Source organism: Aedes albopictus, chromosome 3 (assembly GCF_035046485.1).
Source record: "Aedes albopictus strain Foshan chromosome 3, AalbF5, whole genome shotgun sequence".
NCBI lineage: Eukaryota > Metazoa > Arthropoda > Insecta > Diptera > Culicidae > Aedes > Aedes albopictus.
Window position 1 is genome coordinate 71,086,245 of NC_085138.1, and position 72,089 is coordinate 71,158,333.

Consider the following 72,089-nt stretch of genomic DNA (forward strand, 5'->3'; position numbering starts at 1 on the left):
ACAGTCGTAAATTGTGTAATGGATTTCACTTTTTACACACATCTGCAGTCATTTCTTGAGCGGGCAAGATTTGGATGGGGATTTGTTGCTGCGTGTTGCCACCATCGACGCCACCACCACGGCATGGGGGCAATAAAACCGTCTTCGCTTTAGTCACATTTAGCCGAAAGAACGGAGATTTCCGGAGGCAATGGGAACAGTGAGACCAGGTAATGGTATCATTTGTCATACCGAAAAGATAAAGAATTGTGATTCATGCGTGTTATCGCTAGTTATGTATGATAGAAAGACTGGTTGATTCAGATGAGTCAATTGAGGTATGAAATCTGGAGGTTGGTGTGTATTTCTATACATATTTGTATACATATATGCATTATTCGACGACATAATTGATGATTTGACCAGAAGTAAATGAAAAGAACGCAGCCCGGGCGACTATGCTGCAGCATGGAACCCGGAAGAACGTGGAATGATGCAGACAGAACAGGAAGTAGTGGATCAGCCACTACGTCAATGCAGCAAAAGACTGGAATGAATCAACTCGCTCGGTGAGGGTAATTCAGGATGCCATATATTAGTTCAAAAACAACAAAGTCAAACGGCTATTAAGGATTATGTCGTTCAAAAAAATAAAAATTTATGGAAAGTATAATGTGCTCAACCATCTTCGTGAATCTACGAAACAAAGTCATTGATGGTCACATTATTGGTTTATTATTGGTCCAATAAGATGAACTTTGTGGCATGTTCCGTTTTGATATTTGCACTCAGCTGACTTATTATAATGTATCATGTAATCAGGTTATGCCACGACGCGTCGTCTCCCAGTCAGGTGCAATCTAGGGGCAAGACAGAGAAGGGGCAACGAGAGAAAATCTATGTTCGAAGTGTTGTTCAGAATTCCTCACAGTTCCTCAATTTTTTTTCCCATTCAGACCAAAGTGTGATTGTAATTTTTGGGGTTTCCTTCAACAAATTTCGTCGATCATCGATAAAAAGAGCAACTCTGAATTTCTCACCCTTGATCCAAAGATGTAATGGAATTAATAAATCGCAAAATCTTTACTGGTTCTGCAGACCAAATGACACTGTTTTGCAAAGAATAACTATTTAGAAATCTTTGCATGCGCGTGTAAATATAAAGCACCACAACTGCATAGCAGATGTTCCGAGGTTTCACGCTCCGCGTTACAGAAAGGACAGCTATCACTCTGAATCTGGCCAATATTTTCCAAATAAAACCTGCTTGTCCAGTTAGCTTTGTGTAGTGTCGATAGCGGTTGTCTCAATTGATTTAAAAGAACATAACGCACGGGCCGCTTGCTCCACTAGTAAGATTGCACTAAACAGTTGACCTCTAGTTCATGGTGTAATGCATCAAGTGCATGGAATGCTTTCCGGAGGAGTTCGTGGAGAGTTTTTTGAAGGAATTTCTAAAGAATTTTCTGAAGGAACCCAGGCTAGATTTCGTTTAAAAACCCATGAAAATGTTTGAAGGAATGTGTGCAAGGTTTTCAGAAAGCATCCTCTGGAGGGGTCTCTAAGGGAATGAATGCAGCAATTTCGGGAGAAATTCAAAGAAGGCTCTCTAAATAAAAGTCCTTGGGAAATTTTTAGAGGTATTTCTCAAGAGAACCCTGAACTCGTGAAGAATTTTCCGAAGGAATTCTGAAAGAATATTAGGAGAAATTTGCAAAGGAGCCACTAAAAGGATTTGTTCAAGATTTCCTGGATGATTTTTTATATGAAACGCTGGAGGAATTTCTAAACGAAAATTTGCAAGACTTCCAGAATCTGCTTCTTCTTCTTTTTCTTCTTCTTCTTCTTCTTCTTGGGGTAACGTCATCTGTGGGTCAAAGCCTGATACTCAGCTTAGTCTTCCATGAGTACTTCCGAAGTCAGGGAGGAAATGTACAGACCGGTAATCGGGCGAAACAGCCTGCACGCCGTATCGAATGATAACGGCCAGCGATGCGTCAACTTTGCAGCCTCCCGTGGTATGGTAGTCCGAAGCACCTTCTTCCCCCGCAAAGATATCCACAAAGCCACCTGGAGATCACCCGACCATCAAACAGAAAACCAAATCGACCACGTTCTAATCGACGGTAAATTTTTCTCAGATATAACCAACGTCCGCACATATCGCAGTGCGAATATGGATTTGGATCACTACTTAGTCGCTGTATGCATGCGCTCAAAACTTTCGACAGTTATCACCACGCGTCGAAGTCGAACGCCGCGACTCAACATCGAGCAGCTGCGTAACGTTGAAGTGACTACACTCAAGTGACTCAAGACTACGCGCAGCAGTTAGCAGTGGCCCTACCAACGGAAGAGCAGCTTGGTGCAGCTACACTTGAAGATGGCTGGAGAGACATCCGATCCGCCATAGGTAGTACCTCGGCTGCAGCACTAGGTTTCGAATAGAAATACACTAGAACTCCAATGGCGCTGTCGTCACTTTTCCCATTTAATTATGTTAATAACTTTAATTACAATTATTGACTATTTTTATGTCTTCATCTTGTAGAGGACATTTTGTTTTGGTAAACAAAATTTATTTGACACTTCTAGTACCGCTACTGACGCTGTAAGGGCGTGGCAAACTAGATGGTAGTCACACGAACAGTCGCGACATTGGACTTCTGTGGCTAGTTATTCTAATAAGTTTCGCGACCCTGAATCATAGAAACGACTGGTCTGGTATGACGGCGAATGTGAACAGTTGAAAAACGAGAAGAACGCAGCATGGGCGAGAATGCTGCAACACCGTACGAGAGCAAATGAGGCACGTTACTAACAGGCGCGGAACAGGCAGAACTCAGTCTTCCGGATGAAGAAGTGCCATTAGGAAGAACGAGATCGCGAAGCGATGATGGAAGAGCTGTACCGCGCCAAGGACACACGAAAGTTCTAAGAGAAGCTCGCTCGCGCAGCGGCTTTTTTTTGTCACAAGCCGACATGTGCCGAGATAATCACGAGTAGGGTATGTGTACCATTCCTTGGCCTAATTTGCAAGCCGTCTTGACAAATTTGACCATAACTCATGAATTATTAGCTCTAGAAATAATGTGTTGACCCTATTACACACTCTAGGCAATGCATGTTTCTCCAATTGGAAGTAAACTTACGTAAATATTCAAGAATTTACTTAATTAAGCTGAAAAGATTCGATGCGATGGTATGCAACGTTGGTCTATGGTACAAAAATTGGCCTATTAGTGGATACAACGTTGGCCTATTGCTTTCCATGCACTAAAACCACTTATTATCTTATTTTTTCAATATTTCTGCTGAAGTATTATCTCTGTTTGTTCACCAATCTTACTTTTAAATTACATTTTCGGAGCCAAATTTTCTAAAAAAACTATAAATAAATCACTTTAACTAAAGTTCTTTCTTAATCTAGTAACGAAAACAATGTAACCCTATTATTGTGTTATATTTTTACAGTCACCGTACACACAATCTTTCTTCCTGTTCGTTCTTTCTGGTTCTTACGCAAGAAATGTTGTTGACGCCTTTTTATCGTTGTTTTTGACGTCACTTTACTGATGGGCCAAGATTTGGGTACATAGTGAAAAAAATGTCCTCAATATTCGGCCCACATTCAATTTGTAAAATAGTTATTATTCGTTGAAAACAAATACACAAGTTCAAAATAGCGTCTTTAACCGTCGCATCAAATGTTCAGTTATTGAAAAGTCAATTCAAAATGTTCCAGAATCATGCCATTTATGATCATGTGTATAGACTACCCACTAAGCCGAAGAATCATGGCGTCTACAAAAGTTAAACAAAGTGACATTTTCATTCAATTTTAATGCTCCAAAGTGCTAAAATTGAAACGAAATGTTACAGTTGTTTGGCGCATAGCTTTTCCGATATCCAGTTATGCGTGTTTGTTTGAGTTTTTGGTTTACATTGAGGTAGGCCGAACGAAGGGACTATGCCAACGAAGCATCCCGATACCCTATATTCTCACGAGCGAGTGTGAGGCTGTCGAGAGGTGGCGCACGCTATGTCCAAAGGGAAGTATTAAGAAAATCGAATGTACCTCAAATGTTATTCCCTAGGATCGTAGCTTTGGACCTCTAGTTTTAGAATCTGTGCGGTTTAAAATATTTCATCTTGGGTTTTTTGATTTTTTTCCTGTTTTCCCATACAAATATCGAAAAAAGTCATTTTAGGGACATTTTCGTCCCATATAAAAATGTATGGGAAAAAACCCAAGATGGATTATTTTAAACCACACATTTTCTGAATCTAGAAGTCGAAAAACATGGTTCTCGCGAATAAATTTTGAGGTACATACAGTTTTCATAATACTTCCTCCTGGACATAGCGTTTGGCGGCAGCATTACGATGAGCACCTCAATGGCGACGTTGCAAGTACCGAAGGTGGCGTGGTAACAGATCTAGGAATATGTGCACAGGACGAAAGACTTCCGGCCCCTGACCTTCAAGAGATTGAGGAGGAGGTTGGCCGGTTGAAAAACAACAAAGCCGCTGGAGCAGATCAACTACCAAGCGAGCTTCTAAAATACGGTGGAGAAGCACTGGGAGCACTACACTGGGTCATTACCAAGATTTGGGAGGAGGAAGTATTACCGGAGGAATGGATGGGAGGTATCGTGTGTCCCATCTACAAAAAGGGCGACAAGATAGATTGCGGGAACTACCGCGCGATCACACTACTGAGCGCTGCCTACAAGATACTCTCTCAAATTTTTTGCCGCCGTCTGTCGCCGATTGCAAGAAAGTTCGTAGGGCAATATCAGGCAGGATTTATGGGTGAACGCGCTACAACGGACCAGATGTTCGCCATCCGCCAGGTGTTGCAGAAATGCAGCGAATACAACGTGCCCACACATCACTTGTTCATCGATTTCAAATCGGCGTATGATACAATCGATCGAGAACAGCTATGGCAGTTTATGCACGAATACGGATTCCCGGATAAACTGATACGATTGATCAAGGCGACGATGGATCGAGTGATGTGCGTAGTTCGAGTATCAGGGACACTTTCGAGTCCCTTCGAATCTCGCAGAGGGCTTACGGCAAGGTGGTGGTCTTTCGTGCATGCTGTTCAACGCTGCTTTAGAGGGTGTAATTAGGAGAACGAGGATAAACACGAGTGGGACGATTTTCACGAAGTCCGTTCAGCTGCTTTGGTTTCGCTGATGATTTTGATATTATTGCTCGTAAATTTGAGACGATGATGGAAACGTACATCCGACTAAAGAGTGAAGTCAGGTGAATGGGATTAGTCATTAATGCGTCGAAGACACAAAGTATATGATGGCAAAGGGCTCCAGGGAGGAATCACCGAGCCCGCCACCCCGAATTTATATCGACGGTGATGAAATCGTGGCGGTTGAAGAATTCGTGTACTTGGGCTCACTGGTGACCGCCGACAACGACACCAGCAGAGAAATTCAGAGGCGCATTGTGGCAGGAAATCGTGCTTTCTTTGGACTCCGCAGAACTCTACAATCGAATAAAGTTCGGCGTAACACGAAGTTAACTATCTACAATACGCTGATTAGACTGGTAGTCCTTTATGGGCACGAAACATGGACCCTACGTGCAGAGGACCAACGCGCCCTTGGAGTTATCGAATGGAAGGTGTTGCGTACCAATTGTAGACAATTCAATTACGTTATCATATTGTTTTAATGATCAGAGGATTTTTCAGCTACTAAGGGGTCCACTATTGGCTAAAGTACCCTTGTTTTTGGAACTCATTTGACGTTCCCAAATTTTTTAAATTTTTGCTTATTTCCCTAATCATTGGTTTCAAAGAAAAAAATACTGATGAAACTCTGGAAAATATAATGCCATTTTACCTAATCCATCTTTAACGAATTAAAGGGTGTTTGGGAGGAAATTCTTTCAAAAATTAAACCTTTTATGGCCTTTCGGAATACAATTGTGATTTTTACATATATTTCATTAGGTTTAATTGACATATGTTGTTTGCAGAACTTGTAGCAGTCAAGTTAATCTTCCAGTTCGCGCTAATTTTTCATCAAGTTATGATTCTTGAAGCTTGAAAATAGTAAAAAACACAAAATTGATTTGATGCCTTTTCATTTTAATGGATAAAACTGAAATTTTTACCAGTGACCGTTTTTTGAATGTCAATCAACATATAGAAATAGATTGGAAATGGAGAATCAAAGAGCTTTAAAAGAAAATGAACTGGCCTAACATAAATCGTAATGGACAGGCCTCATAAACTCCCTTAGATGTAGTAAATTGGCTGGCAGACAATTCAGGTTTGATATGATGTGGATTATACTAATTAAATGGGTAATAAATATTTGCAACTGAAGCACAACCACATCAGTCCGAGGGGTCCACAAAAGTCACTTTCCTTCCTTGTAACCACCCGGAAGGGCTAACTCAGCCCGAGTCCAATCTTTCTGACAACTGCCCGACCCATGTGCGAATGACATTTACTGACGGAACCGTTCCGCGCCAGGATACACTTGCATGCCGTGCCGAAAAATGTAGTGCAAGGTTATCGGTTCACTGTAGCCCGTCAAGAGACGACCTATTCTCCCATTTGGTGTGCGCATGTCCTTGCTCTCAGATCCATTCGGGTTACGGTTCCGACCGAAGGACCAAGTTAGCCCACTTTCTCTCATCTGCCCCGTTTCGTTACTCTCAGACACTTGCAGTCGGGAGAGTCACACCCGGGTTCACGTGCGATCTGGATGAGTGTGAGAAAGTCATGTGCCCTTTGGCGATTTCGTGACTGTCCTGCCTTCAAGTCGACACACGAGAAAATGATTGTTTTGATGACTGACGCTCACTGACCAGCTCACACTACTGGGTACAGTGGATATTGGTCAACAGGCGACGCGCGTGCGGTGGGTGGTAGGGGGGCGCTGGGAAATCTGATGTAGATTGAATCATTCGGCGAAAGGAAAATGATTCCCGCTTGTGGGGTGATTCGATGCGAATCGAGCTGGGTCGGGGTGGTGGGGGTTGCGTGGGAAGTTTGGTGGTGGAATGTAAACAAGTCATAGAAAACAAAATGCCTCATTCGCCATGGTCCGTATGGATGGATCTGGTGCGACTACTACTGGTGGCAGCTGGTTTATAGGGCGCCATCGTCGTCCATAGGGAAAATTGCATTTTATGTGGATGTGATCCAAAGGGACTCATAAATAATTTATGTGTTGGAGGATTTAAGGTTTATTTCGATTTTGCTCGGCTGGTTGCAACTTTCAATGTGATCGAGAAGGAACGAAGTAATGGTCATTGAATCACTTCATTAGAAAACAATTTGTTTGACGATTTTGCATAGTCGTAAGGTGGTCTTGTTGAAATAGAGTAGCAGATAACAAGGCAGATAATATCTATATGCTGATTTCATGTCATTCCTCGAGTTCGTTTCACAAAAAGATACCAAAATGTTCCCTCTTTGTATTTTAGACTCAATCAATCTCAATACATAAATGCAAAGCTCAGCATCACATTTGTGGCTGCCGCTCTCCATCCTCGGTCACGCTAAATGGTCGCCAATTCTCACTCCACCTGGTCCGTCATCGTGCTCTCTACTATCCACGTCTTCTTGTACTAACTGGATCAGTCGCGAACATCAACTTTGCAGGGTTATTATCCGGCATTCTTGCAACATGCCCTGCCCACCGTATCCGTTCAGCTTTAGCCACTTTCAGGATGTTGGGTTCACCGTAGAGTGCAGCGAGCTCGTGGTTCATCCTTCTCCGCCACACACCGTTCTCCTGCACACCGCCAAAGATTGTCCTTAGCATGCGTCGCTCGAAAACTCCAAGTGCTTGCAGGTCCTCCTCGAGCATCGTCAATGTCTCGTGACCGTAGAGAACCACCGGCCTTCTTAGCGTCTTGTACATGGTACCTACATTTGGTGCGGGGGTGAATTTTTTTGACCGCAGTTTCTTCTGGAGCCCGTAGTAGGCACGACTACCACTGATGATGCGCCTTCGTATTCCACGGCTCACGTTGTTGTCAGTCGTCAGTATGGATCCGAGGTAGACGAATTCCTCCACCACACCTTCGAGGTCTATCGTCACATGACTACCTAGACGGACCCAGTCGTGTTCGATTCATGTGCATGTGCCTTTGCTGCTTCGCGTTTCAGGCAGATGTACAGTTCTGCCACCGTTCTGGCAATAATGTCCATGTCGACAACAAAGATCACAAATTGGCCTGATCTTGTAAAAACCGTACCCTGGCTGTTGAGCCCGGCTCGTCGCATACACCTTCTAGAGCGATGTTTAAGGTTAGGTTTGACAGTCCGTCACCTTGTCAGAGTCTCCGACGAGATTCGAATGAATTGGATAGTTCACCCGAAACCCTTACGCTGTTTTGCTCACCGTTCATCATTCAATAGCATTTAAGGAGAATATACATGTATAACGAAGCCACACTTCAAATTTTCAAAAGCACAAATCTGAAGAACCGAGGGTTGGTTTGCGCTGAAAAGGTCGATAGGTCACCAGCAGCCGCTCACCAATCGATTAACTTTTCAGCGCAATCCGTCTTTTGGTTCCTCAGATTTGTGCTCTTGACAATTCGACGTGTGGCTTCGTTATATATTCACCTTAATCAATCTAGTCAGCATCCCAGGAAATCCATGATTTTCCATTGCTCTCTGCGTGCGATACTGTCATATATCGCTTTAAAATCGATGAAAAGGTGATGCGTTGGGACCTGGCATGCTGGGCATTTCTGGAGGATTTGCCGTACGGTGAAGATCTGGTCCGTTATCGACCGACCGTCGATGAAACCGGCTTGATAATATCTCTCTCGTTTTAGGGGACGGAAGATGATCTGGGATAGCACTTTGTAGGCAGCATTCAAAATGGTGACCATTTTGAAATTCTCACATTCCACATGGTCGCCATGGTCTTGTGAATGGGGCATATTACCCTTTCCTTCCATTCCTCCGGTAGCTGTTCGGTTTCCCAACCTGTGCAGACAGGTGGCCAACTTGATGAGTTCAGTTGTGGTTGCGATAGCATCCTTTCCAGCTGTTTTTGTTGCTTTTGAGCTGGTGAATGGCATCCCTAATTTTCCTCAGCGTAGGAGTTTTTCCATTTCCGTCCTTTGCTGCACTAGCGTAGCTATTTCCTCTGTAACCATGGTCTCCCCGTGCCTATGTTCTCTATGTTCTAAAGGCTAATCGAAGTGTTGCTTCCGCCTTTCGATTACCTCACGTCCATCTGTTAAAATGCCCCGGAATTGCGGAATCCGTTGAACTTCTGATAGCACTTCTGGGATTCTTAGGGTGCCGAAGTTCCATTTTTTCGCACACCGCTTCTTCAAAACGGCGCCTTTTCTCTCAAAAGAGGTGGGTCTGCTCTTTCCGCCTCTGTTCGTAACGTTTCAAGTTCTGCCGGGTTGCATGATGTAGCATTACCGTCCGAGCTGCATTCTTCTGTTCCAAAGTCGCTCTGCACTTCTCGTCGAACCCTTCTTTACGTTGACTCTTTCAACGTATCCGATGGTACTCTTGGCAGCGTCTTCGATGGCTGATTTTACTGTACTCCAGTGATCCTCTAGAGGGGGCACATCGAGATCATCCTTCAAGCAACACACATGTCATATAGGAGTTACGACAGCGCAAGTTTATTAGTATTATAGAAGTTAGTGTGACGTTCCTTATTCTAACAAAATGCTAGAATTTCGTAAAATTGACATCCATAGAACCGAAACGCTGTCGTAAATCTTATATGACATGAGTGTCACCTGGACCTCGACTGACATCTCTACCTCGAGATTCTGCGCGTATGCTGAGGCGATATCCATCCGTTTCTGTCACTCTTGGTCGAACCGTAGCGATCGCCATTATCGTACATTGTTGATGACGAAGAGTTTTGGGCGCACTTTTACCATCACCAGGTAGTGATCGTAGTCAATGTTAGTGCCACATCGTGTATAATGGAAATTTAATGGATGTTGTTGCTCAAATTGTTCGTCTCAAAGAGCACAACCACAAGAAGTGTTGCAAAATTTAGTGGTCCAATCTTGGGTGACGGGCCTCGCGAGCTATTCAAGATCCTAAAGCTCTAGGAGAGGGTCTGCGCCTCAAGGAGCATGTGATGTGCGTGCATTACATGTGCTACAATAAAGTGGTGTTGCACAGATCAGTGGTTCCCAGAGAGAGGCCACGGGCCATGTTAATTTCTCAACTACCGAAAGTGTTAAAGTGAGAAAGGTTTTCAGATACTGCGTCTCAAGAAGCATTTATCATTTATAGGAGAAGGTATAAATGTTTTTTGGATTCTGGAACTCCTGGAGCACTTTCTCAAGAATCAATCCTGGTCATGCCAATTTCTCAAGAATCAAGAGTACAATGAGAAAGTAAAAATGTTTTTTAGATTCTGCGTCTCAAGAAGCAATCGATACAATACAATGGCGGTGTAAAGCTCAGTGGTTCTCAAGCTGAGGAACGTGCCAAGCTAATTTTGCAAGAACCGTAAGTCCGAGAAGAAGGTGTGAATGTTTAAGGTTCTGTGCCTCAAGTAATACTTATTACAATATACTGGTGTTGTAAACCTCAGGGTTTCCAATCTGGGGACACGGGTCATGCAAATTTATCGAAAGTTGAAAGTAATAGAAGTCCTCAAGGATCACTTCTAATAATAAAGGGGTGTTACAAAGTTTAATGGTTCCCAAGTTAAGGTAACGGTCTACTTTGCGTATAGTAATCTAGTATGAGTCTGTTCGTAAACCACTTTGACCAAATTCTGGTCATTCTCTGAAACCCCCTGAGAACCCTTGAAACGCCCCTTAGGTTCCCTGAAACTACCTGAAATGACCCTGCGACTTCCAGGAACTCCCTTAGAATCCCCTGAAACGCATCTAAGGCCTCTTGTGACCCCCTGAAACCACCTGAGACCTCCTGAAAGTCCCGAAAAATAATAATGTTCCGTTATCACACTCGATTCTTGAGAAATTTGCGTGGTCTGTGACCATGAAATGGCACGGTAAAGGCTGGGTATGCTGCGCAATTCAGATCCCATTGTGATCCACTAGCCTCTGCCCAGCAACTCCTATCCCTACCTCCACGCGGTACCGGCCGGAAACTATGAGCAACCTTAGGGAAGATCGGGTAACCAACCCCGGTGGCCCGGTGGGACCTTTGGTCGTAGGCTGACAGGGAAGGGGGGGTTTGCTTCGGCAAACCTGAGTGTCTGTTCTCCAGGAGGAGCGGCTCACAACAGCGTCTGATCCCCATGTTAGGGGCGGCTGATCTACGTCCGAGTGCCAGGGAAGGACTCTAAGCTCAACTGTGCACTATGGTCCTCCGGAAAGTAGGGGGTTGGTGTCAGGCCCTACGAGCCAGCCGTAAAAACCCATTGTAACGGAAAATCAGCAACAGAATAATACGAACCGAGACCAACGGCAACGACCCCAGCGAACAAAAAGGACTTGCGATTGGAAACTCGGTACGTGGAACTGCCGATCTCTCAACTTCATTGGGAGCACCCGCATACTCGCCGATCTACTGAAGGACCGCGGGTTCGGCATCGTAGCGCTGCAGGAGGTGTGTTGGACAGGATCCATGGTGCGAACGTTCAGAGGTAATCATACCATCTACCAGAGCTGCGGCAACACACGCGAGCTGGGAACAGCTTTCATCGTGATGGGTGATATGCAGAGGCGCGTGATCGGTTGGTGGCCGATCGACGAAATAATGTGCAGGTTGAGGATCAAGGGCCGATTCTTCAACTTCAGCATAATAAACGTGCACAGCCCACACTCCGGAAGTCCTGATGATGACAAGGACGCATTTTACGCGCAGCTCGAACGCGAGTACGACCGCTGCCCAAGCCACGACGTCAAGATCATCATAGGAGATTTGAACGCTCAGGTAGGCCAGGAGGAGGAATTCAGACCGACGATTGGTAAGTTCAGCGCCCACCAGCAAACGAACGAAAACGGCCTACGACTCATTGATTTCGCCGCCTCCAAAAATATGGCCATACGTAGCACCTTTTTCCAACACAGCCTCCCTTATCGTTACACCTGGAGATCACCACAGCAGACGGAATCTCAAATCGACCACGTTCTGATTGACGGACGGCACTTCTCCGACATTATCGACGTCAGGACCTATCGTGGCGCCAACATCGACTCCGACCACTATCTGGTGATGGTCAAACTGCGCCCAAAACTCTCCGTCATCAACAATGTACCGCCACGGTACAACCTAGAGCGACTGAAGCAGCCGGATGTCGCCTCAGCATACGCGCAGAATCTCGAAGCCGCGTTGCCAGACGAGGGCGAGCTCGATGAGGCCCCTCTAGAGGACTGCTGGAGTACAGTGAAAGCAGCCATCAACGACGCAGCCGAGAGCACCATCGGGTACGTGGAACGGAATCGACGGAACGAATGGTTCGACGAAGAGTGCAGAACGGTTTTGGAGGAGAAGAACGCAGCGAGGGCGGTAATGCTGCAGCAAGGGACACGACAGAACGTGGAACGTTACAAACAGAAGCGGAACAGCAGACCCGCCTCTTTCGGGAGAAAAAGCGCCGCCTGGAAGAAGCGGAGTGTGAAGAAATGGAACTGCTGTGCCGTTCCCAAGAAACACGGAAGTTCTATCAGAAGCTCAACGCACCCCGCAGCGGCTTCGTGCCGCGAGCCGAAATATGCAGGGATAAAGACGGAGGCCTCTTGACGGACGGACGTGAGGTGATCGAAAGGTGGAAGCAGCACTTCGATCAGCACCTGAACGGCGTGGAGAACGTAGACACGGGAGCCCACGGCAACGGAAGGAACGACGACGCCAGTGCAGCGGAGGACGGAAATGAACCAACTCCCACGCTGAGGGAAGTTAAGGATGCCATTCACCAGCTCAAAACCAACAAAGCAGCTGGTAAGGATGGTATCGCAGCTGAACTCATCAAGATGGGCCCAGAAAAGTTGGCCACCTGTCTGCATCGGCTGATAGTCAGGATCTGGGAAACCGAACAGCTACCGGAGGAGTGGAAGGAAGGGGTAATCTGCCCCATTCACAAGAAAGGCGACCATTTGGAATGTGAGAACTTCAGGGCGATCACTATTTTGAATGCTGCCTACAAAGTGCTATCCCAGATCATCTTCTGTCGTCTGTCACCTAAAACAAATGAGTTCGTGGGAAGTTATCAAGCCGGCTTCATCGACGGCCGGTCGACAACGGACCAGATCTTTACCGTACGGCAAATCCTCCAGAAATGCCGTGAATACCAGGTCCCAACGCACCACCTGTTCATCGACTTCAAAGCGGCATACGATAGTATCGACCGCGCAGAGCTATGGAGAATCATGGACGAAAACGGCTTTCCTGGGAAGCTGACTAGACTGATTAAAGCAACGATGGACGGTGTGCAAAACTGCGTAAGGGTTTCGGGTGAACTATCCAGTTCATTCGTATCTCGCCGGGGACTGCGACAAGGTGACGGACTCTCATGTCTACTCTTCAACATCGCGCTGGAAGGTGTGATGCGACGAGCCAGGCTCAACAGCCGGGGAACGATTTTCACAAAATCCGGTCAATTTGTGTGCTTTGCGGACGACATGGACATTATCGCTAGAACATTTGGAACGGTGGCAGAACTGTACACCCGCCTGAAACGCGAAGCAGCAAAGGTCGGACTGGTGGTGAATGCCTCAAAAACAAAGTACATGCTGGTAGGCGGAACCGATCACGACCGGATCCGTCTGGGTAGTAATGTTACGATAGACGGGGATACTTTCGAGGTGGTGGAGGAATTCGTCTACCTCGGATCCTTACTGACGGCTGACAACAACGTGAGCCGTGAAATTCGGAGGCGCATCATCAGCGGAAGTCGGGCCAACTACGGGCTCCAGAAGAAACTGCGGTCGAAAAAGATTCACCCACGCACCAAATGCACCATGTACAAAACGTTAATAAGACCGGTAATCCTCTACGGGCACGAGACATGGACCATGCTCGAGGAGGACCTACAAGCACTCGGAGTTTTCGAGCGACGCGTGCTAAGAACGATCTTCGGCGGTGTGCAGGAGAACGGTGTGTGGCGGAGAAGGATGAACCACGAGCTCGCTGCACTTTACGGCGAACCCAGCATCCAGAAGGTGGCCAAAGCCGGAAGGATACGTTGGGCAGGGCATGTTGCAAGAATGCCGGACAACAACCCTGCAAAGCTGGTGTTTGCAACGGATCCGGTTGGCACAAGAAGACGTGGAGCGCAGAGAGCACGATGGGCGGACCAGGTGGAGCGTGACTTGGCGAGCATTGGGCGTGACCGAGGATGGAGAGCGGCAGCCACAAACCGAGTATTGTGGCGTACTATTGTTGATTATGTCTTGTCTTAATGATGTGGAACAAATAAATGTATGTATGTATGTATGTGACCATGAAATGAAAACCATCGATATTTGCAACGCATCCATATTGAAGTTACTCCTTCTTGGGATGATCAGCCCAAAAAACATGATCACTCCTTGCTAGCACTTTTGGTTCCTGCGAAATTCTTGTGACCCGTGAACAAATACTGGAAACCAAACCACTGAGTTTTGAAATACAACTGTAGTGTAATCAATGTTCCGTGCGGCGTGAATAGAAAAATATTTTCATTTCATCCTCGAATTTATGGTCTCCACAGAAAATTCCTCCATGAACTCTTCAAAAACTCTGTACCGTAAACCGGGGTCAAATTGATCAGCGGGGTGGAATTGATCATTCGGGTACTACATTGTAATTCCATACTAGGATCTTTTAAGCATCGTAATGATCTTAAACTTTTTACGTCATCTGGTTTGTAGATCTCTATAGATGAGTGTAGACTTTAATTTTTTTAGAAAAAAGTTAGTTTTGCCTTATTTTTTAGGAATTTGCAATGTATTTCCCATTTAGCTGAAATCATTGCTTTTAAACAATCGATTGCTAATAGGACTTCCCGTAAATTGTCTGTTTTAACATTTTTGTGGAGCCTTGGTTGGGAAGTCATGTAGCGAATCAAAACAGGAAATGATTAAAAAAAACTAGGAGTGGGTAATGTCTGAGACATAACCGCAATGTTGACGTAGGACAAAGGCTGGAACGACTTTTATATTCTCATAATACAATGTTTGTTGTTATGATAACACAAATGGGTGGACTGATGTGTTGAGTAAAGTTGTTGTGTGATCGCTTTCGCTGAACGCATTCACACCTACATTCTACACCAACGCGAAAACTAGTCACAAACAAAACTTAGTCGCCTCGCGACAGCGACGAATACTCTGCATGCAGCGACCAGTGCCGCGACACACCGGTGACAAGTATAAAAATCGCTGCACTGTCGCTTGTCGCCTGCGACGACGTCGTCGCAGTGTGGAAGGTCACCTTCAAATCAGTGCGCAGCGATTTCGCGACAAAAAGTCGTGTCGCTGGAAAAGAGTCGCGTCGGTTTGAGGAAGCCTTTAAACGACTAATCAACCGTTCTTTGAGACAATTTCTAATCGAACGGATGAACTAACCGAAGTATTGAAAAGTTAAGATCATTATAATTCGATAAATACTAGAACGAAACAATGTTTCAGGCACAATTTGTCCGAATAAGATACTAGAACAATTAGAGGCCGGCTATACTGTTGCTAAGTTTTCAATCTGTCGCTTTTAATTATCCGATTCATAACTCTGGAGGAATCATTTTCGATGGTCCTGAAAAGGACCTTTTAAATAATAGAAGATTTCGGCAAGACAATTGAAAATTATCCGCACTGAATGCTGGAAGCCGTCGAAAACTGCCATCGCTTACTGCCGTGGATGAGATTCCTGGTTCTATCAGCTAAATAGCCAAGAGTCGTCTCAGGATTGGTGCGCAGCTGCGAAGGTGACGCGAAAATGACGGAAGAAAACAGAGGTCACTGCTTCTATTCCCCTTGATTAGCAGATTAGGCTCCTCCCATTTCGCTGGCTTTCCAGGTTATTTCGTTTGCATGACCCGCCCCGAATGCTCCAGACGCATCAAGCAACTAATCAACCGAGAAATGAGCAAATTTTCATTGAACGGATAGAGTAACCAAAATATTGGATAATTTCGATCAGTTTAATTCGAAAAATGTTTAAACTAATTTTAATTAAACAATGTTTCACGCAAAATAGTCCGGATAGAATAATGCGTTGTTAAATTCCGGGTGAAACCATTAGGCCATTAGTGACCGGCTTCATCATTATTGCTGGGCCACCAAGTATTCAATCTTCCACTTTTCAGTTGCATTACACTTTTCTCGTTCGAAGGAATGAAATTAGCTGATTCACAAACTCTTAAGGAATAATTAACGGTGGTCCTGAACATGACCGTTTGATTATTTGACGATTTTAGGAACGAAATGGCATGAATTTACCATGTCACGCAATGCGTGTTGGTTTTCTCCGTGCTGAATGATAAACGCCACCGAAAACTGGACCGCCGCTTGCTGCCGAGGATTAGAATAATGACCAGTTTCACTATTGCTGGCAACGATGCTCTGTCTTTTGCTTTTTGGTTGCACTACATCTCGATTGATGTTGGAAATTATCCAATTAACACTTGAAGAATCATTTTCGATGGTCCTGAAAAGGACCGGTTTGAATAATGGACGATTTTGATTCATTCACCATGCCACGCAATGCGTGTTGGTTTTCTCTGCGGAGTGCGGAGAATGCTGGACGCCGTCGAAAATTGGCCCACCGCTCCGCTGCTATGGATGCGATTCCAAGTGCTCAGCACGATAGCGAGAGTAGTCGCTGGGTTGTTGTGCTGCTGCCTTGCGGGAGGTGACATCCACCTCCAATCACCTTGACTGATCCAACGAAAATGACGAAAGAAAACAGAGAACAATGCTTTTATACCCCTAGATTAGCAGATGAAGCTCCTCCCATTTGGCTGGCTTTGCAGTTTATTTCGTTTGCATGCTACAGACGCTTCAAACGATTAATCAACCAAGAAATGAGAAAATTTTCATTGAACGGCTGAAGTAACCAAAATATTGGATGGTTGCACCATACTTTTCTCGTTCGATGAAATGAAATTATCTGATTCACAACTCTTGAGGAATAATTTTTAGTGTTTCTATAAAAGACCGTTTGATTAATTGACGATTTTGGGAAAGAAGTGGCATGAATTCACCATGCCACGCAAGGTGTGTTGGTTTTCTCAGTGCTGAATGATGGACGCCACCTGAAACAGCCCCGCCACTTGCTGCCGTGGATGAGATTAATGACCGGCTTCACTCTTGCTGGCAACGAAGTACACCTTTCTCGATCGAAGGTGGAAATTTCTTCAATTAACTCTTGAGGAATCGCTTTCGATGGTCCTGAAAAGGACCGTTTGAATAATGGACGAATTTGATAAATTCATCATGCCACGCAATGCGTGTTGGATTTCTCCGCGCTCAATACTAGGCGCCGCCGAAAACTCGCCCGCCGCTTGCTGCCGTGGATTAGATTCCTGGTGCTATCAACCGAGAGTCATCACAGTCGATGTGCGGCTGCTTGCTGGAGATAACATCCTACCTCCTTGGCCGATCAAACGAAAATGAAGACAGAAAACAGAGGACAAAGCTTTTATACCCCTAGATTAGCATATGAAGCTCCTCCCATTCAGCTGGCTTTTCAGTTAATTTCGTTTGCATGACCCGCCCCTCATGCTCCAGACGCATCAAACGATTACTCAACCGAGAAATGGGAAAATTTCCATTGAACGGATAATGTAACCAAAATATTAGATGATTTAGATCATTTTAATTTGGAAAATGTTAGAATTGAAACATTTTTCACGCAAAATGGTCCGGATATGATAATGCGTTGCCAAAGTCCGGGTGGAACAATTAGGCGTCATAATTGTTGCTGGCTGAGTCACCAAGCATTCAATCATTCACTTTTCGGTTGTACTACACTTTTCCCGTTCGTTGGAATGAAATTATCCGATTCACAGCTCTTGGGAGATCGTTTTCGATGGTCCTTAAAAGAACCGTTTGGATAATGAATAATTTTAGGAAGAAAATTAAATAAATTCACTATGCTACTATGCGTGTATGTTTTCTCCGCCACTAAATGCTGAACGCCGTCGAAAACTAGCCCCCCGCTTGCTGCCGTGGATTCGATTTATGACCGGCTTCACTCTTGCTGAGAAACGATGCTCTGTCCTTGCTTTGCACTACACCTTTCTCGATCGAGGGTGGAAATTTATCCAATTAACTCTTGAGAAATCATTTTCGATGGTCCTGAAAAGGACCGTTTGAATAATGGACGATTTTAATGAATTTAAAATGCCAAGCAATTCGCGTTGGTTTTCTCCGCGCTCAACGCTAGACGCCATCGAAAACTGGCCCGCCGCTTGCTGCCGTGAAGGAGATTCCCGGTGCTATCAGTACGATAGCCGAGTGTCGTCGCTGAATCGATGTGCCGCTGCCCAGCTCGAGGTGTCACCTCGACGGTGGTCGAAATGGAACTGACGTACAGCTCTCGCATGATCGCATTCCTTCCTGCATCGTAGGTAGTTGCCCCCACGATGCGCACCAATCAGAGAGCGTTGGTAGACTGAACGAGAAAATTAGTCCGCTACCCATATTTATAGATTTCAGCGATTTCAATGTCTAACTTTAAAACAACTTTTCAACTATTTATCAATGATTTTTAGGTTCACCGAATATTACAAATTGAACGTGGGAGTTTCATCTCTCGGATAACGGGATTTGTTTATCATTTCATTCAGTGGGAAAGATACTGTGAGCGTTTAAAATCTTTCACTCAAACGTAACGCTCTTGGTTTCATAAATTTTGAAATGACACCGGGTATAGAAAACAGAGACGTAGTCCTACGTCAAAAGTTCATTTTATGATGAAATAGTCATTTATTGTGATAGAAAACACTTATTTCAAATGAAATTGCCTAGCTTCAGGCGTTTAAGGGGAAATTTTAAAATTGAATTTTGCATTTAAAGTATTAAATTCACTAGTTGTAAGATTTTAAACGCGTTATTCGGTTTTAGAAGTGCAAAATTAAGTGGAAAAGGAAATTTTCCTTTCCAACCGATGCTTAATTGTATACTGATCAATTTCGCCCCAAAGTAACCCTTCCAATTTTTTGATATTTGAAGTTATTTAACTTAAAGTTTATATTTGTTGAACAAAATTCTGTTGCATAGTTCCATGGAGATCCACTGGGTACTGGTTTTACAGAAATTCTTTTGGCAATATTTGAATTGGCAATATTTGAATTGGCACTGATGTTATCCGCAAAAGTTGTTTTAAAGTGATCAATTTGACCCCGGATTGCGGTACCGTTTTTTTCAGGAAATCATGCACGATTCGATGGCTAGAGGAATGATTTCTTTAGAAAATCTACAGTATTCTTCCTTAAATTTCTCCAAAGATTCCTTCGGAAATCTTCCACATACCCCTTCAGATATTTCTCCAAAGTTTCCTTCAGAAATTCTTCGTTGGATTAATTTTATAAATTTATTTACACGGAACCGCCAAACTACCCAAAATTGAGTTCTTTTGACGCAATTCCATAGATCGGCCCAATAAGCCAAAATTTGAGTAAATCGAATAAACTTACGCTGGGTAGATTGCCTTTACCCCCAGCTAAAAAATATACTCAAGAGTAGGTAAATTTAACCTAAGGCCCCCCTCATTCAACTCAATTTTGAGTTTACCGTCATTTACCCAAAATTGGCTTATTGGGGTCAAGGACCCCCTTTGGGAAGATGCATCTCTATTTGTTTTTGACAACATCGGGGAGCCAGAGAGGGAAAACAACCTAATTTTGGGTAATGAGTTTATTTGATATTCTCAATTTTGAGTAGAATCGATCCAAATATTAGGTAGTTTTAATTTTCCGTGTAGAGATTCTTTCAGAAATCCTTTGAGAGATTTCCTAATACATTTGTTAAAGCACTCCAATAAAAACCTTCTCAGGATTGCTTCCAAAATCGCGACATGAATTCCTTCATAAGGATTACTTCAAAAAATCCCATAATAAGTTCTCAAGATATTTATTCAAGAATTATTTTACAAACATTTCCATGGGTTCCTTCTGAAACTCCAACAGAAACTATTCTGGAGATTCGTTTACAAAACTTTTCAATAATTTCTTCTGGGATTCAACATGTTTTACAGGGATTACGTCAGAAATTCTCGCAAAGATTCCATCAGAAATTTGTCATGTTTTAGTTTTTTCATCAGATAATTATCCGCAGATTCTTCCAAAAAATCGTACAGGTAGGTAATCATAGATGTGTTAAAGGATTGCTGAACTAAACCCTTACAGTTGAAATTTTCCTCCAGAATATGTCCAGGAATTTCTACAGGCACTCATTCACAAAATCCTGCAGTAGTTCATACAGAGATTCCTATTTGTATCTCTTCGGATTACTTAACGGATTTATACTGAAATGTTTCCTAAGAATCACTACAAGAATTTCTTTATAAATGTCTTAAAAGATTTTTTTTTCCTGAGACTTTTGCAGAAGCTTCTCCAGGCGTTTCTCCAAATATTTCCACAAGAGTTTTTTCAGGAATATGTCCAAAGATAGCTTCTGGAATACTATCAGGAAGTCTTCCATTAGCATTAGCATTAGCATTAGCATTAGCATTAGCATTAAGCGAGTCGCACAAATTCGTAGGTGGTACAGTCCTAGACCGCTGTTATGAGGGTTGCCTCCTTCCCGTCCGAACAAAAGCACAAAGATTTGGGACTAATCTCTGACTCTTAGACAAGACCGACGCAATCCTCCAATGATCGAGAACTGTCCTGGCCACGTCCTTGCGACTGCTGAGGAAAGGGAAAGGATAATTAGTTTTGGACACCTATGAAAAATGTAGACAGCTCTACGATCTCTCAGGCCTAGGTGTCACGGGAACTTGGGTGTTGTTAGTGGAAGGGTAAACTCCAAAGGATACGCTTGGTCAACGTTCAGGCGCACCGTAGTTGGTCTTCTTAGAATCAGTTGTCTGCTCGAATCCTTCGGTTTTCCTCATCATCTTGATGGCATTTGGTTGAATTACTAGATTCTTCGGATGATAATCTGAAATATAAAATAATATTAATATCGTACGTCAAATAAGCTATATATTAGTGATACGCTCGCCACAGTTACATATTTTTACAATATTTTTTATATCATGCGATAAATTTACCTGAATCCTGCTGAAATAAAATGTTAATTAGCAGTACATTGAAACAAAATAAACTACAAAACACAAAAAGTGCATCAAACTTTGATCTTGGAATAATTATCAAGATATCAAGATCAAAATTTGATTTGGTAGATCTTACACCGTAACGCACCATTCTAAGGTGATCTACCCACGTTACGGGGGAGGAATACTATCAGGAAGTCTTCCAAGAGCTTTATTGAGTTTCACACGCAGTTTTTTTTAATTATCCTTTAAACTTTTCTAGGCATTTTACTATGGCTATCCTTGGATTTTTTCAGGTATTTCCCCATGAATTTCTTCAAAAGTTCCTGGAGGGACATGGTGTGATGGTTGAAGCACGTGACCATCACGCTAAAGACTTGGGATCGAATCCAACTCCAAGCAAACTCGCAAAATCTGAATCCTTCCTTCGGAAGGGATATTTGGGATTATTTCCCAAGGTTTTTTTCAGACATTCCTCTAGAGATTCATTCAAGAGTACTTCCTGAGATTTCTACGGAAAATTTACAGCAGAGTTTCTTTAAAACTCTGGATTCTTTCCTGTTTGGATTTCTTTAAATTTTCCATCAGGGATTCTTTCAAAAATATATTTGGAATTCAGAAGATTTCTTCAGAGATTTCAGTGATGGATTTTTGCAAAAGTTCTTTCATGGAGTTTTTTGGAAATCCGTCTAAAATTATTAATTCGGAAATTCTTACAAGAGTTCCATAAGAAATCCCTTCTGGGATCCTGCAAAAATTCCGACAAGGATTTTTCAAAAAAGAAATTGCTTGTGGCTCCGTCAACAAATGTCTTGGGATTCCTTTAAAGATTCATGTAGGATTTGGATTAGATATTCCTCCAGGGTTTTTTAAGAATTCTCAAAAAAAAAACCTCTGATGTAAATTCTACGGAATTCTCTGGATGATTGTCTCAAGTAATCTCTTTTTTATTAAAACTCTAGGTAATATCTTTGGAGATTCCGAGAAGAAATACTTGATTTTCTGTGGAGATTGCTGGACACAATTTCTTGAAACATTTTCTGAAGTAATCTCTGGAAGAATTACTGGATGAATGACTGGATAATACTTGAGAAATTCCTATAGATATCTCCTTTATTCTTAAAAGAAAAAAAAAGTCATGGGGCATCTCTGGAGGAACACTATCACTAACACTAAAAGTAATTTCAAAAAAAAAAAAAAATGCTTGAGATGTTTAAGAGGTAACCCTGTAGAAATCGGTAGAGGAATTTCTGAAGCAATCTCATAAAAATGTCTACCAAAATCCACTCAGAAATAACAGACAGAAGTACTGGTGGAATTCTTGAATGAAACCATCAATAAATTTATCAGGCATCCTAGGAAGAACTCCTTCAGATACCTCTGGATAAATCCGTAAAAGAATTTCTCGTACAATTTCTGAAGAGATTTTTACTTAAAAATCCTAGGATTCTTGGAGGAGAAATTTCTGAAAGATTTCTTACAGAAAAAAAACGCGAACTTCTGCACAACATTTTAAAAATAAATATTTTTTTAAAGAATCTTTGAAAGAAATAGCTACTGGTATTCATATGGGGTTTCTTAAAATAATCACAGAAAAATGCCGAGGAATACACTCTGAAGTATTTTTTGCAGGAATTGTTGAGAGAATCTTTGGAAAAAACATGGAAGAATTCCTAAAAGAATTCTTGAATATATGGAATAATTCTTGAAAAAGTTCTTTAAAAAATCAAATTTTAATAGGAAGCCCTTTGCGGAATTTCTGAAATAAATTCTGTGGATTCTTTGTGAAGAAATAACTCCTCTAATAGTATCTTTGAAAAAAATCTTTGTTGGAACTCCATGAGAAATCCTGGAGGTATTTCTTGAAAATTTTCTTAAAAAATTTCTAGAAAAAATCACGGAGAAACTCTGAGGCAAAACTTCTGACAGGAATTCTGATAATATTCTTGCACGGCAAAATTCGAACAAAAACGTTCACAGAAATGCAGGGGGTAAATAAAATGAACGGGACAGGCGAAGTTTTCTCTTTTCAAAAAAATGGTTAACTAACTGTAACCTTTCGAAAAGTGTATCAAAGGAACTCACATTTTCGCTTTAAGTTGATCCATTAGTTGTGTATCAGTGGTCCGAATTTGATAAAGATCGGGCTATTTTATACGAAAGTATAAAGATTCTATTCCAAATTTGGACCACTTGTTGATCAAGCCAATGTTAAAATTCCTGGTGGAGATTTTATGGATACACTTTTCAAAAAGTTTGATCATTTTTTGAAAAGTTAATTTTTTGCCTGTTTCGTTCATTTGGTCTATCCTCTTTATATCATCAATTTCATGCAGGAGCTTTCACAACCACCCTTGAAAGAATTTCCTTATTAATCCCTAAAAGAATCGTCGTAGGAAAATTCCAACAATTTTATGATAAATTGGTGGACTAGTTTCAAGATGAATATTTTGAGAAATTTTTCGAGAAGCTCCTGATGTAGATCCAAGGAAAATGCCCAGAGCAAATCTAGAAGGAATCTTTGAGGGAACCCCTGGTGAAATTTTGAAAGAAATGCATCGGCAGAAATTTACTTAAAAGGGATGCTTTCTGAAATCATTCTGAGAAATCCTGAATAAGGAATTTAGAAATTCTGGTAGTGTCCCTGAAGGTAATCATGAAGAAAATTCTCAAAAAGACATTCCAAAAAAATATTCTCTTTTCTCTAGGGCTCTTTAGAAAAATTCAGGTTGACGTCATAAAAGGAATTTCTGCAAGAATGGCTCTTCCGCGATAATTATAGAAGAATTTCTTGAAAATATAATTCACGGAGTGGTTTCCCCGGGAAAAAAATCACTATAAAGCATAACATTGAAGTCATTTCTACGGGGGCTTGCCAGTTAAGTGGGCGATGGAGATTTGGAAACCTTGAGTAGCCAGCTCTGATTTGACCAGGATTAACTGTCAAAAGCTAATTAAGGAAATGTTTTCGTTGCAGTCAAGCAAAAACCTTGCTGTCGTTCCCAATAATTAACACTGTCATTTTTTTTTTCAACTAAAACCAAATGATGATTCGAGAAACCTTATTTCACCATCATAATCGTCCTCCTGCACTGCTACTTCCATCAGCCATCAAACGCTTTTGGTCAAGCTACCTCGTACACACCCAACCCACAAAACATACACCATCAACGCCGCCCGTCGAATAGAATCCCCATAAAGCAGTGATTTTATGATGTATGTTTATTAAATTTTATATCCATGAATGGAGCAGTAAATGAGTGTTACACCGTGTGCACATTCACAATGTTGTCGGAACGAAACGACGTCGACGACGACGACGACGACAACCACGACGTCAGTCATCATATACCTTGCCATGGGTCCGTCCGGAACCCATAGCACAAACCGCGTCTTCGGACTGAATAAGACGGACCAGGAGGGTCGTCGTTGTGCAATCGTCCTCCTGGTCCTCGCTGGGTGGTTGGTTTGTTGGTTGGACGTTGGTTGGTCGTTCATATGAGCGTATGGCTTTCGGACCACCTCGTAAATACTGCTGTTTTTCAATTTGGGCTTCATAATTTTCACACCTCATCGCCCGGTTGTTGGTGCTCGCAAGTAAAAGGCATAATGCTTCATTTTTCAGGCGACTTGGTAAGAAGGTTGGCAGTGGCTGCGGTAGTGGCAGAGTTGTGACGGTAGGGGATCACAGTACAGAATGACCCAAACGGACCAAATAACCGTTAGTAGAAAATGATGCGTTTCTTATAAAATGATCTTGACACAGATCCAGGAGAAGATCGTTGCAACTCTCTGGCAGATACAGCGCAGACAGTGCCAGAGTAACAACTGGTAGTGGTTCTCTACGGACATGAAACAGGGACCATGCTCGAGGAGGACTTGCAGGCACTTGGAGAATTCGAGTGAGAAGTGCTAACCCAACAAACGTTTTCAGCGCTGTAAGCTTCAGTTATTGCTTTCTGTTGTGTAACCATCGAATAAAAGCAGTCAACGCTGATTAAAAAGGAAGCTAGTCAAACATAAATCATAAGCTAATACACGACTGCAAAACAAGCACCATACAGCTACCAAACTCGGTTTTCAGAAATCCATCACTTGTCACTGGGGTTGCCTTTACTCCACTCTATTCCATCTCCGGGAGATTTCTCGGAAGATGTGAAAACTTGAACAAATCAAATAGGAGTCCCCACTAACAAAACAGCTGCTGTTATACAGTCTACAGTTCGTTTTACTGACAAATCTCCAAACCAGCAGCGCTTTGAAGGCCGTTATGCGATTTCATTACAGCTAGAAGATGTAATAAAGAAACTGTTGGTATATACCAACACGGATTGTCGGATGTAAACATTATTGTCAAAACAAACTTTAAGCGGAATATATAGCTACTACACAAATTCTTTACAACTATCCATCTCTGTGCTGTGCAATTATTTGGGTTGCTTTTATTGCACTTTAATTCAATGCCGGAAGATTTGCCGGAAGATGTGCAAATCGAGTAAAAGTCCCAACCAATACAACTGCTGCTTTTATACAGTTCGTTTTGTAATGTTGCTAAATACAAATAACAGCAGCGCTTCGTAGTTGTTTAAAGAACACTCTTTCAGCTAGAAGCTGTGACGAAGAACCTGTTGGCGCAATCACACAGCTTGTTCACTGTAAACATTATTGCGTTTGACGTTCCACAAGCTTTTGAAACAAGATGAAGTTGGGTAAGGTTTCATGTGGCACAATTGTGAAGCCTTGTCTGGAGTATAACAAAACGAGCTATTTTCTATGCTCCTTATATATAGCAGTGTGGCAGCGAGGACATCATCAGGACCAGTGGGTACGGAGATCGGGAGTTTGATTCTAAGTAGCGGCAAGTACTTTAATTATTCAATTTTAAATGCGATAATTCCAGTTCCACATGTACTGCGTCACGCTATACATAACCTTATTATATTTAATCGATTAATTTGGGGATGCTGTAAAACTATTATTTAACAACTGCGAGAAGGCTGAAAAAGCGCCTTCTCAAGATGTTATTCAGTTAGTGGTTACATAGGAGCCGAGAAAAGGGCTATGACTTCGTGGCATAGAAGCTGCTCGCACAATGGGGATTAAGTTCGCCAGATTCATTGGCATACTGCCGCAATTCTGCAAAGTGACGTAAGCGACATTGATAGTTTTGAAACATTTTGTGGTGATTATGCATAAAACTCTTGCACATCCTCTAAGTTTCTTTCCATAGAGGATAGATTACGATTAGATCTTGCATTCCAATACAGCAGGATTACCACAGTGTTATTTTTACCCCAGATATTATATATAATATACCAAAAAATATCGGCATTTTCAATGGCGCTTACGTCACTTTGCAGAATTACGGCAGCATAGGGCTTGCATATAAGCTTCCGTCCACACGTACAACACAGTAACTCAGCATCAAGCCGTATTGAGGTCGCTTTGTTGATGTTTACATTCACAATAAATGTTAGTTGGGAAGCACGATCTTCGATAACGTGTAGGAGAATGGTGTGATAAGGTGAAGGATGAATCACGAGTTCGCTGCGCTCTACGACGAATCCAACATTCAGAAAGTTGACAAAGCTGGAGGGATACGGTTGGTAGGACATATGTTGTAAGAATGCCGGAGTACAACCCCGAAAAGTTGGTGTTTGCTACTGATCCGGTTGGAATAAGAAGACTGAGGATGTAGAGCGGCAGCCACCAACCGAGTATTGTGACATACTGGTGCTAAATATATTTTATCGTTATTGTGCTAATAAATGTACGTGCACAGAAAAGGTGGCAAGGGAGGGGTTTTACCTGATTTCGGCTAAGGGCGGAGGGGCAACTAGGGGAACATAGACAATGGGAGAGTTTTAACCCCTAAAACCCCTGCATAGTGCACGGGCTTGCCATGGGAGTTTCCCGAGGTGTGATCACTTGAGCGATTAAGCTGAATTGCGGAAAGCTGGGTGGATTAAAATCGACTGTTTGGGTTGCCAATGAAATTTTGGCGTCCTCCGTATCCTTAGACGGATTGAAGCAAGTTTTTTTCAGGATTCATTTTAGTGATGCCCTTGAAATTTCTACAAGTACTCCTCCCAAGATTTCTCCTGGATTTTTTCGAGATTTTTCCAAGGATTTCGCTTGGAGTTCTTCCCGGGGTTTCAACGGAAGTTTTTTACCCTAAAACATCTTCCGGAGTTCCTACGGAATTTGATTTCTGGGTTTACATATTGCTCTTGGAGGTCCTCGAGGAATTCCTGCTCAAGCTCCTGCTAAGATTTCTGCGTAAGGGTTTCCCGGGAGTTCTGCTTTGTTCTCGTAACTGTTACTGTAATCCTCTAAGTATTTCTTTAATAGTTTCTCTCGATATTTCCCTCTGAGTTTCTTGCGCAGTCAATCGCATTTATTTCAAGATTTTTTTTCGGAAGTATTTCTGTAGAAATCTGTTAAGAAATTTTAGATGAAAGCTCGGAAACTACCCAAAAAAAAAACTCAGTGAATATGCTAGAAAAATTTCAGTAAGGATTTTCGAGAGGAACACAGGGATTTTAGGAGGGACGTCTATAAAAATTTCTGAAATATCAAGCAGCTTCGAGAGAACTTCTGCTAGGAACTCTACTAAATAATTTTTGAGTGGGATAAATTCGAAAAGGGTTCACGCAGCTAGGCTAGCCAACTTTCTACAAATTATTTTACGAAACCACAAGTAGGGTCCTCGGCACTTATAAGAGATTCGTTTCGACAGTTCTGCACTATCTAGCTTGATAACTTGTTGACTACAAGGTATCTTCACTCCAGCGCCGAGCGCATAGTAGAGCAGAATCTCTGTCGATGTTCCTCCAGTTTCCCCGAACAGATGGTGGGTTCCCATATATTGTTCATCCGTAAGTCCAGCGCGTTCGCGACCGTCTCCGAAGCAGCCGATCTCTACCTGGTCCAGATGTGTGTATCACCCTATACTTGTATCAATAAACTGGTGCGATGGAATGTACTGGTAAAAATTTGATTATATAATACCGTAAGGTCGCCAATCACCGCTCATGCTCCATTCACCGCTAGTTTCATACGATTTGTCGTCAAAAACGCAGTTGGCAAGACAAAGTTTGCCGGGGTCAGCTAGTTATCATTAATTCTTACTAAAAAATTAACACTGGATAGACAAAATGATCGGAATAGGCAACAATTTCAAATAACTGTAACTTTTAGAAACGTGCATCCAATTTTCTCAAATTCTCACTGTAAGTTGATCAACTATTTGTGCATTAGTGGACAAAATTTGGAAAAGATTGAACTATTCTGCATAAGGTTATAAAGATTCTATAAAAAGGTATAATTAACCGATAGCCAAATTTGAGCTGTAATATCTTCAGATTCAATAAACCGAATCCAATGAAATTGCATATTAAAAGAAGACCAATTTACTAGAAAATCATAAAATTATTGAAATCGCTATAACTTTTTCTCTAGTTAATAATTTCAAGTTGAATCAAATATTTTCTGAGCTCATTATAATGGACAAAATTTCATTGCATTCGGTTCATTGAATCCGGCGATATAACAGCTCAAAGTTGGCTATCGGATAATTCTACCTTTTTCTAATATGCTTATAACTGCGTGCAGAATAGCCTGATCTTTTTCAAATTTTGTCCACTGTTACACAACTAGTTGATCAACTAACAGTGAAAATTTGAGAATAGTTAATGCACTTTTAGAAAAGTTACAGCTTATTGGACATTTTTGTGATAATTTTGCCTGTCCCGATCATTTTGTCTATCCCCTGTAAATGTCGTTGTGAAAGAATTTTAATCTTAAGCAATAAGCGATGCTAGCTTTAGAGGATATTCCATGGATAAAGTAGGATCCCTCCAGGAACTCCTCCAGAAATACCTCCAGGATTCCTTCGGGATTCCTCCTGGGATTTCTTCAGGAATTCCTCTTTCAGGAATTAATCCGTAAAATCTTAAAAAAAATAATCCCCATAAATTCCACCAGAAGTTCTTCCAAGAATTTTTTCCCGATATTCCTCAAAGAATTCCTCCAGAAATTGCTTTTCAAACTCCTCCAGAAATTCCTCTAGAACTTTCTTCAGAAATTTCTCCAGAAATAATGCCGGGAATTTCATTAGAAATTTCTCCAGGAATTTTTCCAAGAGATGCTACAGAAATTCCTCCTGAAACACCTCCAGGGATTCCACCAGGGATTCCCACAAAAGTTTTTCCAAGGAATACTACTAAAGAATCCTCCAGGGATAGTTCCAGAAATATCTACAGAAATTCTTCCAGAAACTCCTTCAGAAATTCCTCCTGTGGTTCCACCAGAAATTCCTCTAGAAATTTCTTCATAGATTGCTCCAGGAATTATTTCAAGAATTTCTTCAGGGATTCCTCCTGACATTCTTCTATGGATTTTTCCAAGAAAGACTCAGAACTCCTTTAGAAATTCTTCAATGAACTCTCCCAGAAATACCATCATGAATTCCTCAATGAATTCCTAAAAAACTTCCTGCATAAATTCCTCCATAAATTCCTACAACATTTTTTTTTTTTCAAAAAATCCTCCAGGAATTCTTCCAGGGATTCCGCAAGGGACTCTTCTAGAGATTTCTCAAGAAATTCCTTCAGGCTTTGAAGTTCCTCCAAAGATTTCCCCAAATTCTAAAGTTCCTCCAAGGATTCAATTGGGATGGCCCCCAGGAATTCCTTCTGAAATTTCTTCAAGGATTCATCCTGGAATTCCTTCAGGAATCGCTTCAGAAATTCCTTAATCCAAGAGCTTCTTCTGGAATACCTCCAGGAATGCTCCCAGGAGCTTTTTAAAGAATTCTTTGAGGAATTTGTCGATGAACTCCCCCAGAAATTCCTCTAAATATTCCTCCAGAATATCCTCCAGATTTTTTTTCCAGGAATTCTTCCTGAAATTTCTCCAGTAAATCTCCCAGAAATTCCTTCAGGAACTCCTCTACGGATTCCTGCAGTTAATCCTTCGAGATTTCCTTTAGAAATCCCTCCCAGTATTCCTCCAGAAATTCCTCAAGGGATTTCTCCTGGAATGTCTCCTCGGACTTCTTCAATAATTCCTTCAAGAATTCCTCGAAGACTTTCTCCAGGAGTTCCTCCAGGAATTCCTCCAGAAATTCCATCAGAAATACCTCCAGAAATTCCTCTAAACAGTCCTCCAGAAATTCCAGGGATTCCCTCAGATATTTTTAAGGGAATCTCCAGGAATTCCTATGTGAAAGCCCAAAATTTCTCAAAGAAATCCTCCAGAAATTCCTCCAGGAATTTATCCGGGAATTATGTTCAAATTTCCTCAAGGAATTTCACCGGAAATTCTTCCAGGGATTCTTCCACGAAACCTTCAGAAATTGCTCCAAAAATTTCTAAAAAAAAAAAAAATTTCTATATAAACTCCTCCATTTATTCCTCCAAAAATTCCTCAAGCAACCCCAGGGATTCCTTCTGAAATTCTTTCAGGGATTTCTCCAGGAAAGCCTCCAAAATTTCTTCAGAATTTGAACCAAGAATTCCTTCATAAAATCCCACATAAATTCCTCCAGAAATTCCTTCAGGAATTCGTCCAGAATTACCTCCAGATATTTCTCCAGGAATTCCTCCAAAAATTCCCCCAGGAATTCTTCCGAAAGTTCCTTTCGGATTTGTCAGGTATTCATAAAGAAATTCCTCCAAGGATTCCTCAGAGATTCATTGGAAGCCACGCAGCCTACGGGTTAGTACTTAAGTTTATTTCAGATTCTTTCATACAATTTTCTTGCAATTGCTCTTATTCCTTCTAAAGGGGTGGCAGGCACAAAAATACTTAATGCCCAATGAAGTCAAAGTAAATTCCATTACAAACAAATTCTGGACGGATCGAGAATCGAACCCTTCGCCCTCAGCATGATCTTACCACATGCTCGCTCGTTTACCGCTTCAGCTGTTTGCACCGTAAGCTTTATGTGTGATTGTAACATGGTCGCTTTCTTGTGATCATGCGACACTGTCTAAACGGAACATTCTAGAACGTTCACCTCTCTTGGTAAAAAAAGATTGCCCAGCTCGTTTCCATCTAATAGCAGCTCCAGGACGGAAGGACGGCAATCGCCACAGCGAGGAAACGAGAGTTGGGGTGGAGCAAGCACCAAATGAAGGAATAAACTTTTTGGGTTGTATGTAGCGCTCTGGTTGCAGGTCAGCGCTCTTATCCCAGTCGTAAAGTGAAAAAGTTTACTAGAAAAGAGACTCCCGCTGCGGCGGATCGGATGGGGGCAGAAGCGAACCATACAATAATGAACCTGAACGCAGATCGACACTCTGTGGCCCCACACACATGGCGAAAGTGGCCGGTCACGGTCCGTGAAGGTAGGTACTTGCTGCAAACGCGCCCCGGTTGGGGGTCTGATTTCATTTTCTGGCAATTGCACCTTGTGGAATCGACCGTTTATGGCGGGCGAGTATAGGACTCCTTGATGAGATCGTTTCGGTTTAGTGCCGTATTTCATTTGACGAGCGTCGCTATCAGAATGAGGCAGAAAAGTGAAAATGCTCGTTTATGCTGTATGAAAATCTTATCGCAAATGCCGATTTAAAGTCTCGTTGATATTGAATCGGAACACTGGGAAGACTGACATTTTGCATGAAGTTTTATTTTAAGTTAGATGAAATATTGAATATAGAACAGGAAAGCATATTATGAAGCAATGACTTTTGAAAGTTCAGCGGTCCATGTTAAATCCTTCAATACCTGCAAAGAAAAAAAAAAACAAATAAAATTTAAAGTTTATATTTTCAACACTTGCACATATTTATGGAAATTCACTTGCACTGTTGTAATTCATACTCTCTAGGAAAAGCTTGTACAAGCCAATAGGAAAAAAAAAGTATCAAACTCATAAACCCAGAATGTTTCGCATCACCGAATTCTGGCGAACCTGACCTCTCCCGGGAGCTTCAATAAACTGGCAAAAACTCAACATTATTCCGACTGGATCATAAACATATCTTTCACCCTGCTCCCAGCTCCATAATACTCGACTTTACTCAATTCGGCTTGACTGTACTGACAGGAACTGCTCCGGTTGTTTTCGCAACCCATATGCACCGAAAGCCGAAGAAGATCACTCATCCGCCTGGAATTCGTTCGGTTGCTACCTAGACTTTTACAGTTTGGTTTCCGATATTGCGGCAACACAGCACCATGCTAAGACGGGCTCGATTGCTGGCTGGTGCAGGATTTTTTTCAAAATAGAAATTTCTTTGATTTCGTTGGGCATACAGTAAGAAATCGCTAGAAAAATTCCCGCAAGAATCTCTGAAAAAAATCTCCGATGTAACTCCTGCGGAAATCTCTGGATAATTTCCTACCTGAATCTGTATGGGAACTTTTGCTGAAATTGCATATTTTATGGATTCTCTGGAGGGATGTCTGCAAGAACCCGTAGACTCGTCCTGTTACTAAAAGCTTCCTAATAATCCACCGACTGTAGGGTCTTACCTTGAATACTGGACAAACACTTAACAATAGAATTTTCAAAACGGAGGACAGGACATCTCGGTTCGACAAAGCAAATCGAAATTTATACAATGCAACATTTAACTGGTAATTGATCGACTGTAGGGTTTAATTTATAGTTTTTCGGCTACGCAGTCTTTATTAAACCAACGACGTTATATATTAACCCAACGTTTCGACACTTGGTGGGTGTCTTCCTCAGGGGGTAAATACTAGTGTCGTTATTTGTCTAATGTCGTTAGACCAAACATTAGACAAATAACGACACTAGTATTTACCCCCTGAGGAAGACACCCACCAAGTGTCGAAACGTTGGGTTAATATATAACGTCGTTGGTTTACTAAAGACTGCGTAGCCAAAAAACTATAAAAAAAAAAAAAAAAAAAGCAACATTTAACTAAACAAAATTGAACTGATTTATTGAAAAGGCGATTTATTAAACAAAAATTGAACACTTACCTTTCGTTGTGGCCATGATGATCGGTGGTCGGCATGCAGCATGCAGGAAGCAAAACAGGGCTTGGCAATGGCGGGCGGCGGTGGCGGCCGTTGGCGTCGATGGGCTTGAGGCAGGGTAGGTATAGCACTGATGGAAATTGGGAAATAAACCAAAGATCGAGGCTACTCCCAACACGTGACACTAGGCCTATTGTAACGGACGGCCAACGTACGTTCCGCGGATCCGGGGAGTGGTACCGAGCGCGCACTATTCTTTTTGGTCAGGAATCCAAGCGAGTCTAGACACTATTCACTGGCAGGTCACAGTCTATACATATCGTCCCAAGGTCTTCCGAACATGGGAGGACCTTTACCTGCCACTTCTGACCGACCTTCCATATACTGCAGTTTTTTGCACCACACTCGCTTGGTTCTAATTTGGCACGATTTGAACTCAGACAACCTAACGCAGCTAGCGCTAACTTTTTACGCATGTGTTTCGCTAACCGTTGTGGTGCGGTCATACAGTGTTCCGTACCTTTAAAACTTATATCCGCTGTTGCTTCGAGACGATATAGCTGTTACACCATAGGGACTTCGATAATGGGCGGTTATTCACTGAAACCGACGCGGAACTACCGGTACGTATGTAGACGGGCGTAAACGGCACTGTCACTGATCTTCACTCCTCCGGATCAAACTTCTAGCCAAAAAGATCCCTCCAAGAATCCGCCAGGCCTTTTTATACCTCATTTCGCCATCACCGTCATACCATCTCAGTCCTTCTAACCCGCCATTCTGGATTCAAGATGTCGGTTGATAGCTCTTCAAAGTTGGCAACTCGCGAAACATTTCGAATTCAAACATAGTATGCATATGGCTGACGAGACGAACATTTAAATTTAAAACTTGACGAAGGTTACTTGAAGACAAGATATATAGGGTGACAATGGGTATTATCGGCAGGTTTGTTCTCTTCGTCATGGGGGGTTTTTGTCAGCCAAATTGCCTGAAACTTGACCATATAATTCAGCTTAGTTGGGAAGGATTTGAGACCAACTCTGAGTTCAATAGGTTTCAAAAAAAACGTCCAAAGACGAAGAGAACAAAACGGCCGAGAATAGGTAATTTTCCCTATGTATTGAACTATTTCCTTAGAAAATCCTACTAAACTAAACTTTCGATCTACGTCAACCAAAGGCTATTAAACATATGTATAATGAACGTTCACTCAAACATGATGACACGGAGCAAGAACATTTATTATATATTTAGACATTTACTAACAATATTCAATAAAAAAAAACATAACATACAGAATTTCGAACCGAATTGGTCCAGCATTCAACATATTTATTGTAACCTACCAAGTGACTGGTTACAGTCCCAAGAATTTTTTTGAGTAATTTCTTGTTAAGCTTATGAACAAATCAAAGAAATGCATGGACAATAATTTATTCCGAAGAGATACCTGGAAGAATCATTAGGTATAGGTTGGACTCGAAAAGGATTTCACCCCGGAGGCATTCCACGGACCAGCACGAATCCATTTTAATCGATGTTTTTTAATCTACTTGATATTTTTGTATACTATTCCTCTTTATGTGAGAAACCATTTTTTCATATCAAAAGTTCATATTTTGTCTCGACTAACTTTCAAATAGGGCCAATGAAAAAATGGAACACAAGCAAATAAAAAATTATAACACGGACACGGCTTGTTCGATCGGAAAGGTGTCTTCAGCAAAGTTATAGAATAATATATGGCGGCTCTTAGAAAAATACACATTGAAAAATTTATTTAATTTTTCTTCTGGAAAAACTGAATTTTGTTACTAAAAATTAAATATCTCAAAAAGCTATTTTTTTACCTTCGTGATATTTTTTGAGAATAAAGTTCATTCTGTTAGCTATCATCTGTAAAATTTTTATAGTGGTAAAAAAAAATATACAAAAAAGTTATGGCACTTTGAACATTTTTGGTTGCGTGTTTTTTTAGAGTGCATGACGAATTTCCCGCAAACTAGATTTTGGGGTTGGCAGCACCTCTCAGATTTCAATAGAATTGTGTAGGTATGAAGACTATGTACTTTAAGGCAACGTTGCATACTTTGTTGTTGTTTTTTTTTTTTAAATTTTATCTACACTAATATTTGAAAAGGGCTTAAGTTTTTGACCATTTTTTTATACCAATGTAACTGTGTATGTGTGACTTTAAGGAATTTGTGTGAACTTTCAAGTAAAAAATTGAAATATTGAAAAAACGATCACGCTAAAAAAAGTTAAAAAATAAATTGAAGTCAATTAGGAATACATGCCCATTTGCGAAATTAAATTAATCCCATTCCGGGGAACCAAATCCCACACCAATCATTAAGAATAGAATTCAAAATGGATCAAAGTAATTAAATTGCTGTTATCTGAATCTAACCCAACATAAAATGTTTTTTTTTTGAGTCAAGCCAATTTTTGGGTATTTTTATACGTGGATTTTCACATATTAATATTGAACATAGCTTTATATGTTTCAATTATAAATCTATCCAATACAAAGAATATAATTAAGAATATAATTTAGGATTCTCTTTTGAACCAGAACACCAGATCTGTTACACAGAAATTCAGAATATCAACCAGAAGTCGAATTTCAACTCAAAAGTTCCCTTATTCATAGGAGAATGAAATAAATACTTTGCATCAGATAGACTTGTGAATCAAAAATATGGAGCTATGTTTAATTTAATATATGAAAATATCTGTAAAAAACGCCCTGAATAAGAACTTTTGTTTTCTACCGAAGAGAAACACGCAAAATGATGACATGAAGTATTTGTTGTTAGGAACTGTCCATTAAAGACGTAGCATTTTAGGGGAAGTTAATGATATTGCTAGGAGCCTTCTATTAGGTATAAGAAAATATACTTTAAGAGGGGAGGAGCTGTCAAAAATTTTCCACCAATGCTACCGTGATTTCGAATGCAGCGATATGATCCAAAAAGGACCGAAACGTCGGGTTAAGAAAACATATAGGGTAAAAACACTAGACTTCGCCCCCCTAAAATTCTGCTCTAATCTTCGCCACTTCATACATAAAAAATGGAATTTGTATGAAGGGGGCGAAGACTAGAGCAGTGGCGAAGTCTAGTGCTTTTACCCTAGTTGTTTTTGATTGACCAAATTAGACTGAAATGCCAATTAAAGATATCATCCAACGCACAGTCGAAAGTCAAACTCAAAGCAATAAAACAAGTACGACCACGATTCTCATCAGTCAATGAGATTGAAACTTTTACTAAAAATCATTATATTGTAATAGGTAAATATCATTTAAAATAAAAAATCAATAATTTTGCTTTCGGGATGAAATTGATCAGTAAATGAAATACCTTTGCATTTGCCAAAAATATGTTTTCCACCTGAATTAACCACCCCAGAATGCGAAATGCTACGCAAAACTTTTAAGAGTTTTCTCAATTTTTAATTATTCAAGTTTTAAATTTAATAAATTTCATGAAAACGCCTTAAAGTATGCACTTTTCATACTGAAAAAGTGATTACTTCCGGAAAAGTGCAATTTTATGTATAAATTTAAATATTTATAAAAATTTTGATGATGAAATCGTGTTTAGCAAATACTTGGCAGCTAAAAGCATCCATTCGAATATTAATTACATGTGCGATACAGCCACGGTAACAAACGTTTGAAAGGGTATTTGAGATTCACCAAACACGCAATTACGGAAAATATTGAATTTAATACAGAAATATGTGACTAATTGACTGTAAAACATCTAACTCATCATTCAATAATCCTTTAGCCGGCCATTTTCTACAAATTGTTTTAAGTTTAAAGCAATATTTTTAACAAATGAAAATGACCCTCACGTCGATCAATTTCACCCGAAATCACGGTACCTCAGAAATGCTTTTTTTCAAAAGTGCCCATCTTGCGATATATGGCAAAATTTTCAATAATTACAAAAATGTCATGTTTTGCAAATTGAAATAATTTATCTTATTTGTTCACATGATTATCTGAAAGTCATACATAACTTTTTTGTAGGTAATGTCATTTTTTAAGTTATATTGAGTAAAAAACGGTCAAATATTTAGCCCTTTTCAAATATTAGTCTAGATAAATAAAAAAACAACGTATGCAATCTTGCTTTAAAATACGTAGTCTTTAAACCTAAGAACTTCCATCGGATTCTGAGACAGTTTTTCCAAACCCCTACGGCGAGTTTGCATGAATTCGACATACACTCTAAAAAACACACAACCGAAAATGTTCAAAGTGCCATAACTTTTTTTGTACATTTTTTTTACCATTATGAAATTTCTACAGATGGTAGCTAACAGAATGAACTTTATGCTCACAAAATATCACGAAGGTAAAGAAATAACTTTTTGAGATATTTAATTTTTAGTAACAAAATTCAGTTTTTTTAGAAGAAAAACTAAATAATTTTTTCAATGTGTATTTTTCTGAGAGCCGCCATTTATTAACCTACAACTTTGCCGAAGACAGTTTTCCGATCAAACAAGCAGTTTCAGAGATATGATTTTTCATTCGCATGTGTTCCATTTTTTCATAGGCCCTATTTGAAAGTTATTCGAGACTTCATTAAAAGTTTTAATATGAAAAAATGGTTATTTATATTGATTAGAACAGCTGTGCAAAATTATATGCAAATCAAAAATGCAAAATTAAAAAAAAGGATTTTTTTCGTGCTGCTTCGTGGAAAGCCTCCCCGGATAATCGAGCCAATCTATTTATCGTTTCCTCTTAGCTTTCTTGTGTTTTAGAAACTTCATTGACGTTCTATTTGCATGTCCAAATTTATATTAAACACAAATCGCTATACTCACTTTCCATAATTCATCTGTCTAACAATTAGTTCGAATGTTTGTTAAAATATTCTGTTGTTTGCAAATCGTTTCACGGTGTATATTTGCTTGTTCTCATATTTGCGTTTGTTTGTTCACGTTTATCAGAACGACTTTCTGAGCGTGTAGTTTGAACCGTATCAACTTCCACTGTCAATAATATATGTTTATCATACATTGTCCTCTAGGGGGTTGCTCTAAAAATTCCAACTAGGGATTCCATCAGGAGTTCCTGCAGTAAATTTCTCCAGGAAATCCATTTGAAGATTTCTCCAGAAACTCCTTTGAAGGATTTCTCCAGCAATTCTGCCAACAGACTCCACCACTACTTGAGAGTTCCACCCGAAATCCCATGTGAGAATTCCTTCAGGATATCTCTCTGGGAATTCCTGTACGAGATCTATTGACGGATAGCTCCAGAAATTCCTAATGACGATTTTCCAAGATTTTTAATAAGATTTTTTCTGAACTTCCTCTTGGAGGTTTTTGTAGAAACTTCTTGTAGGGATTCCTCTTAAAATCTGGAGATTTTTTCAGGAACTCCTTCTAAGGATGTCTCAAGGAACTTCATCTGTGGGTTAATTTAGGAATGCCATGAAAATATCTCCACTCCAGGAATTTTTGCAGCAGATTCTCCAAGAAAATACAAGAGAGATACTCTCAAAAACTTTCAGAAGGAATCTATGGAGATTTTTCTCCTGCAAAAAAAAACTCTTAATAGATTCTTAGAAGGAATTCTTGGCAGATTTCCAGAAGGAGTTTTTAGAGGAATCCCAGTAAAAATCTGTGAAAAATATCTAAGACTATTCTGAAGGAAACCCAATAGAAGGGTATGGATTAATTCCTGTAGGAATTCCCCACGATAAACTTCAGGAGAAATTTCAGAGGAATTCCCTGGAAGAATACCAGAGAAGAATACTTCGGGTCAATTCTTAGAAAAAAAAAACTCCTTGGAGATTCTCATAAGTTAGTTCAAAAAGAACTCCTGGACGCCAAATAACTCCTGCAGGATTTTCAGAAAGAATTTCTGGAAGATTTCCAGGAAAAAAACTTCAGGAGGTTTTCTTTATTTCTGGGGAATTTTTAGGAGGAAACCTTAGAGTCTCAGAAAGAAATCCTGGTGGAAACTTAAAAGGAAATCTTGGAAGATTACCAGAAGGCACTCCTGCAGGGTTTTCAGAAGAAGTTCTTTGAGAAATTCCAGTAAAAGAAATCCGGGAGAAATTGCAAAGAAGATTTTGGGGGGAATCCAGCAGTAGCCCATGGATATTTTCCAGATGGAATCTCACAAGAAATTCCTGTAGGAATCCCAAAAAAAAAAAATCAGAAGGAATTCCTGGATAAATCCCAGCAGAAACTCTTTCTAGAATCTGAGAAAGAATTACTGATAGAATCTCAAAACAAACAAAAAAAACTTTTGGAGGAATCCCAGATAGATTTTCTGAAGGAGTTATTACAGATTTCATACAGTAATTCCATGAAATAACCTTAAGGAATCTTAGTAAAAACTTTTACAGGTATCAAAAACGGAATTCCTAGAAGTATTTACTAACTCCTGGAGAAATTTAGGAAAAATAAACGCGGTTGAATTGTGGAAAGAATCTTTGAGGAATCTCAAGAGAAACTCCTTGAGAGATACCCTAATCTAAAAAAAAAAAATATTTACTCATTGGAGAAATTCCATGAAATTACGTAAAGGAATCCCAACAGCAACTCCTTGGTAAGCCGGAGTCCGTGGCGCAGGTGGTCACACGTTTGTATCATTAGCAGATGGTCATGAGTTCGATCCCAGCCCTGGCACTTTCGTCAGTTGTTCTTTCCCTCTGAGAACAGCTGACACTGACCCTCTTCTGAGTCTATGGCCTAAACGGACCCGGACAACGGATATCAAACCTATAAAAACTGTCTCCTTAAAAAAACCAGATTAATCCACTTAGTGGTGATAGTGCCTTTCTCGTCGAATATGTACTCATGATCTTCCCGTCGACGTTAGCCAAAATATTCCCGAATTTTGATAACACTTTATATAGAAAAGCAACAATTTTAACAGAGGCATCATCGATTTGGGAAACTTATTCATGGTACATATTGCGATGATGATGATTAACCTGCGATGTTATGTTCAACAGTAAAATAGAGCTGAAAAATATCAGACCTCTAAGTTGACTGCTTGATCACCTTAACCCTAGGGTCATTATGACCCTATTCCATACGCTACGGGAGTGGGGTGAGCAACAACATTAATGCATGTAGAAAGTTAACTTTATTCACACAGATCATTTTGTGATCTTCGACAAAGTTTTTTTTTCAACGCACTATAGCCTAGAGATCATCATTGGTAACACGATTCATGTATAATTTTACCTCCTTAAGTTTAGTTTCTTGTTGCCAAGTAAAACGCTCAAGTAAAATGCCGCCTTTTTCCGCAAGTAATTTTCACAACTAATCCAGTTTGGGGAGAAACGTTACTTTTCCTTACGGAATAATAGCTCGGACTATTTTTCCGCAAGGAAAAGTGACAGCTCCATTTGATTCGCACGGAAGGCGTTACGAGTGTTACACTTTTTTCCTTATTTGCCATCTGCGATCCGCTCAAGTAATTTTGAAGCAGAATCATTACTTGACCATTACTTGTCCTATCTTTTTGCACAGTACGTACGAAGTGGAAACTAGCCATTACGAGAAAAAATCAGAAAATGGAAATTTTTCATTCAATTTTCAATCGCAATGAGAAGAGCGATGGCTCAACCAGTCGCACCTAAATTATGAGCAGTAATTTTAGAAGCAAAAGGAGATTGAAGATTGAAAAAAACTTTATTCGGTGTTGATGTGATTAAATGATATTTTTTCCATAAAAGGTTGACCCATTCTACACCGCCAGTAATCTGAAATGGTGTGATTTGATGAGATCGCTTTAGTCACGATTTTGTTTTCTTGCATAAGGTACACCGGGGCAAGTTGAAACAGCGGGTTAACATGATGTTATCCAATGATGGTGAACAGCTTGAATGCCATAACACATAGTTTTTGATTCAAACTATCTTTCAGCGAAAGAAAAATTTCCAAATTGTATAGAAAACTATTTCAAAACTTCGTGTTTCATCTTGCTCCACCTGTTTTAACTTGCCCCGGTGTACCTTATAAGAAGACTTTTCTTCACTAATAATCTTACCCAACGTTTACAGGCCATCGAAATTTATCGTTTTGACATTTATTTTGTTTAATTTTACAATTCCGCTATTTGATGTGCAGCTTGCATGGGTTTTTATCAATTTTACGTTTGACTACTTCCGGCAAGACACTTGAAACCGATTCCGGTTGTCTCAAATATGGGCTGGGACTATGTTCTTGTCAACTGTTCATCGAGTTACCCAAAAAGGCGTAAATAAAGGTGATCTGAGGCTATTTTCTTGCGAACCGTTTGCAAATTTTTGAGGAAGCCGCGATTTTATATGTCTCATGCACGATTATGGTTCACTTCTATTTAATCACTTCCGATGAAACACCCGCAACCGATTCCGAAATACTATTACAAGTTCTAGATGTGACCTGAGACTATTTTCTTGTTGACCGTTCATTTGATTATAAAAAACGCCGCTTTGGTTTGGTTCCCTTCTTTATTTCACCACTTCCGGCGGGTTACTCGTCTCGTCACAAGTTCTGAAACACTACCGGTTCTCCCATATATGGTCTTAGATTATTCGCTGGCTAACGTTTATTAGCTTATTAAAAAACCGTGCTTTGCTGTGTCGCATGCATGGGTTTGGTTCGGTTTTATATTTATCCGCTTTTGGAGGGAAACCCGGAACTAGTTTCGGCACTATTGGCAGTTCCTAATGTGGTCTTAGCCTACTTCCTCGATAACCGGTCATCAAGCTGTCGGAAAAGCCGTGGTTTGATGTGCCGCATGCATAAGTTTTGTTCACTTTTATATACGGCCACTTTCAGCGGGACACCCGGAACCGGTTCCGAATCACTACCGGTTCAGATATGGTCTGAGTCTTTTTTTTTATTATGCCATCCTTTCACTATCAAAAAAAGCCGCACTTCTAATGTCACATGCATGGTTTTGGTTCACTTTAATATTTGGCCACTTCCAGCGAGACACCCGGAACCGGTTCCGGAACACTACCGGTTCAGATAAGGTCTGAGACTGTTGTTTTGCTAAGGGAACGTCCATAAATTACGTCACGCTTTGAGGGGGGAGGGGGGGTTCAGAAAAGTGTGACAACCCATACAAAAATTTAAGAGGTCCCATACAAAAAGTGTGACATAGGGGGGAGGGGGGTTGAAAATGGTTGATTTTTGCGTGACGTAATTTATGGACGTTCCCTAACTGTTCATCAGATTATCGAAATGCCGCAATTTGAGGTGTCGCATGCATAGTTTTGGATCATTTTTATATTTGGCCACTTCCAGCGGGACATCCGGAACCGGTTCCGGAACACTATCGCTTCTGATATAGTCTGAGACTATTTTCTTGCCACCTTTCATTCAGTTATCAAAAAAGCCACGCTTTGATATGTCGCATGCATGGATTTGATTCATTTTTATATTTGGCCACTTCCGGCGGGACACTCGGAACCGGTTCCGGAACACTACCGGTTCAGATATGGTCTGGGACTGTTTTATTGCCAACTGTTCATCAGGTAACCGAAAATGCCGCAGTTTGATGTGTCGCATGTATGTGTTTGTTTCATTTTTATGTATGACCCCTGTCGAGGATACTGGTCCGGAACACCTAAATGGCCATAACTCCGGAACGGCTGGACCGATCCAAACCATTTTCAATAGGAAACAATGGGACCAGATTCCGCGTCGAATGAACCATCGGTCATTAAAATCTGATGAGGTTTACTGTCAAAAAGTGATGTGAGTTTTTTTGTACACATACACACATACATAAACACACACATACACACACAGACATCACCTCAGTTCGTCGAGCTGAGTCGATTGGTATATGTGACTCGACCCTCCGGGCCTTCTTTCAAAATTTAATTTTTGGAGTGAACATATAGCCTTTCCAGTACACTTAGTGTACGAGAAAGGCAAAAAAAGAAAAATAATGAGTTATTTTGATTGATCGCGAAACTTGTTGTTCAGTCTGAGATCAGGTTGAGATTACCAGGATCTGACTATATACGTTGCCATGTATAATCCTTCCATTAATTTTTGAACATTTTTACGGGCTTAATGTTATCAATAGTTTATACTGTAACTATTTAGTGACATTCTAATCAATAAAAATACCAAAAAACCCTAATTAATCCACCTAGCGGTGATAATGCCTTTCTCGTGCTTTAAAATATCCTTTCAACAAAACTTAAGCGCCATGTTGACGACATTGACATAAATACAAAATGAAAACTGCTAGCTAAATCTACTCAATATGGATACATTTTATATTAGCATAACATCCAATATAAGTGTCAGGAAGCCGCAAAATTTTGGAACGTCATTTTAGATTTTCCGGTCATGATTTTATGACTCCGGATATCTACCCCAACTATTTTTTTTTTTTTTATCTAGTTCATTTATTTGGGGCTCAATCGCGTATAACGCTTTACGGAGCCGAGGATCTTTCTTTGTACTTAATAGTATACATTATACAGAGTAATAACTTTTTAATGATATCTGTTAGTAATGGGTGGAAGCCAGGGTACTCGTGGCAGCTCGAGGTTAGAAGGTCACATTTTGTGGGATGGACAGGGTAAGGATTGGGTCAAAGGTTTCACTGCTGCTCATCCGGTGGTGAATCGCATCTTGCTAGCGTATTCGGTGCCTTGTGGTGTTGGTACCAACTTGTTGTGGGACTTGGTTTTCCGAATGGCCAGGAGCAGCTTGGTAACACAAAGAGGACAAAACAGAGAAAAAAAAAACTGGAGAAGAAAACACAAGCAAATTAAACTTTTATACCAGCAGAGCGAAGAAAGTCGAAAATACATCCCATGTATGTGACATCGCGGGTCCCCAACACATCTCTCACAAGAACAAAGGGTTGTCTACCTCGGGCCTCAAGGGTATCCAAAAGTAGCGCTCTGGAGGCGTCATTATCCGGGCATTGCCAAACTACGTGGTCGATGTCATCATAACCGGAACCGCACTTAGTACAAACATCTACCCCAACTAAACTAACCGCCATCTTGAACATTGAGACAGCATCTTGGATGTCCTGGTATTCATTTTTGGACCTAAAATTACATAAAATAGTCGCCGTATTGAATTTTGGCATGTCGTTTATGCTTTTCTGGTTAACAGTTTTGGACGAAGACCGGCATTCTTCTCTATTCAAATTATGGCCATATTGCAGACCTTGTGAAACAGCGGACAGCTTGAGTTTTCTGATTACAAATTTTGAATTCTGAACATATTTCCATACAAAATATGCCCATAATGCAAGAATTAAAAATCCTATAAAATAGGCACTAACTTGAAAACTGGGCCATTATCTTGGATTATTGACCGCTATCTTGGATACTCTGGTGGACTCCGAACATATTTCCCATACCAAACACACTTATTTTACATAGTTTTAGAGCTCAAAATTCCTTAAAACAGCCGCCATCTTCTGTTGACGCGATCAAATTCTTATTTTTCCATTCAACGTTGATCCATCCTGCTATAAATTTACACCTTAGGAATCTGAAATGGTACGATTTGGTGAGATCGCTTTAGTTTTGTCTATATTTTATTCTCTTTCATATATATGAACTTAGACCGATTCGTCACTGTTGTTCATACCTAACGTTTATCAGGCCATTAAACAAAGCCACGATTTATTTTTTCACATGAACGTTGGTTCTGCTACACAAAAGCTAGTCTCTAATGTGATCTATGGCTATTTTCTTGTTAACCGTTCATTAGATTATCAAAAAATCTGCGATCTGATGTGTCATATACACAGCAAATAATTTTGTAATATCCAGGCGCGTAATTTCTGGTGATGTACTCATTTTCGAACGTAATTTCACTCGGTTACATCGTTTTCCAACAATTATCACACTCACCATGCACACCCTGGTTGGCACCGGAAAGTATCAACAAACCCATGCCAGCAGAAACCTAGAAGCAGTATCATATTTATCACCTTCCTTCTAACTCGGTGAAATAGCTGAGAGGTAAGGGATATGCTTCACAATCAACGGATCAGTGTACGAATCCATGCCAATATTTTACTTATATATGATTCATCTAAAGATCCGGTTCTAGCGATTGCTAGACCCACTCTCAAGCTGCGGCGGCAATTTGTTGCATGAAAATGATGTAACTGTTTACATCACTTTTACGACGCGACTGATGTGCAGCGAAAATGGTGTGATATCACAAGATTTTTTTTGCTGTGTATATGGGTTTGGTTCATTTTTATATTTGGTAATATCCGGTGGGATAGCCGAATCTGATTCCATGAGTCATGGACCATGACACTACTGGTTGTCCCAATTATGGTCTGAGATTGTTTTATTGCTTATTTTTCTCCTTTACCTAATCAGCGCGATTTGATATACCGCCTGTATGAGTTTGATTCACTTTTACTTTTAACCACTTTCGAAGCCACAGCTGAACCCGCAACACTACCGGGCCTGACCCTATTTTTCCATAAGGATGTCGATAAGTCGTGATCAGTCTTGTTAGAGATCACAGTCATTTGAACCTTTTCGTCGATATTCGGCCTCCTTTGTCACCGGTATTCGCAACACAATCAATCAAACTACTGTTCGAAACAAAAATGTCAAACGAATGCACTTCACCACGATAGCGGCTTCGGAAGACGGTTCGGCTTTTGTTATTCCTGTCTTCTTCCATAACAAGAGCTATGTTGCCCATCTGTGTGCCGTATTCAATGCAACATGCAAGAATAAACTCATATTAACATTCATAATCGGAATTGCTTGAGAATCTATGCGTAATGCAAGAATTACACACGTGTCATCGTGTCAGATGACATTGATTTGACTCTTTCTTATGTTTATTGATCTTCGTTCTACTGCTCGTGTTGTGTGTAGGTAAGAGGTAACGGTAGCGCACGAATGTAACAAAGCAAGCTGACACCCGACTGCGGCAACGAAATGAAGGTAGAGAAAAATGTCGAATGTTTACAAGACTGGTCGTGATTTGATACACCGCATCCATGGGTTTGGTTAAATTTTACATTTTACTACCCGGATCTGATTCTAGGTAACTACCGGCTGAACCAAATATGGTCTGACATTATTGTCTTGTTAACTGCTCATCGGTTAACCAAAAACGCTGCAAATTGAAGGTGTCACATGCAGAGTTTGACAATTTCGACGGGACTCTCGGAACCCATTTCGGAACACTACCAGTTGTCTTTAGTGTGACCTAAGGCTATTTTCTAGCTAACTGTTCATCAGGTTATCGCAAAAGCCACGATTTGATGTGTCACATGCCTGGATTTGGTTTACTTTTACATTTGGCCTCTCCCGGCCACTCAAAACCGATTTCGAAACACTTGCTGGCCGTTCATTAGGTAATCTAAAAAGCCGCTACTTGATGTGACGCATGTACGGGTTTGTTTCTCTTTCAGATTTGACCACTTCGGCGGGAACCCCGGAACCGGTTCCGGAACACTACTGGTTCAAATATGGTCTGAGATGATTTTCCTGCTCATTGTCCATCAGGTCATCGAAAATGCCGTGGTTTGATGTGTCGCATGTATGGGTTTGGTTCAATTGTATATTTGGCCGCCTCCAGCGGGACGCCTAGAACCGGTTCCGGAACACTAACGGTTCAGATATGGTCTGGAATGATTTTCCTGCTCATTGTCCATCAGGTCATCGAAAATGCCGTGGTTTGATGTGTCGCATGCATAGGTTTGATGCATTTTCATATCTGGTCCCTTCCTGGGGTACCGTTCCGGAACACCTAAATGACCATATCTACGGAACGGCTGGACCGATTCGAACCATTTTCAATAGGAAACAATGGGACCAGATTCCGCGTCGAATGAATCGTCGGTCATTGAAATCGGATGAAGTTTACTGCCAAAAAGTGATGTGAGTTTTTTGTACACACACATACACACATACACATATACATACACACACACACATACATACACACACACAGACATCACCTCAATTCGTCGGGCTGAGTTGATTGGTATATGTGACTCGACCCTCCGGGCCTCCTATCAAAAAGTTATTTTTGGAGTGAACATATAGCCTTTCCAGTACACTTAGTGGGTAACTCTCGCTGAGACCGTCCCACTATTTACACCATGTCTTCAAAAATGTTTAAGGTGGCGATTTTCTGAAAGTCCTCCCCAAAAAAGTAAGGAAAATGCATTTGGTTAATCAAATTTGTGGACCCCCCGTTAGTTATAGCCACACGCATTTTGGCGGACCCCTCGATTTTTGTCAATTGTTAGTTCATTTAAACCGTTATAACTCGAAAGTTTCGCCAGAAACCACCTAAAAACTATAGGTTGTTGAAAAGAGAGAAGATAGGGCTACTATTTACAGTTATAAAAAGTTGGGTCGGCCATATTGATTTTGGCCGCCATCTTGGATTTTTATACCAAAACTGTTTTTTCACCATGTTGGCAACCACCGATTTTCAAAATTTTTGTGTCAATCGAAAGCGGGGACATTTTTACACAACATATCAAAAATTTAGAGATGTATCTTTTTCCTATCAAAAGTTATCTGCACTTTTGTGAATCATGCCACTTTTGCGCACTGGGTCAGGTGCCGATTGTTTACATAAATGCAGCGTTATTTCACAGTTTCTAAATCTGAATCCACTAATGAAAAGTTGAAAGTTTCAGCTTTTCAAAACACCAAAAAAGTTTAAAAAGCAATGCCCGCATCGTTGAAAAACAGTTAAAAATGAGAACGAACCTCCGATTTGCCCTAATTTTGCTGCAGGTGCGTTTGTGTATACAAGCAGGCGCCAACTTTGATGCTGTTGCGTGTCATTGCCGGTGCGCATGGAAATGTATGGAGAAAACGTGTCATGATTTACAAAAGTGCAGATAACTTTTGATAGGAAAAAGATACATCTCTAAATTTTCGATATGTTGTGTAAAAATGTCCCAGCTTTCGATTGACGCAAGAAATTTGAAAATCGGTGATTGCCAACATGATGAAAAAAATGTTTTGGTACATAAATTCAAGATGGCGGCCGAAATTAATATGGCCGACCAAACTTTTTAAAACTGCAAAGAGTACCTCTATCTTTTCTCTTTCCAACAACCTATAGTTTTTAAGTGGTTTCTGGCGAAACTTTTGAGTTATAACGGTTTAAATGAGCCAACAATTGATCAAAATCGAGGGGTTCACCAAAATGCTTGTGGCTCTAACTAATGGGGGGTCCACCAATTTCATTCAACAAATGCATTTTCCTTACTTTTTTTTTGGAGGACTTTCAGAAAATCGCCACCTTATACATTTTTGAAGACATGGTGTAAATAGTGGGACGGTCTCAGCGAGAGTTACCCTGTACGAGAAAGGCAAAAAGCAAAACTAAATTATACCCGGATAATCGAATCACGGATAATCGAGCCCCCGAATAATTGAACCCTCCGATAATCGACTCCGAACTGTATTCTGATGGAAGATTCCTTTAATGACTTCAATCAGAATACCCTACAAGAATTATTTTCTGCATTGCAGAAACACTTGGGTAAATGCCGTAAGAACCTCTGATGGAATTTATGGCGGTGGCGATTTTTCATTCTTTCACTAAAGTAATAACGTCAAGATAAGGATAAGTTATCCAAATAGTCATAAGCATAACTAGGCAATTAGTACAGGGGGGGCATGGCCATATCGATATAGATTTTTATACTCCAGAACTGCTCAAGATATTTTTCGCTTGAATCTCGTGATTCTGGAGGAGGCCGGGCCCCTTCTGGCCACCCCCTATTTCCGCCAATGCAAATAGTATAAATAAGGCACATTATTGACATCATTTCCGTGGGGCGTACCAGTACAGGGACGCTGAAATTTAGAAGCCTTGAGTAACTAGCTCTGATTTAACCATGAGATCTGGTGTAACGATTAGGCGGCAGTGTTGGAAAGAGGTGCAACTATAGCTTCCGCTCGATAACTGGGCTTTGACGACAGTTCAGTTAGCGAGTGCCGCTCAATAACTGGACTGAGCTACCGAAGGCGGAGGCTATTGTTACATTGTGTTTTGTTTACGGATTTGCCAATGTGAGGTTAAATTTCGTTTATTTTTGACAGGCAAATGCTTTTTGACTGGACTCTGGCCCAGTTATCGAGCGCCCAGTTGAAAAGCAGTCCGGTTAAACAGCAGTCAGTTATCGAGCGGATGCTGTAATGGTCATGTTCTTGGAGGTGGCGTAATCGATTATTCGCAGGCCGTTTTCGTTTGTTTGCTAGTTGCAAGGCTAGTGGGCAAAGAGCTTTCTATTCGGCGGTCTGAAGTCCTCTGTCTGTCATACTTAACCTACTTAAGCCTTTCGGTCTCCTATGATGATATTGACGTCGTGGTTTGGGCAGCGATCGAGCTGCGCGAACAATGCGTCTTTGACATCATCAGAACTGTGTACGTTGATTATGCTGAAGTTGAATAATTCTTTTTTGCAATTCCTCATCGTAATAGGCTGTTTTACCTCACGCAAATCTAACAGGAAAAGGCCTACTTTCCCAAACCAAATTAACAGTGCTGTAATGGTTCATTACAGCACTGATTTGCGTAGCGTAATGAACAATTACAGCACTGTTTTCAGTTTTGATCAACTTCTTGATGCTTTCTGGATGCAGTTTTGAAAAATTGTGACAACTGCACAGTATAACTTGCTATGATCAGATTTTCTTAAACATGGCTATGAGCATCAGTATGCAGTTTGATGAAAAATTTTGATTAAGTGGTAATTTATGAACTTGCAAAAAACGTTGTACGCAACTCGGTGCAGAACTCGATTTTTACAGCACTCGGCAAGCCTCGTTGGATAAATGTACGATTCGTGCTGTAAAAATCGTCATTCTGCACCTTGTTGCATAAATAACTATTATCGATCGGCCAAATAGGACCTTTTATGGACTGCTCAACCAGCTTAGGTTCCGTAACATGCAAACACAATCGAAATGGCATAGACACATGAATCACGATTTGTATCTAGTGTTTATATAATTTTATTTAGGTTAGCGGATTGAGGAGAAACATTTGCGAATCTTGGTCGAGCAACAGTTAATCAAATTTCCAGTCTAGCACCTTTCGAGGCAATACTGTACACTCGTAAGCAGAAGAACTGGGGAACGGGGTGGCAAAAAACAACATCACTCTTATATGAACCATATCTTAACCTGTGTTCACCTTTCCCCTCGCGCCTTCGTGTGTGCCACCATCCGACTAGCTGGCACACACGACACGAGAACGAATCGAAGCCAGGGTCGTTTAATGTTGTGAATAAAAACTCCGTATGGGGTGTTCTGTATGTTCTGTATGGTGTGTAGGAAATAGCAAAAATAATACCGACCAGCTCCATGGCACAAACCACACTGACTGACTGGTGGGGATTTTCCGGTAGACGACGACGACGACAACGTCAGCCAAGGCATCCACAAATAACAGGGAAATATTAGCATTCTTGCTGGCTCATATTAAATCATAACACATTTTTTTTTTCTCTTTACGAAGGATCAAGCACCCCCCGTGAAGGAGGTGTTGCAGTTTGGAGGCAATTTGACACCCGGGATTTTTGCTGTTTCTCATGCATAGGAATCTAGCAGAAGGAGGTGGTTTGGATAATACCATTGAGAGTCAATCCACTGTTGACCTATAGTGGCAGTGGATAGAGGCGTAAATTGTAGGCAGATCGATAACATTGTTGAACTACTGATGGTGAAACCAGAGGAAAATGTGGAAGAATGTAGCGAAAAAATCAAGTCAAGACATAATTTACATTTACTAAGATTGTGAAGAAAAAAAAATTTAAAAGTTCAAAAGCAATCAATAGTGACACATTAATTCTAACTCCTTCAGCAACGATTTTCCTTTGAACTTATTGTACGAAATGTTTGGCCAACAGCAAAAGTCAATAATCCTAATAGCAACCAAAGTTCTAAGCAGACAATTTCCGCCAACGGGCGACAAATCAATCAAGATAATGTAAAAATCTCATCCGCCACTCAAAATTTCTTCCCAAAGGGAGCGTGGTATCCTCCGGGGCCGTATTAAAACATTGTCAAATAAAATCCTTACCTTCGTTTCAATTTGGCATCCTCTATGGACGTCGTCGTCGTTGACGGGAGGGGTAAACAGATAACATCAACAAGGAACAAAGTTGTCTCAAAAAAACGGTGGTGCAGATGCTGCTGTTGGTACCACAGAAAAATTCCTGGGTGGGTAATTTCTGCGAACAAATCTTTTCCCCATTCAAAGGAAACGTTCCCCTGTGGTAGCTTTGGAAAAAAAATGAGAAGAACGCGATGCTGGAAATAGGAGAGCTCCGTTTTGCGTCGTCATTGTCATTCTGTTTTCTAAACTTGGAGGTTCAAAGGTAAAGTTGACTGTACCCAAGACTGTAACCCATAATGCGATGACTTTGAGAAGAACAAGGAAGAGAAATTTAAGTGGAAAAGCCTCAAACCGCGATACGCTTGCGTTGTGAATTCTACAGAACTCTGGTTGCATCCAGCACAATATGAGAGACGCCTTGCAAACAGTACTGTCATGGTAAAACCAGAGCTGGTTATCCAATGTTTCTAAATTTCAGCGCCCCCTATACTGGTACGCCCCCAAACCGGGAAAATCCTTCCATGTATTATTATTTCACGATTTGTTTCTGTAATTATTGCGGAAGGGACTTTCTTTTTTGGATTCTTTACCAAGTTTTAATAAATATTTTGGAAAATTCCGCAGATTACCTGTGACTCACACAGGCACACACACAGGCTGTGAGGACATAAATTCCTTTAGGGATTTTTTTGAGTATTTTTCAAAACAAAATTCCGGAATGAGAAAGAAGATTGCCGCAGGATTTCTGAGAATGATTTTTTCCTCTGAAGGTTACTCTAAGTATCCTGCAAACTGTCTCAATACTGAGATTTCTTAAGGGATTCAATTAAGGTAATTCATCCAAGAATTACTACATGAGAACATGAATGAATTCTTTCATTTCTTCAAACATTTCCGTAGGTAGAAATATTGTCAGAATTTCTTCCAGGAGTTTTTCTTTGGGATTTCTTCGAAAATTCTTCCAAACATTCCCCAAGAAATTCTACTAGGAATTTCACCAAACGTCTGTCTCTTTGAAAGATGCATTTTATTTTCACAAAGATTTGAATATATTTTCTCTAGGGATTTATTTTAGAAAAAAATCTTTTATTTCAAAAACTTTTCAGAGTTTATGACCTGAATTTTTCCAGAGGTTCCTCTAGGTATTAGTCCATTTATTCAGTGGTTTTCTTGAGCATGTATTCTGAAATTACTCTAGAAAATTTCCAAGAGATTCTTCTGGAAGTTCCTCTAAAGATTTTCCCAATAGTTCCTTCAGGTATTCATCCTGGCATTGCTTTAGATTTATTCAGACTTCCTTCAGGTTATTGAATATTTTTAAAATTCTATGATTCTTCCAACAATTTATGTAGAAATTACTTAAGAACCAATTTCTTAGCCCAAGTAACAAAAGTTTTGTTCGGCTCTATAAGAGATCTTCATGACCAATTTCATAAAACTTACAATAAAACTGTTTTATACATCAAAACCTCTTGATAGCCTCGAAGAGGTTTTGCAAACCTCTTTAGGAATAGCAATAAAACTGTTTAAAAGCCTAGTTGAAAACCTTTCCGTTCTCGAAAAGAGGTTATGATGATTGTTGTTGTTTTTTGTTTTCAACAAAAACTATGACAGCTCAAGATGCAGAGAAGCTGCTTCGATGGGACGTAAAGTTCAGGAGGATCCATCATTCGTAAATAGAAAGCGATCATTTCAAAGTAATATTTTAGTAGTTATTGTGTTGGTAGGCTTATGCGAAATGAATTTTACCGTGAATATTGGGGCTGCAGGAACATAAAATTAATCTCGAATCACAAGAAAACTGAGCCAAGAGAGTTTATTTATGTGAGCATGTTATGGAAATGGTGGCAAACTATCATTTCATTGCTTATTTGAGCAAAATAAACTATTTTCCATTCACGTCAGCTAATTCTTCAATATGGCGACGACCATAATTAGTGAAAATAAAACGAAAGCAAGTTTACTTTTATGATGACCGCAATAAGCCTAGCAGTGTCGTAGTTTCTGCTTTTCCACCAACAGATGTCGTTACTAATCGAACGGATCGCCATCTGTTGAGAGTTTGGACAGTTTTACTGTGGTAATAATGAATACTGGAAGGTTTACAAATCGGGGTGTTTTGTTTACTCTTAAAATCTGGCTTTATGTATATCTTCAAGTATACTTTAAAACATTTCATCAACGGTTTTCATTAAATTAGTCATAAAACTGTGAGTTTTTCTTATTACTGTTATAAAACCCTAATAAAAATCAAACAAATCCAATCAGCAATGGAATTGATACTTGGGAGTGTTGGCAATCCCAGGCGCAGTGGACACAGTTCCCTATAACCCAGTGCTTCCCAAACTGTGCGCCGCGGCGCCCTGGTGCGCCGTGAGCACTTCTCAGGTGCACCGCAGGCTCTTGAGCCAAAATGAAAAGAACATACCGTAATCCGGGGTAACATTGATCGGCTTGGCCCACCTCATGAAATGTTCAAACAAGCATTTTACATTCAATAAGTTTCTGCTATGGAATGGTATATCGTAATCTGCTATCATTTAGTTATTAAATGACATGCAATTTATGAAAATTGAATTTCATAAACATTGAATTAAATCGATTTTTCCATAACTGTGTTTCGTAACGCAATGAGATACATTGTCAAACATTCATGCTTGGCGTGAATACTAGATACAATATGAGGTTCGAAATCACTGTATTACTTCAATAAGATATCCTAGAGTTGGATTTAATAAACGAAACTTTTATGAAAATGCTATTTTTCAATAAAATATACGATTTATATAAAGTCACCTATCAATTCCTTAAGCCATTGCCTACCTTTAGGCGTTATTCGTGGTTTAGAGGATTTTAATCCTAAAATAACTTTAAAAGTACATAATTTGTAAGAATTTCGACAACATATTCGAAATCAGCAACCCCGAATTTAGTTAGTAAGGGTATTTTCAACACAAATGAACATTGATCACTGACATGATCAATGTTACCCCAAATCAACACAATCAAAAATTAGATTAAAAAACCTATTTAAACATGTTTTAAAGTTTCACAATACTTTTTCGAGTAGCTCAACACATACTCAGAGGTCCAGTGCTTGTTTTAAAAATATAAAACATGTAACGTTTGCTTTAACAAGAGAATTATTCAAGAAAGATCAAAAATTCTGATCAATGTTACCCCGGATTACGGTACTCCTATTATCTGAAACAGAAACATCTTTTTTGCTGTTTTTTGTTTTGTTTGGTAAAACTTGAGTCACCATACAGTATTTTTTATTGTATTCCAACGTCTTGCCTTTCAGAGGAAGACTTAGAAAGAAAGTTACCTTCGTCTACATTTTTTTTAATATTTAAATATTTCAAAATCATCGAATGTTTAACGAATTTAAATCCCAATATCCTCATGAAACTTTACCAAATTTTTAAATTTCCGGAGTTCCCAAAATTGTGTTTAAGATTCTGAAATAATTATTTTGGCTTTTTAAGATTCAGCATAGTTTTCTATTTTTTAAATAGCTTTCGCAGTAAAAATTTCAAGGATCTTTTTGAAATTCTTTCATTACTGTCAACTTCTCGGCCTTCATGCTGTCTCAAATGTTTTTGGAATACATTTTTACCAACATCACTATCTCAAAACAATTCTGCGGCAATGTGAATGTCGGTTGGTTGTGCCCCACTTGTACGATAACGAAAAAAATGAGCCATCGCCGTCATTATCACAGGCTCCATGCAATATATTTTTATTAATTTTTTTTTCTTTAAATTTGACAAACCTCCTTTTATTTACCAAATTTAAAATTTGTTAATTTCAAGCAAATTTTCATTAAAAAGCCTTTTTTAGAATCATTTTTTTTTATTAAAATTTGTTGTTAAAATGATAAAATTTCTTAGTATAATTTGTTGGTGCGCCGCAATATTTTTGGAAATTTCAAAAGGCGCCGCGTTAGCAAAAAGTTTGGGAACCTCTGCTATAACCGATCGAACAGCAGTCGTCCAACGGGATTAACGTGATTGAAGAAAATAACTCCGAATTCGTTTTCTTACGCCTCTATATTAAAAAACGGACTAGTACGGACTGAATATGAACAATAATAAACTTTTCTGATCAGCATAATGCTTTGTCGCTCTTACTCATACACATACATTAAAACAGTCACACAACTAACATTCATCTTCGTATCAACCGGATGGTTGGCATTCCACTTCAAATGCGTATCCTACCAGGCGGCTGTCACTACTCCAATACAACACTCCTCCTTAGCCTCCTGCGTGGCCCCCTTTCCTTGTGCTATCAATAGTTAACTCCTCCTGAATCGAAGCCGAGTCCTAAGCATTCTCCTAGTATTGTAGGTAGTACAAACCCCCACTCTTTTTACCTACTGCAAGCACCGTATCTCCATCTATCACTTGACATTTCATCCGACCAAAAACTACACTGTAACCATCTTCTGTAATTTGACTAACCGACAATACATTCTTTGATAATTTAGGCACATAAAGAATATCCTTCAAAGTGACATCAATTCGCCCGCCATCTTTCCGAACTCCAACAATTCTTCCTTCACCATGTCCTTTGGCTTTGACCGTTTTCCCATCCGCTAGTATTACATCTTCACTACATGGATTCCACCAGCCAAGGTTCGAAATAGAATTCGTGATGTGCTTCGTGCAACCAGTATCAATAATCCATTTCTGAGAAGGCACACCACTCTCGGTAGTCATCGCGAAGCACACTTGACGATCACCACCATCGGGCACTGAATCCGCGGGTTCCACACTTGTCGATTTGGCTTGCTCCTGCTGTCTCATACTGGCCTCGGTCTCTTCGAACAATACTGGGAAATTCCTCCGGAAATGTCCTCCACGACCGCAATAGTAACACGCTCTAACACAACTTCTTCGATTCACATACTACGCTGTAGACTTCATAGCGTTTTCGTGATTTTCCTGCGAACTAGCTTGTGCACGACTCTCAGTTTTCCTCCTCCATTCATCCAGCAGTTTGCCCTTGACGTAGTCCTCCTTCAAATCTTCTTCTGGGCGTCCTTCTAAAGCAGTTACGAGCGGACTGTACGACTCCGGCAGGCTCGATAACAGAATCGTCACTACCAGTTGTTCTTTCAACGACTCTCCTATCCTTGCCAAACGATGCACCAGCTCCGATGCTTCCATCAAATGATTGGACATGCTTTCATTCTCCTCCAAGCGCATTGAACATAGTTTCCTAAGTACAGTACGTGTATCCTGTTGGATAAAGAGCCACGCTTATGGTAGCTCTTGAGCCAAAGACCCAATTAAGACGTCGCACTTGGGTTCAAACCAGGGACCACTTCTAGTACTTCATTCGGTCCCCGGTCCCCAAATTTGACACATCGAAGTTCACCTCTTTTAGACTTACCTTGCAACTAGTATTTTTTTGCAATTTCTCATCGTAATAGGCTGTTTTACCTCACGCAAATCTGACAGGAAAAGGCCTACTTTCCCACACTAAATTATCAGTGCTGTAATGATTCATTACAGCATTGATTTGCGTTGCGTAATGAACCATTACAGCACTGTTTTCAGTTTTGATCAACTTCTTGATGCTTTCTGGACGCAGGTTTGAAAAATTGTGACAACTGCACAGTATAACCTGCTATGATCAGACTTTCTTAAACATGGCTATGAACATCAGTGTGCAGTTTGATGTAAAAGTTCTCTTAAAAACTATCCTCAAGTGGTAATTTATGAAATTGCAAAAAACGTTGTACGCATCTCGGTGCAGAACTCGATTTTTACAGCACTCGTCGTACTTATCCAACTCGGCAAGCCTCGTTGGATAAGTGTACAACTCGTGCTGTAAAAATCTTCATTCTGCACCTTGTTGCGTAAACTACTATTTCGACATTTTTCTGTAGTAGGCTATGTTGCAGTGTGGATGACACAAACGGAAGTGAGGAGAATGATGTAATGCAAGGGAATTATTTTGCCATCCGGCGAATAAAATTATGATAAAGGCCAGAGAATCATTTTTGCATCCGTTATGGGGCTATTGTATCCAATTTTTTCCATGGTCATGTGCCCGACGAATTGAACTGGACCCTGGTGAAATTATTTCGCGATATGTATCCCAATGCTTTTATTTGGAGATGCTTCTAGATCTGTTGCGAGTCGACGTTCGGGTTGGTGCCGTAGATTTGAAATAATAAACTAGTTCAGTCCCGTCTTAATTCTTTATTCATAATTCATCTAACACATTGTGATGGAAATAGGTATATAATCCAATATTTAAAAAGACCTGGGAAACGGGAGCAAAAGGCCCCCCGGAAGCTGTTATACCGGTAACCGAATTGCACGGTGTCTTCCGCTTCTCAAGTGCTACTTCCAGTCAGTTTTTTTTTTTTCAGAGCTGAATAAGAGATTGGCCACATTTAGAGGTCCGAGTGATTCCGATGGATGTTTTTGTAAATGCTTAGCAGTCTGGTCCTTTGGAGTATATGTCTACCATTGGGTCTTTGGTCAGATCATCCGGCATCTTCTGGGTTGGAAAACTTTTCAAATGAAAAAAAAAAATAAAAGAGCGTTAGTTTTAGTTGAAAATTCATCCATGAAATGGATTACTGCACGAATTTATGCTGGCCTGCTTACTCTCACACGAAATTTGACGTTTGAGAGGTGTCGGCACCGCTCAAATGTCAAATTTTCTGTGAGAGTAAGCAGGCCAGCATACATTCGTGCAGTGGACCATACCTACCATCGTCACTACTCACCAAGCAATGCAATTTGCTTGTTTGTTAGGCACCCTACACACTACTCAAACCGTTGGACCAACATTGCCACCGTTCCCTGGTTGGTCGAACCAGCGAATGTTTCTGCAACCGTATGACGAACTGCCAAATCGTGTTGCACCAACATGTCACTTTGGTTGCACCAACATACTTCCCCATATGAAATCGCACTATGTTTGTGCAATAGCACTACACACGGTACGATCGGTTCGTCAAACAATGGCTCCGCCCACCGTTGGTTTGAGTAAAATCAAACTGGTTTGATTTTTGCCGACCAAACCGTCATCCGTCAAATCGGTTTGACGAACTGCCAAATCGGTTCATCAAACAGCATCACACACGGTCAAACACAGCACCAACTCAACCACCAACCTGGGGGCGGAGTCAATGTTGGTCAAACCGTTTGAGTAGTGTGTAGGGTGCCTTATTGAGTAAACAAAAAGCAATTTTCTCCTAGCAACAACACCGGAGTTCTAAATTTTCAGTTCAGAGCAAAGAATAAGGTTGTTCAAAAAGAAGGTAAGGTTCCTTATTGTTCTAGTACTTCATGAGCCCTAGAATTTCGATAGATTGTATGGGAGTTGGAAGTCTTAACCCTTTATAAGGCAGTGGCAACTATATTGCCATCTTATACACATATTTTTTTCTGTTCGTTTAGAAAATTTTTACAACTTCTGTTTTAACTGATGGACACATTAGGCCTTTGTGAACACTCATGATTTTTTTGAGCCATAACAAATATGAATGGGCTTTTTTAGAACAAAATGTCTCTCCAAAAACATCCAGTTTTGAGTGCATGAAGGTTTATAAGCTCGAAATTCTGTTATGGTGAGCGAATTGAAAATCGAATGATGGGGAATGAAAGGCCTGTGTTCCTTTTACTTGTGGACAAAATTTAAACTTGATTGCTTCATTGTTATTAGAAACTCAGCCTTTTGAAAAAATGTACTATAATAAATGGACATGTACTAAAATTGCCATAACGTCCAAAATAATTGACCAATCGAGTTCAAATCCACACAAGTAACTCATGAATATTAGGACAATAACTTGTCAAAAAATCAGCATGATTGATTAACGCATCACAAAATAACAATATTTTAAACTTTGTTGACAAAAAGTTTAAATTTAGACCAATTTTTTTCATACAAAATCGACCATCGATTTTTTTTGAAAATAAAAACGTTTTTGTTCATTACACCACATGTACTTTATATTCCAATGTAGAACGAGTGGATTCCGTGCCTGGTTCTCTCGGCCTTATAAAGGGTTAATTGGGTCTTTGCTTGAGCTTCTCCCACATATCTTTTACTGTAGCCGCTTACATAACGTGGATTAATTGGCTATCGTCAAGCGCCAATCCAATCACAGCTCGAGCTTTTTCGTCTCTTCGCGTCCATGCTGATGTTATATCCGCTTCCTCCGGCTTGGGGCCCTTCACTGTCATCCACAGGTCTTCTTTCATTAGTAAAAGCTCCATCCGGGATTTCCATACCGACCAGTTGGTGTCGTTTAACCGCTCAAACAGCACTTTTGCTTCCGCCATGTTTATTTCACCCTTGCGTCACAAACTAACACCGACCACTGTGCAGTTCTTCTTGTGTTCTTCTGATTTCCACCGTTTCCACTGCTTTGTGCTTTCTAACAAATGTCTAACAAACAGTGCCTAACGCCTAACTTCCTCCGTACTGGGAATTGTTAAGCGCGCTTCAACAAAATGGAATCACGAAAAATGTTTCTGGTCCAACAACAGCGCACTTGTTCTCCTCCTGGAGCAAAATTCACCCAACAACGTCCGTAACTAATCACTCTCTAGGCAACAATTTCTTCCGGCTAAAATATAAACGACTCATAAGAAAGTGATCATTCTTCATAAATAATTCGAAAAGTCCCAGTGAAGAAACAGGGCTGTAAGCAGTAATAAATAACAAAATTTGCATAAACAAATAAAAAAATGCATAAATAAATCAAAAGTTTCCATAAATAATTGATTTTTGGGCAATTAAAAACGTCAAAAATGCAATGAATAATTCAACTGTTGCAATAAAAAAAAGCCAATTTTCCCACCAGAAAACTTCGAATTTTCCATAAATAAATTCGATTTTTCCATAATAAATTAGAAAATTCACAATAAAAAAATATCTAAAAAGCAACTAATAATTTAAAAATTGAAATAAATAAAAAAATAAATTATCAATAAATGTCAAAAAACGAGCAATAAACATAGATGCATTTTGAGCCAAAAAAAAATTATATAGTCTATGCGGCGAAGCCGCATAGAGGATTGAGGAACTGAGGCGGCAGAAGGCCGCCGAAGTTTCCGATATCCGATGCACCGCAACTGCATCGATTCAGTTCTAGGCAAACCACAGATCCAAGAATTTGCCCGGTATAATGCAAACATAGATGTTATCCCTTTTTTAGGTCCGACGAGCGATAGCGAGTTCGGACAGCAAGCAATTGCTAGGTAAATTGCAATCATAGTTACGCAAACTTTTCAGTCGTTTCAGTCATATATAAGTACTATTCAGCATTTCACTGTCTCATACTTTCCTGCATTTGTTTTTCATGGGTAATTTCGTCATTTTTTATTGCATTTTTTGTATTTTTTATTGCTTTTTCGATATTTTTTTATTGTGAATTTTCTAATTTATTATGGAAAAATCGGATTTATTTATGGAAAATTCGAAGTTATTTGGTGGGAAAAATGGCTTTTTTTATTGCAACAGTTGATTTATTCATTGCATTTTTGACGTTTTTAATTGCCCAAAAATCAATTATTTATGGAATTTTTTTTATTTATTTATGCATTTTCTTAATTGTTTATGGAACTTTTGTTATTTATTACTGCTTACAGCCCTGTTTCTTCACTGGGATTTTTCGAATTATTCATGGGAAATTTTGTATTTATTATGGAACGTTTAATTGTCTGCCATTTCTTCCAAATTCAACTTAACATCGCTTTACATCCACCGGAGATGATTCAATCAGAACGTTCACACAGTAAACTCAGTTCATATTCACGTATGCCTGTTCGACCAGATAACATTTTCACCGTATTTTCTTCTTTTCGGGGCCCAAAACCTGCTGGCAATCCCAGGCGCAGTGGACACAGTTCCCTATAACCGATCGAACAGCAGTCGTCCACCGGGATTAGCGTGATTGAAGAAAATAACTCCGAATTCGTTTTCTTACGCCTCTATATTAAAAAACGGACTAGTACGGACTGAATATGAACAATAACAAACTTTTCTGATCAGCATAATGCTTTGTCGCTCTTACTCACCCAAGTAACACACATGTTATATAAAAATTACGACAGCGCAAGTTTTGGTTGTATAGAAGTTTATTTTACGTTATTTCGACACAATGTTAGAATTACGTAAAATAAACTTCTATACAACCAAAACTTGCGCTGTCGTAACTCTTTTATAACATATGTGTTGCTTGGGCATACACATACATTAAAACAGTCACACAACTAACATTTATCTTCGTATCAACCGGATGTTTGGCATTCCACTTCAAATGCGTACCCTACCAGGCGGCTGTCACTACTCCAATCCAACAGGGAGCACTTTTCATGGAATTTTTCAAGATTTTTTTCTATGAATACCTGCAGAGGACAATTTCATTGGGTTTGTTTTGTTTACGGTTTTATTACAGCAATATCCAAAACTCATAATGTTATGACTACTTGTGTCATAAATTTATTATTGCTTTGAAGAAAGGTTTAATAGCATTCTTAAAGTTATCCATTAACCCTTAATTTTAATAGCAAATAAAACTCTTCAATATGGTAATTTTATTTCTGGTTTAAACTACCAATCAAACTGTCAAACCTCTCAACAGATGGCGTTCCATTCGATTACTAATGACATCTGTTGCTAGCTAGGCAAAAGTTATGATAAAACTGGACATCTTGCTTACATTCGATTTTCACCAATTATAGTTCTTGTAGCCATGTTGAAGAATTAGTGAACATGAATGAAAAATAATTATTTATTGATGATAATATTCACCATTTTCGAGACGCATTAATTTCATGCTGCTTCAGTACCAATAATCACGGTAGAATTGATTGCGCATATTACATTGAAATTATCGCTTTCTACTGGCGAACGATATTTCCTCCTGAACTTTCTGTGAGGAAAAATCGCTGCACCTTTTGATTTCGATCAGGATTGAAAAAAAAAAGAATTTGTAATAATTAGCTATTTAACTTTTTTGGTGAAAAATAAAAAACACATTTGCATATGGTCAAACTGTTTTCAACACAGTTTTAAAACAGTTTTATTGCTAATCCTAATATTCGGAAGATGCCCTTAAAGAGGTGATCACGAAGTTTTGATGTATTGATCAATTTTAATTGGAAGTTTAAAAAATCTTTACAAAGTTTTGTTATAGAGCAGAATAAAAGGTAAAATGTTACTTGGTTCTCCAGTTCTTTCAGGTCCTCTATCCTCCTAATATTTTTTTTAATGACAAATATATCTCCACGAGTATTTTTTACGGATTTCTTGAGACAATGCTTCTTCTTGCTTAGAAATTCCTTCAGGGATTCCTAAAAGAGTTCTTCAGTAATTATTGTACAATTTCTGAAAAAAAAAACTTCAGAAAAATCCCTGAATGAATATCTGAACAGATTCTGCAAGGATCTCTAAAGACATCCCAGGTGATTTCTGATGGAAACTCAAGAGCATTTTCTAAAAAATCATTGTTGAAATTTCTGCCGAAAACCCTGAAGTACTTTTTTCAAACAATACTTCGAGAAACCCTGGGAAGAGTTTCCGAAGCAATCTCAGTAGAAATTTTTTGGAAAAATTTCTGATAAACTACTTTAAAGAAATTTAGGAAATATCTTGATGAAATTTAATAGGAATCCCTAAAATTCTTAAGAAGTTTCTGGAGATAAAAATATCTTCTCGAAGAAATTTCAGAAGGAATCGCCACAGGAATTTCTGAAAAAAAAAACCTCAAGAGTTCCGTGATCGAAAGGCGGATTCTCCTTAGAAATGTCAGCTGAACCTTTCATTCTATTAACGTATCAGTACACTTCAGCGAACCTTTGCATTTAGTTGTAAGGTTTTTTTTTGTAAGTGAAGAAATCTTCAGTTAAACTCCTGTAGAAGTCTTAGGAAGTACTTTTGAATGAATATCTTGTGAAAATCCGATTGAATCCTCGGAAAATTATTGAAAAAAAAATTAGGAAAACTTTCTTAAGAACTACCTGGATAAACTTCTCAGGAAATCTTTGGTGAAATACCAGGAAAAATATTGAGAAGTGTGCACTTTGAGAGTGTGTAGCTACTCCCAAGCACCATTCATTGGTTCTCTGTGCAACTTCGATTGTTCTGGTCAATCACGGAGTAGCAACTACGATGTGTACGGTTTTTTTTGCTTTGCTTTGAAAACGAAAGGTAATCAGAGTGTACTACATGTGATAAAAATATCAATTACAAAATAACCTCTTGAACGCATTATCTTCATAATAATTTTTCGATTTCCCTTATCAACCTTTGGCCAAAACGTAGCGTACTAACAACAGCTTTGCCACGGCTTACGTTCGCCAAAAGAAAGGATACCTAAATAACTCGTCTGCCATAACCACAGAAGCCCATAATATTGCCCACCCAATCTAATAGTCTTGCTAATGTGTTGAGATACTGACACGTTTACGAGTGGAGCAATTTAATTTTACGATCATTTTATTAGCTATGCGCATACCACCACCGACCAGCTGGCTGACTGACTGACGACGATGACGGCGAAGGGATGTACTAACCACGGCAGTGTGGGAGGCTAGCCTGCGCTGCGGTGGAATGAATGAACACCAGAAAAAAAAACTAACTTCATTAGGTACGCTTCACGTCCTTGACATGGCTTGAAGCAGCAACACGCGCGGTCGGTAATCGGTGTACAGATGAAAGTCGATGGGAATTTCACACCCACCTGGAGCGAGCTATGAATGAACAGTGTAGGTGGTTCGGTTGGCAAACTATAGTAATGCAATGCATAACTATTTGAAGCCATTTTTCCATACGGTGTTTTTTGTGGAACTGTAATCTGAATCCTCTAATGAGTGCGTGTACAATGCAGTAGTATGTACTGTACAATGTACTTGCATACAGTTATTAGTTCAACATCACATTGTGCCACAACACTCGGTTTGCGACTGCCGATAAAGCCTAATGCTCACCAGCTCACCTTCTATCTGGAGTACCCATCGTGCTCTCTGCGCTCGCCGACCTCTTATGCCAACCGAATCAGTAGCGAACACCAACTTTGCAGGGTTGTTATCCGGCATACTTGCAACATGCCCTTCCTCCGTAACCTTCCAGATTTGGTCACCTTCTGGATGCTGGGTTCGCCGTAGAGTGCAGCGAGCTCGTGGTTCATCCTTCGCCGCCATACACCATTCTCCTACACACAGCCAAATATCGTCCCTAGCACGCATCGCTCGAAAACTCCGAGTACTTTCAGATCCTCTTCAAGCATGGTCCACGCCTCGTGTCAGTAGAGGACCAGCGGTGTAATGAGCGTTTTGTGCATGGTGCGTTTGGTGCTGAGGTTGACGAACTTTTCCACCAGTTCCAAGATATCCCCGTCTATCGCGCCATTACTACCTAGACGGATGCGAGTTCCTATAAGGCATTCTTGGATCAAGGGCCCCTGATGCGATAAGCGCACGGGTATAAAGTAAAGACCAAACAGAGGGTGACGGAATCGATCCAGAAACTTTTCGTAATGGAAATATCCTTGACTTCCTTAGACGTAAGGAATCTTTGTGCCTGCCACACGATATGCACATGCAAAATGGTCATTGGCAAAGGAAGCTCTCAGCTAATAACTAGGGGACTGCTTACGGAACACTAAGCTGAGAAGCAGGCTTTTTTTCAGTGTTACGCCTGAATGTAGAAAAGAAGATGAAGACAATTGGAGAATGCCCAGAAGAAAATCTGGAATAATTCCTAGAGGAAACTCTTAGGGAATTCGATTAAAAAAAAAACCTTGAAGTATTCCAGGACGAACTTCTGAAGGAATTCCGGTATTAACTCTCAGAAGAAACACAGTAAAAAAACCTTGAGGATTTCAAAAGACTAGAAATAGCCCTGGGAGAATCTAACATCGGAGATTCAGAAAAACTGTGGCAGGAATACCAAAAAGAACTTCTTTTGGAAATCCAGAAAAAAAAAACTCATGTATGAATCCCATGAGAGCGAGATTTTCTGGAAGAATGCCAGAAAAAAAATCGTGATGACATCCCAGAATCAAAATGAAGGAATCACAGGAAGAATGCCTGGAGTAATAATAGAAACAAATTAAGAAAAGATTTCAGAAAAAATCTTAGATGAATTCCAGAGAGATGCTACACGCTTGGGTAGGTCGCTGATAGCGACGACATTCTATCCTCTTACCCAAGTAACCAAAAGTTCCACTTCCCATGCCAAAATGCACATTCAAGTTCCTCGAAGTTCAGATACAGTTCCAAATGGAACTTTCTGGCTGCTTAAGAGGCTAACGTTGAGCCGTGCTGGAACTTCGATCACAAGTTCCGGCAAGGATCATTGTTAGCCTCTTAAGCAGCCAGAAAGTTTCATTCGGAACTTTATCTGAACTTCGCGGAACTTTAAAGCTGCTTATGATGCTACTCGGAACTTTTTTGGAACTTTCAAGTTCATAGAAGTTCAGTTCAGTAGCATTGTATTTCAATGTAGATTCAACTGTTTAAGCATACACGAATAAAATACAAATATGAATTTATCAAATCAATGAATACTAGGCTGAGCAAAAAAAAAAATTGCCGCAAATTGGATTCGAACCGGTAGTCGTTACGTGAGAACCCTACGCTCTGCCACAGTACTACAGTTGCGGTTGAGCGGACAGCAGGTAAAGTCTGACTTGAATCGATTTTCTGTCGGCAGCTAGTTTTGCACATTTGTACAGTAGTGAAGTTAGCTTGACTTTGTCAAGTGTCTTCAGCAGCGCAGCGGTAAGTCGACGGGCTGTCACGCAGGAGGATCTAGTTCAAATCTACATAGCAGCGACATGTGTAAAAATATAATTATCAGAAGCAATTTTTGTTTCTGCATGAATTTTGTCAAAGTTCTGTCAGAAGCTGCTTAGAAGGCTTTCCAGCGTGCTTATGTGAAAGTTCCATTTTTTTTAAATGAGGCTGCTTAGAAGGCTAATGAACAACCTCGAACAAGCTGCTAAGCTTATAAAGTACCCTTTTGTCTGAACTTTTGGTTACTTGGGTAGTAAGGTCGGGTGACACTGACCTGAGATGGCGGATGGGCTAATGTCGACGCTGACTTCCATCCCATAAAACCGTGGCATGGCCTTAAAGTACGTTCCTGTGCCCAGCATAGGCAACTAACTAGGTGGAAGTAGGTTCAGATGAACACTCCTGATTAGCGCTTATCCGGCTTTGAACCCAGTTTCCATATGGACCTGGGCCAACCCTCGGATGGCTCACCAGGATCCTTGCTGACTACTTCATTTGCACTGAGGGATAGCGGCTCTAAGGGGAACCCATCAGACATGACTTCGAAATCCATCAACTGGAACAACGCGATCGAGTGTGGAGTAGCGGAGGAAGCGGCGTTGAACCCGTTCGTGCGTGGAGGTTTAGGCAAGATCGCCACTACGAGAGGCTGTTCCGGCCGGAGAGGAAGTTCAACAAGTGGAGCAAGTGTAGCACGAGGCAGCGCAGGCAGTGCCGGTCGAAAGCACAGATGGCCGGTGGGGATCCCACGCGGGCGCTGAACTGCAACAGGAGCGGGTTACCAATGATATTGGTAGTTGCCGATCAGCTGGACGAGCAAATCGCTGATTCTGGCCAAGAAGGAGTATGATCTCCTGGTCGAAGAGCGGAGTGCAGCTGACGCGAGCAAAGAGGAGCAGTTCACCTAAACGTGCCTCTTCGCTACCTCTTTGCGGGCAATACGACGATGCAGCACAAAACCATGCAGCTCGCAGGGGCCGTAGCGGAAAGGTCAAACCGCCCTACGGCTCGAGCTGCATGGTTGAAGCCTGCTGATGAGATGCGGCCTAAGAAGCGTCCGGCAGAGACGGACGAAAAACCGAAGAGGGAGAAGAGGTCGGCCAGCGCGAGATACCAGATACCAAGCCGGATGCGAAACGCGGAAGGGGCAGGGAAACCCTGCTGTTGAGCTCTACCTAAACATTTAGGGCGACTGGAGACGATTGACACAGGACCGAGACGATTGCTTCATTCGGCGTAAACGACAAGTTGTAGCCCATAGAGTATCAGGGCGCAACCAACAGTATACACCAAGGAAACAATCATGGAACTTAACTATGAACGCATTGGCCTAGTACCACTTCAAACAACATTTCATTTTTATTTATTTGTTTTATTGATGTTTCTCGGTGAGCCAATGAAAACTATTGGTTTAACGTTGTGACGTTTCGGCTTACTGTTTTACTTCAGCCATCCTCAGACACTAAAATTTATTACACGAAAATACATTATGTTAACAAAAAACATTAATTAACATTTACAACAATTAACATTTTTTTCCCACCACAACTCACATTTCGATCACCGCAGCAACTTTCACCTTCTTTACTGCTGGGCGATCACGTACCTTCTGATGTGGTACGTCATGGTTGTGTTGTTCGTCGTCGATTCTCGTTCTCTCTTCGTCGTCTCTCGTCGGTCGTCATCTGTCGCAACTTAACCACTAGCGCGTTGTAGTTTGCGTTAAACGTTCCACACTCACGTTGGAGGTTCACCGTGTTGTTTTCGCCTACCAGCTTGATGTGGAATGTTTCCGCCGCTATCCTGCTCTCCTGGTCAGCGATGCGCTCCACTATTTTCGTTTTGTCAAAGTTGAAATTGTGGCCGTCGCAAAGTGTGTGTTGTGTTAATCCTGTTCTGTTGTCTTTTCGTCTGACGTCATTTTTGTGTTCGTTTATTCGTGTGTCCAGTTTTCTGCCTGTTTGTCCAATATACACCTTACCGTCATTCGTCCCACATGGTACAGAGTACACCACATTTTTCTGGTGTCCTGGTGGTATGGGATCTTTTAGTTTGGTAAAGATGGACGTCTTAAGTTTCTGGACATGATGCTGTCCCAGAACAACGGGAAGTTGGAAAAAGCTTGGCTGCCAAAACAGGAGAAAGGTCGTTATTTGGATTTCAATTCCGAAAGTCCATATACGCACAAACGTAACACGGCGATCGCTCTGGCGGATAGAGCGATCAAACTCACCGATCCAGAAACCCGCCCACAAGCGATAGGCGCGGTAAAAACGATTCTGAAGTGTAACAACTATCCGGAGTGGTTCATTCAGAATATCCTCAAACAAAGAGTTCATAAACACTATAATGAACTACAGAGCGGAAGTGAGGTGGAAGAAACAAAGTTTGTTTCCACACCTTACATTCCCCATTTGAGCGAAAAGCTGAATAAAATCCTCAAGGAAAATGGATTAACTTTGGCACTTAAAGCGAAACACAAAATAAAAGATGAGATCTTTACCAAACTAAAAGATCCCATACCACCAGGACACCAGAAAAATGTGGTGTACTCTGTACCATGTGGGACGAATGACGGTAAGGTGTATATTGGACAAACAGGCAGAAAACTGGACACACGAATAAACGAACACAAAAATGACGTCAGACGAAAAGACAACAGAACAGGATTAACACAACACACACTTTGCGACGGCCACAATTTCAACTTTGACAAAACGAAAATAGTGGAGCGCATCGCTGACCAGGAGAGCAGGATAGCGGCGGAAACATTCCACATCAAGCTGGTAGGCGAAAACAACACGGTGAACCTCCAACGTGAGTGTGGAACGTTTAACGCAAACTACAACGCGCTAGTGGTTAAGTTGCGACAGATGACGACCGACGAGAGACGACGAAGAGAGAACGAGAATCGACGACGAACAACACAACCATGACGTACCACATCAGAAGGTACGTGATCGCCCAGCAGTAAAGAAGGTGAAAGTTGCTGCGGTGATCGAAATGTGAGTTGTGGTGGGAAAAAAATGTTAATTGTTGTAAATGTTAATTAATGTTTTTTGTTAAAATAATGTATTTTCGTGTAATAAATTTTAGTGTCTGAGGATGGCTGAAGTAAAACAGTAAGCCGAAACGTCACAACGTTAAACCAATAGTTTTCATTGGCTCACCGAGAAACATCAATAAAACAAATAAATATCAGTTAACGGTGATTAACACATCCAATTAAAAACATTTCATTTTTGTGGTATCCTCGGCAACAATCAAACCAAACTCCCGATCGTTTCGCATCACATAACAAAAACATCCTTCTGTCACAAACTTCGTTAACAAACTGCCTGTCCTATTCATTTTCGGCCACCACCGTCCCGACCGACGAATCCCACACCAACGCACTTTCATCTACTTATCTCACTCTCGCACACATTTCATTCCTATTCTTTTCATTCACGCGTTCGCCGTATGATCAACGAGCCGACGGTGGACTCGAACCAACTTTCTTTCCAAGAGCATCAAGCAGGCTATGCGATGTTTTTTATCGCATGTAGTACACTGGAACAAAATCGCGCACCAAACTTATCATAGTAAATCAACATAAAGTTTTTTTTTGTTTTCTTCACATAATAATTTAAATTACTTTTATCATACCAGGTATTCACACAAATAAAATATGTCGAACCAACTTTCTTTCCAAGAGCATCAAGCAGGCTATGCGATGTTTTTTATCGCATGTAGTACACTGGAACAAAATCGCGCACCAAACTTATCATAGTAAATCAACATAAAGTTTTTTTTTGTTTTCTTCACATAATAATTTAAATTACTTTTATCATACCAGGTATTCACACAAATAAAATATGTCGAACCAACTTTCTTTCCAAGAGCATCAAGCAGGCTATGCGATGTTTTTTATCGCATGTAGTACACTGGAACAAAATCGCGCACCAAACTTATCATAGTAAATCAACATAGTTTTTTTTTTGTTTTCTTCACATAATAATTTAAATTACTTTTATCATACCAGGTATTAACACAAATAAAATATGTCTCAAATTTGGTTAATATACATCTTGTTAATATACAATCTTTACTTACTACATTCGCCCCCTTCTCCATCCTGGAAATTTAATAAAATTTTATTTTACAAACGGTTTAAAACATTTACGTTAACCATTTATTATAAAAAAAAAACGCAATAAGTTTATTTTGTTTATTTTACTCATGCTTTCCTATCTGATCTAAAATTAAGGCTTTCAAGCATTTTTGAATAAATCAAAACGTATCAGCGAAATTTGTACTTTGAACACAATTATTGATTTTATCTAACTCCTTTGAGTGGAGTACACTAAATTATATAAAGATTATATGAATACCAATTTAGAGTCGAACCAGCCAAGGGCTGAGACTTTAATAAAGCTAAATCAATCAATCAATCAATGAGTACCAATTTCTTTTTCAATGCTTGATGTCTTTACCCTACTTCTAATTAGGCTGAAAATCTCACTTAAAAATGCTCTTTAGAACTTGATACCTGACGCTTAAGTCGAACATTGAAATAAATCAAGAATTAAATCGTAGACTAAGAAAGCCCAGTCGTTAACCTCCTTCAAAGTTAGTTAAATCTTGACAAAGCTTACTAAGTCGTTTCCAGCTTAATAAAATTTGATCTCAAACACGCTCTCTTGGATTGAGTTTTCCAGACTCAATATGTTCAATCGAGCATCACAACTAGAACCATTCAAACGCTTCCTTCGACATTCCTCAATCATAGTTTCTCATTTCCAGCTATTCATAAAATCTTATCTCAAACACGCTCTCTTGGATTAAGTTTTCCAGACTCAATGTGTTCAATCAAGTATCACAACCAGAATATATTCAAATGCATCCTTCGATATTCCTTATCATAATCCAATCATCATTCCAACTATTCATAAACTTTGTACTCAATCGTGCTCTTTGTTTGTTTTTTTTTTCGTAGCTAGAGACCTACTCGCTCTGCAACTTTGGTTTTCAGCAGGAGACCTACTCGCTCCGCTGTGTTCGATTATCTCAGAGACCTACTCGCTCTGCTGTTTTTTTTTGTTTCAGCTGGAGACCTACTCGCTCCATTGTTTTGGTTTGTAGCTAGAGACCTACTCGCTCTGCTACTTTTTTTCCAGCAGGAGACCTACTCGCTCTGCTGTTTCCGATACAATCGAACATAACAACCAGAACACATTCAAACACTTCCTTCGACATTCCTCATAGTTTCTCATTTCCAGCTATTCATACAATTTGACCTCAAACACGCTCTCTTGTATTGAGTTTTCTAGACTCAATGTGTTCAATCGAGCATCACAACCAGAACACATTCAAACGCTTCCTTCGACATTCCTCAATCATAGTTGCTCATTTTCAGCTATTCATAAAAATCTAATCTCAAACACGCTCTCTTGGATTGAATTTTCAGGACTCAATGTGGTCAATTGAGCATCACAACTAGAACCATTCAAACGCTTCCTTCGACATTCCTCAATCATAGTTTCTCATTTCCAACTATTCATAAAATCTAATCTCAAACATGCTCTCTTGGATTGAGTTTTCCAGACTCAATGTGATCAATCGAGCACCACAACTAGAACCATTCAAACGCTTCCTTCGACATTCCTCAATCATAGTTTCTCATTGCCAACTATTCATAAAATTTGACCTCAAACATGCTCTCTTGTATTGAGTTTTCTAGACTCAATGTGTTCAATCGAGCATCACAACCATAGCATATTCAAACGCTTCCTTCGACATTCCTCAATCATAGTTACTCATTTCCAACTATTCATAAAATTTGATCTCAAACACGCTCTCTTGTATTGAGTTTTCCAGACTCAATATGTTCAATCGAGCATCACAACTAGAACCATTCCAACGCTTTCTTCGACATTCCTCAATCATAGTTTCTCATTTCCAGATATTCATAAAATCTTATCTCAAACACGCTCTCCTGGATTGAGTTTTCCAGACTCAATGGGTCCAATCGAGCATCAAAACCAGAATATTGTCAAATGCTTCCTTCGATATTCCTTATCTAATTCCATTCGTCATTCCAACTATTCATATCTGATCTCAAACGCGCTCT